We start from the raw sequence: 72089 nt of genomic DNA, 5'->3' as shown, positions 1-72089 counted from the left end.
GGTGTTCGTTGGGTGTTGTTGGTGTTTTGGTTTCGGAAAGGTGGAGTGGGTGGTCTTGCATTGGTGTTACCACCCGGTAGCTCTTGAGCGGGGAAAAAGGTTCCTCGGGATTGGAATTGATTTGGGTGGAGGTTTTGGTTTGGGTTAAATTCTTGGTTGGAATTGTGGTTCGCCATTGAATCGGTTTCAATGGTCGGTGTGAGTGGTGGTGTTCGGTTGGTTTGATTAGAAGCAAGAGTTGCTTCTAACCGGCTTGCTAAGTTTCTTCTTGCGAGTCTTTCAATTTTCGGTTCGTAGACTAGAGGTGAAGTCCTCCCGGAATTTCGTGTACGCATGCACTACCTGTAACCTGCACAAGTAACACACCCCGCGTAACAAGGAAAAAGACAATACAAAAAGAAAGCAAAACAAATTAAACAGTTAATCACACAACTTCAAACAATATCCAAACACAAAGCGCACGCACTCCCCGGCAGCGGCGCCAAAATTTGATCGGAGTGTCGCGCTCCGGTCAAAGATAATATTTATATACCCTAATTACCCTTAACAAATAGCTAGTGGTAGCAAGGGGTCGAACCACGAAGAGTATGTGGTTTGTGTGCGGATTTGATTGAATTATGAAAAGATGTCACTTTTATGAAGCTTGCTAAGATATATTTTTATGTTTTTGTTCGGTTGGAAGATATAAAGTATAACTACTAAAAACAAGCAATTGCAATAATGTAAGTAAAGGTTTTGACAAGATAGAGAAAACAAGGTTCACACCCGGTTCGGTAATTGCAATCCTAGGATTTCTACACGTTTTAGATTTGATTCAATTGCAAAAGTGATTAACGAATTTAGTGTTACACGGCTTAGGTGCCAAGAGTTATCAACGTTATAAAGAACGAACCACAATGCACTTCGTTACCAAGAACATGTAAACTCTAACCTAGACAAGGCATGATTGCACATAAACATTTCATAAAGTCAAATTTAATCTTCACTCGACGATTTATGAATTCAATACAAATGCAAGACAATTGTCATAAGCTTCAAATCAAATCACAATTTGTCACAAAATCAAATCAAATACAATGTTAAAACCCTAGACTTACAAAAACCTACGCCGGGGTGAAACCTCCAAGAATTTAGCCGCTCATGGAAGGACGAACGCTATCACCGGAAGAATGGAACTTGATTAGGATCATCTTGAAGCTTGAGGAATGGTGAATGGTGATAAATGGGGGTTTAGTTTGAATGGTGGTGAGAGATGGATTGATGAATCAATGAAGCTAGGGTTTGGGATGGTGATGAGAGTGAATTGGATGATGATTGGTGATAGAGATGGATTGAGAGTGGAAGGATCATAGGTTATGGCTCCAAGTTGTGTTTTCAAAATCCCCAGAAAGTGTAACTCCCGAAATCCTGGCCAACAACCCCTTTTACTCGTTCTAAACCCCAAAACAAGCAAAATCGCGATCCAAAGATTGATGAGCCGTCGCCGACGGCCTGAAGCCCCGTCGGCGACGGTGCCTAGTTGTTTACTTTTGGCCTACGGCCTAACTTCCTGTCTACGGACATTTTCAGGCGACGGATATATCTGAAGACCGTCGGCGACGGCCCAAATGGGCGTCGGCGACGGTGCTTGGATGTTGATCTTTCTGTTTTTTCGCATTCCTTGCTTCCGGTTGACCCGTGTCGCTTCCCGGTGGTTCCGTTTTCGCTTCGGTGACCCGTAAAGCTTCCGAAAAGCTCCTTAAACTCCAATAAACCTGCAAAACACAAATCTAATTAAGAGTAGGCAATTCGGAACTAAAACTTGTGTAAAATCATCAAGTTAAACGATTACAAGCACCGGTTTTCAACCACGTATCAGTATTCGCTACAAGCTAGGCTGCCTAGGCGACTTTCTTCAACTCCGCCTAATTACTCGGAATCGATCAAACGTGATCAACCTCGGCCAAAATCGGATCTAGTAGGTCAACTCGGGCCGAGTTTGACTTTAAACAAAATAAAACCCAATTTCTATGCCTATCATATTAAAGAATGAATATCATTTTCACGTATTTTGTTATAAATATTAGTAAATTTATGTTATTGACATATATTTAATTTCCAAAAACTAATTTCTTTATAATTTCATATGTCCGAGTACTCCCGAGTACTCTCTATCTAGGCCGAGTACTCTCAACTCCCCGGTCGACCGACTAGGGAGCGCCTAACGACTTTTACAACCATGGTTTTTTGTTTAGAAACTAAAGGTTTAAATGGTGCCATCTTCTTTCATGCTTGAGGACGCATGAATCGCCGGACCATTTACCCATCACTGCAACTCACCGGAGACGAAGCCGGAGGCGTCTGCAACTCGCCGGAGATGACTGCAACTTCCAGACGCATCACGACACTTCCAGACGCATCCCGTGGACTTCCAGACGCATCCTGGCATTTCCAGACGCATCCCGATACTTCTAGACGCATCCCGGCACTTCCAGACGCATTCCACGCATGATGCGCCGCTCCAAAAACGCGTGAGGTGGCCAAATTCAAAAGTAGTTTTGCTCAATGGTCATTTTAGTAATTTTCCCATAATATATATGACTCTTACGAAGTTGACCAAAGTTAAAGAGTTTGTGGTTAATGGTGGTTGATGAAGCTTTTACGGTAGCATCCAAAAGTTTCAAGGAACCTTGGTAAGTGTTTGTTTGATGTGGTGTTTGATTCCTAATTCCTGTCACCTGTGAAATCTTGCCGGGGAAACATTGACCAATCGGACCTTGGCCACTCAACTTTTATTCACACTTGCATTATAAAATCAATATTTTAATAACATTTTAAAAAATAAATGTAAAATACCATGTTTTAGACTGGTATTTAGTTAAGACTTAATAACATATTACTATAGCTTAATTTGGTATAATTAAGAGATCTAGGTGTACACAATACTACAATAGGATACTTAAGACTTTATAAAGCATCGATAGCACTTCTTTAATTAATATAATCATGATAGAAACAGCATTCATGTATAATACATCAACAAATCCACCTGATCAGTGATGTTATTAATATTCTAAGATAAATGTGTACTTGATGAACACTAATAATCTTTTCACATAACCATGAATTAGCATACACCTAAGCAAAGTGTCTTTTCTTTTTCTTCCTTTATTGGATCCTTCATATTTCCTTCTATATCATCATGAAGGTCATTCAAGTAATCCCTTTTCAAGTGTGTGTATACATACATAATATATTCTCCAAAATACTTTTTTAGATTTTTTATTGATCATCAATAGACTATAAATTATAAGATGTTAACTTTCTACATGTGTACACCTATCTGTTTTTCCCCCTAAATGTTAATTAGAAACATTCTAAAAACTTTAGTTAAAAAGATAAAGTATTTAATTTCTCTATGTGTAAAATATATATATCGTATACCAACAAAAGCAATCATGTATATATTAAAAAACTTTCATGCACAATATATTAAGATATCACATTTACTTGAACCAAACTCATGAGAAGCACCTACCCACCATACAATATTTGGTTCCAACTATTATATCAAACCTAATTTGATGTACCGACATCTTACCTAAACTTTGCAAGTTTCAACATCTAATGTATTCTCTTTAAACATTTTCAAGCTATAAATAATAAATGTTACATCAAAAACCTTGATAAAAATTCATTAAATAGTAGCTTTTTAATACTGTTACATATATTCATCCTATATCCATAAAAAGGTAAAGATAATGTTATCAATTGAAGCTGTGTTAACTAGCAAAACCTAATCAAAACAGAAACATTTGCACATATATATAAGTATTTGTTTTAGGCCTATGTTTATCTTTTTTTTCTATTAAACAAGAGAAAGTTGAGCAGGTGACATACTTATTCTGTCTCTTCTTTTCCCTAGTAATTAAAAATAGACCATAGGAGAATAAAAGCAAGACAACAAATGAGAAAAGGGTGTTCTGCAATGATATAAAAATAAGACCTCTCTCATTTCCACTCCATTCCTTTTTGACCCCATCATGCCTCTTTCTCTTTACTCTTTGATCCCATGTAACACCCATCAAATTCTCTTAGTTTTTTTATGATAAAGAACACTTCTAACTCATATGATATGACAGTTTAATTTCTTTTTGATTAAGTGAGACTAGTTAACATATTCAATAATCAACTCCATTTTTGCAGTTTCTACATGGCTCAACAGGTATTATATATACATGCTCATTTAGGGTTTTATGTTGGTGTTTTTGTTCATCCATTTGAGTTGAATGCAGGAAGATGGTGGATGGCCTTTGGGACTACAACCTTTGAATGTAAGAGCAAGAAACTATGATTATTCAGGATCAATCTCATGCAACACTTTGCTTAGTGGCTCCCCTACCTTAACCTCCGTTTCTTCTTCGGATCTAGATACACAGGTAATTTGGATTCGATGCTGTTTATCGCCTTCTTTTCTTTCATTTTATGAAACCGATCGAGGCTCCTAAGATAATGTGGTTGAACACTTGAACTTGCTCAAATAATCTATATATATGTGATAGTGATTTTCGGTACCAATCGTTTCATCATGTTGATATACACACACATAGTTTTTCTTAACTAAATACCTATACCTTTTGAGGTTTCCCTAACTCCGAAGCAAACGTAAAACTTTCATTTTCATGATATACAATTATCTAAACATTTCTGTAGAAAAAGAATAAAGGATTGCACCACGTCTCTTGTTTAAAGTTAAAACTTAAAAAGCACACTAAACTAGTTTTATAGTTAAGACATCACTGCTACACAAATGAGTATCATTGACAATATCAGGGGCGGATCTAGGGGTGTTTTGGGGGTTCCCGGGAACCCCCTCGGTTTGGAAAAATGAAAAAAATTAGTGGAAACCTTGTATGATTTAGAAAAAATAGTGACAATTTATTAAAAGGAACCTGGTGGAAAAGATTTCTGGATCCGCCACTGGGCAATATCATCAACGGGTTATTACGATATCCAGTAAAAAAGCGAAAAAGCATAAATAAAGAAAAATATAAACCTAAAGGGTCGTTGGGAATCCTTCAGTCATTGTTGGTATTTAGGGTGTACATTGGTAATCTTTTGGTAGTTAGCGACGGCTTACCGATGACCCTTTTAGTTTACATATTTCTTTGCATTTTTACTTGATTTCGTCTGACGGATAGAATCTTTCCGTCAGTGATAATTTGTGTAATAGGGAATTCTTTCTTTCATGTATGTATGTATGGATGAAATCTTAAGGTGCAATAAACGAATAAGAGACGAGAATCTTTAAGTCACAAAAGTTCTGTAAAAATTACTAGCATAATCTACCAGCTTTTACTTTTGGTTGGGTTAAGCAAACACTTTGAAGAGTAGAGATTCTCTAGATTTAAAATAAATACAATATTGGATGCATAGTGTACAAATTGTCACTTCAAATCTCTGAGCATTTCTAGTTGTGTCTTATTCGGCCCGGGCTTGTTTTGGTTTGAGACATACATAAAGACATATAAGGAGTAGATGATCAAACATTTTTCTACCTTGAAACAAGTGAATCTATGTGCAACTTAAAATGACAAATTTGACCATGTAAGAAGCACGTGTCTTTCACATGTCATCTTATTATATGTTTAATGTTTTAGGGTTTTTACTTATAATCATTTTGGATAATGTGAGCTTTAACATTAAGAATATTGTTATTGGTTATGAAGTCCACAGGGTCATTCTTTCATGACAAGAGCATCACACTAGGAAACCTTTTGGGTGTTTCAAGCATTGTAGAACTTTCTAGAAGATCTTTAGGAAGTAGGAGAAGAGGCGTTTCCGAAACCATAACTTTGGGACGCAATGGAAGATCAAACACCAAATCAAAAACTTGGTGTCTCAAGTTTTGTTTGTGCCCAAGAGATAACATCGATGTTGATATTGCTAGAAATAACACTGTTCCTCTTGGACGGTTTCTTGAAGTAGAAAGAAGAGCCGCTCAAGGACACAGACGAGATCAACATGGTCCAATGGTTGTTGGACCTCATGAGCTCGCCCTTCCTGATCAACCTTTTGGAGAGATACCGAATTCATTGTTTGTGGATGGACGAATTGCACCACCGGTCCAATCAAGCCCTGGGTCAGGTTCGGATTCCAATGGACGAAAAGAGGGTAGAAGATCGAGAACTCCATGTTTTTGAGAATTTGAAATGTTAGGTTCTTTTTGTGAACTTGCCACATATTTCTTATTCATAACCATGTTTGATGTGTAGATGTGAGTGTTTAAACTTCATTTAGATGATCAAAGTTTATATATTCTTTTTTTTTAATATGCTTATGATTTGGTTAATATATATACATGATGTATGATTGGATGGAAGACAAAATTTATTACACTTTGGAATTGAAGTTGACCCAAGTTGACTTTGTAAATAATGGTAGTTGATGAAGCTTTTACGGAAGCATCCAAAAGTGCAGTGAACCTTTGTAAATGTTTGTTTGATGTGGTGTTTGATTCATGAGTCATATCACCTGTGAAATCTTGCAGGGGAAACATTGACCACATGTCCACATGCTAGATATGACCGGACCTTGGTCCGGTGGTCCCGTTAATCTTATTGACAATTACGTTACATATATTTTATTAGGGAGTTAATACTCACACACCCCTTCCCTCTATCTCTTTCTATATATACATAGATATACATAGAGAGATAGAGTGAAAAGGGATGCGAAAATAAGATTTTGGGGTGTGAGAATAGTGTAGCCGATTATTAACATTTAAAAAAACACATTACAGTTATTGATAAACCATGTTATAATATAGTATTCAGTTGAAATTTTATCGTTTACTGCACAGCCTTGAATATTATGAACTAGATAAACACATGAAAATGAATAGGAGAAGATCGATAATGGATCCTAACAAACATATGTGTTTTGTCTCCGGTTTAAGACGGGTCTAAAACAAACCAGTTCATTACAATCCGATCTTCAGTCTTCAGTACATGTAATTCTATGAGGCTTTCATAAAACTTCATAAGATTTTTCCCCATCAAACATTTTACACATAGTTTCTTTTCCTGTAATTCTTATGACTTACCTATATAGATTACAGAACATAACTTGTTTAACAGCTACATCACTAAAAGATCTCTTCAATACGTTCAAAAGGAAGATAGGACTAGTTATACCTTATGATACGTTTTCTCATAACAAAATTATTGTACAAATATATTTACAAATAAATTAACTAAGCTATTTCACAGTCTAGTTATTTAATATACCCTTAATAAAACTAACTACAAAACCAATGTAGGTAAACCTTCTTAATTTTAAAAAGGGAAACGTATAATACGATAATTTTGATTTGTAAGCAAGTGATCTTATCCTTTGGCTTCTATGAACTCCTTCAAATTCTGCCAGATTCCTTTGTCATAGGGATTTCTATACCGTGTTGTTCCTGTTTCTCCTGGATATTCAAGGTTGTTCAGTAAACCATCTCATAAAGAACTGACAACAAACGATACATATTAAGATGTTGCGGTCAAATAATTTTTTTCCAAAATTCATAACCAAATGAATTTCGCAATAAGTAGTATCATATCTCTATTTGTATGAATCACCTACAAATTTTACACTAGTCATCGCTTTCTCTGCGAGTTGAAGAAGCTAATATCACTCGCATTACCACATTTGACTCAAAAGTCAAAGCGTCAATTATTTATGTTTAAAATAAATGGAGGCGCATTATCCAATATTACCTAGTTGAGAGTGTGTAATATGCTGGAACTCTGGATATTTCTTCCAGTGCATCTGCAAAAACAGAAATCAATGCAATAAATACATACCACCAATGACCAGATATACAACGATTAGATTAAAGAACTTACCCACTCATCTGTTCTGATATTAAAACACACACAGTAGATATGCCATGCCAGAAATGCCGCCTAAAAATTCCATATTATACGATAAAAATTTAAAAAAAAAAAAAAAACATTCGTAATCTGGTATGGTGTATAATAGCACGGTACCTGCCAAAGTACTTGGAGAATGGAAAATACCATCGTGCTAGTAGCTAATGCTACGGTCCAAACAACCTGCTAGATAAAAAAATAATTTAAAACAGTACAACCTTGCTTAAACAAATAAATGATTTGCAACTGAAAAGATTCAAGGTAGTGCTTGAAAGAACAATTGATACCTTCTGTCCATCACTATCAAGTGTTCGGGATGCTGTTGTGACTGGAATGTAATGATGAATATATTACAGATGAGCATATGAGAAAGATTTGAGAAAAATATGGTGAAGCTTACTTTGAGATGCACTCAAAATGTAACACGACTCGGCTATTATGAATCCGGCTAGGAGAATCATGAAAAGGAAATGATTGTTTTGACCTGCACTAAAAAGACAAAAGTAGCATCTAACCATTTAAAGCCGATCCTAACGTTACGATCGTGACAGCTGAAACAAACTTTTTTAAAGTTGTTACCTATACAATTCCCAAAAGCAGGACAATGGTGGTCAAATCCCTTAACATGCGCATGACAGTACTTGCAATATCTTACCCTTTGAAGTAAAAGTGAGCTCTGTTATAATATAAACATTAAATACCTCAAAAACAAAGAAAAATGATGTGTCTGTGAAGAGGAAGTAAATAGAGACCTCAACAGATGGGGATCCCTCGTAAATGTTAGAAATTGGAAGCTCCGATCCCTGCATGAGAAACAAGCTTGTAGCGTTATTGTTTAATCCCTTAACTTATAAGAATAACTTTGAGCTGCAATCGTATCGTATCTTATCGTATCGCAGCCCTACAGATCATGAAAACTTTAACCCATTATTTGAATCAATTTTTCGTTTTTTTTTTTCTGATCTTTTGATTTTCTGTTCATTTTCTGGAGAATTAGGATAGGGAAGAAGGATGAAGATCGACGATGATCATGCATGATCTGAAATATTAATGGGAATATATTGAGTGATAGTAAGTTAGTAACCTCTAGAAACGTTTCAGTGTTGGAGATAGGTGCATAATCAACAAAACCGGGATCGCCTGAGATGATCCTGCCACCAAGAACACTCTCAGTTGGATTATTTAGAAGATAGATTCCATGCATTAAATCAAATCTTACTTTATAAGAAAATAATATATTAACCAAGTTTTAACACACAGACAAACCTATATAGGCCGATTAGGAGAATAATGAGCTCTGCGTGAAAGAGGATGTCCAATGGAAACGAGATGGCTGTAAAACAGTGATAAATTTGTTTCATTAGCATTAAAGGCAGGATAACACAAGAGATATTATACCGGAATTTATTATTTACCAAATTAAACCAAGAAAACAAAAGGGATGCCAATTCAAAATCTTGTATATTGCAAGTCAGACCATATTTCATTCAACCAAAATTTTACATCCTACTAAAAAAAAATTGTTATATTCCCTTCCAACGTTTATTATTTAAAACTTTTAAAGCTTTGAGTTGCTTTGATGTCACAAGTTGGTTAACACAAAATGACGAAAGATACAGGACACTGACAGCACAAGGCATGCAGCAGACAAGTGGAGAATCCCTTAGTCACAGACTTGGATAATCTAGTTACTTAGATTCCTTTGTAATAATTTAGCCTTATGTTGAAACGGTGTTGTTTTTGTATTATGCGTTTTGTACAACAGATCTTTCCAGCATTTCTCCGTGTCCCATAAGAAAATGCCCAATGACTATTAGATTCATGCAGAACACTGTTACACCGTAAATTGCCTAAGAAAATGCCCAATGACTATTAGATTCATGCAGAACACTGTTACATCGTAAATTGCCTAAAATGTTTAAATATGATTACATCTGACAGTGTAATAAGAGTGCGTAAGTTCAAAGCTCAAACATTAAGTATTAAGATGTACATGCTTTCAAACTTTTAGTAACCAGTAAGTTCCATTCATCAAAGAACATACACATACATTAACAGAATCACATACCACATCCGAAGTTCAAACATGAAACAACACAAGTAACTTCCTAAAAGAGATGACTACAGCTCAGTCAAAAACAAAAAAAAGGTAAGATACAGTTTACAACTTCTAAACGCGGACTTTCACTGCTTGACAAACTAACAAAAAATCGCTTGCGTCGTATCAACTTGGGGATAAAACTCATTACCATCAAAATGGTAACTACCATACCATGTATATAAATTGATGTATTGAGATATATTTCAACAACATTAGTTAGTGGTTTCCTATTTGCAGCATATGTAGTCTCACGAACCTTCATAAACAAAGATACGAGCCAACTATGCTTAACTAAAGCAGCAAGATACTCCCTCAGTCGAGAGAGAGAGAGAGAATCTCCTTTCTTATCAGTCTCAAAAGATATTTCCCAATTCCAAATCTAAAATGGAGTTAGATTCTTTTTACACAATTATACCATTATCATTGCTATTGTAATCATTATATAACTACAGTTTATGATACACATTAAAATCTATTGGGTTCGTAGACCTTGTGGGACCTACATGGGCTTAACAAACCCTAATTAGTCTCTACAAATATAACCTACATTGTTGATCACCTCAATTAAAAGAATACCTAGTTGCCACCCGTGGATGTAGATCACTTTAGACCGAACCACGTATAATCCTCGCTCCTAAGAAGATCATCCATAAAAAGTCACTTCTGACATCTCCTTATTTAGGGAAGGAAGAGCCTCTAATCCTCTCTTATGATATGAATCCACATGTTGATATCGAAAATTCATATCCTACTATCCGAAATCATTTCGAAGTATATAACTAAGGTATGTTATTAACTTTTAATGCTATTCTTATGTTACAGCACCTTAGTTTGATGTTAATATCTATCTATCTATCATATACAACCAATATGTAAATCAATTTTGAAGTTAACAAATCTACACTCTCAAATTAAGAGGTTACCTTGTCGAATCGCAACTAAGTACACACACCACATGAAAACGATATTCGTAAACACAAAAGCTGGAGCTGAGCCACGCAGTCCAAACAACCTCTTACATCTTCTCCCTATAACCGTCAACCCTAACAATACAATAACTGAACAAAACAACTTCAAAATCAAAATCCGATTGAAAACAATAACATCTGAGAGAACTATATCAAATGCAAATATTAATTAGAACCTGAGAGAAAAAGGAGTGTTATGATGTTGGAGGAGTTGAAGAAGGAAGATAATAGGAAGAGAGCAAACTGTGCTAAGCAAACGCAGACGAAGGAGACGGTGCTCCGGCAGATTAACCGCCATGGATCCCTGTGCTTTCTCCGGCGACCGGAATATTCCATTTACAGGCGGCAATTATGAATATCTTTTGCAATTTACGGATCGGTTGGGAATCGGAGGCGAGTGAGGGAGAACAGGTTTGAACGTGTTGGGTCGGGCTGTATTGTATTTGTGACCCACCTTACAAGGCCCAAGATGTATTTGTGATGACAACTTTTATTTAGAGTAAATTGTCATTTTAGTCCCTGAGGTTTGGTCTAAATTGCCATTTTAGTTCAAATAGTTTTTTTTTTTTCTTCTTTGAGTTCCTGACTTTTATATTTTCTTGCCATTTTGATCACATTGTCTAACTCAGTCTAAAAATCTGGTTGTAACCAGGGGTATTTTTGGCATAACTGTTGTGTAGCGATAACCAGGAGTAGTTTACAACATAATTTATAAACCTCATAATAACTTAATGCCAGAAATACCCCTGATTATAACCTGGTTTTTAGACTAAGTTAGGCAATGTGATCAAAATGGCAAGAAAACGGAAAAGTCAGGGACCCAGAGGAGAAAAAAACTTGGACTAAAATGACAATATAAACAAAAACTCAGGGACTAAAATGGCAATTTACTCTTTTACTCCCTCTGTCCCATTAAAAGTGTCATATTTTGAATTTTCAAAGTCTTTATTTATAAACTTTGACCTTAAATAATTTTGTTTGTGTTAGATAATACTTGATGAAAATTATATGATTTGAGTGTGTTTTACAAGTGTTTTTATCGGGTTAATTTTCATCAAGTTTTATATAACACAAAAAATATATAATTAAAGTCAAAGTTTATAAATAAAGACTTTGAAAATTCAAAATATGACACTTTTAATGGGACGGAGGTAGTATTTATTTAGGGGTTTGTTAATTAATTTAAACTAGTAAAACCGCCAGATGTTTACTAGTCAACCATTCGGTCTATATTTTTTGTCAAAACCGACCCGATAGTAAACACCCCTAGATGCAACAAAATCAACATCACAACTAACAAAACATACTTGGGCTGCGGAAGAAAGCGTGCCAAAGGCAAAAGCTTCGCCGAATCAATATAAAACTTATCACCAGCCGCATACGAAGTCGCTATAATCCCTTTCAACATTTTAACTATAAAGAACTACAAAATTTCAACAGCAAGCCCTGATTCATAAAATCACACCACAAAATAAACAAAATACACTCACAGATTCATTAATTGGACCAAATATCTCATCAACTTTACCAATCTGAGTCTTATTCTAAAGATAAATCGGAGCATTAAAGTACGGTATCTTCTCATTAATGAGCTTAGCTCATGGCCGGCCCTGGGGGTGGGCGGGGAGGACCACCGGCCAGGGCCCGATATTTCAAGGGGCACGTTTTTTATGAAAAAAAACCTGATATGTATATGTAAAATATTTTTTTAATAGGGTACACTCGTACAAACACCAACAAAGGCCCCCTTACAAAACTATTCTCATAATTTAGATTGGTTATTAATCCCTTTCGCATTAGATTTAGACCTTTAGTGAGTCCAATACCCAATTTTGTTAAGGCCTAAGGGCACATTTTTTCGAGCTCGAACAGGGTACACAAATTTTCAGGGCCGGCCCTGGTGAGCTTCGTAACCGTATTTCCCCCACACGCATGAACAAAAGATGAAACCTCTGCATAATTAGCAATCAAGTTGTGTTTGAATGTGTAAATTAGGGTTTTGGTACGCATAAGCAAATGATGAATAGGAAACTACGACTTGCTCCGGTGGACCTTCATTGAACCGGTCTCCGCCGCGTCCGCCACGGCCTCCGCCGTCCCTGCTGCCCCTGAAACCGCCGCCTCCGCAACCTCTGCTACCGAATCCGCCGACTGTGTTGCGGTGGTGAAGGCATATCGCTATTGTACGTAGGAGGAACAATGGTAAGTGGCAAAGTATAAAATAGCAAGCAAAAAAGAGGGACTAAAGATTTAATCAAAGAATAGGGCGAGTATTGTCGGTGACAAAGGCCCCCAACTTTGTCTTTTAAGATATTATATAATATATGCATACTATTCAAAACATATAGCTTCTTTGTGCGCATATAATGTGTATATGTGTGGTTTTTATGGGGTAACAGTGAAATTACACTAATTTTAACGTTATTTTACTAATTTAGTGAAAATAACGTTAAAAGCTGCGGACGACTAATCATGTATCATGTGGTGGCGTTGATAGCCAAAAGACAAGGGGGTACATGCACAAATCGGATTTTGTCCCGATTGTTGAGGGGTATGTGCCTCATGTTTAAGGCTTGATACAAGCAACTTTTCTATTTCTTTGGGGTAGAGCTAATGTTGTCTATATCTTACCTTTCTCAGACCTTATCTTGGCTTTGCTATTGGTGAGATTTACTGAGTATGATGATGATGACGACTATTCAAATCATAAACTGTTCTATAGCATGTTGTTAACATAAGTCGTATTTAAAAATAGTACATAAAAAAGTTGGTTACTATTAAGCTTTTTTTTATACAAAGTTTAACCTCCTAAGACCATGTGTTTTTTATACAAAGTTTAACCTCCTAAGATCATGTGTAGTGGTAATGTCCCTACCCTTGTGCGTTTTGCGCCATATGGCAGTCCAGTCAGCAATTGGGCATTATGGGGCATTTTCTAAAATGGGTGTAGTAAGGATGTGGGCATTGTGGTGTAATAGAATTAAATAAAAAAAACCATGAAAAATGTTATTGGACAAATGGAGCATGGAAACAAGTGATTGGCCAAAAGAATTGAAGTAGGGCGTTGAAAATAAAATGTCAAAACCAATTTTTGTGAAAAAACACGCAGGGGGCCATATATGGGCGTGGTTGGGCGTGCATTTATAAAAAAAACGTCTGAAAATTGGATGACTACGCCTGGTCTAAGTAATAAGAGGGAGGTTCAACCTTTATAAAAGTGTAAAATGAAACATAAAATTGGAGTATTTTCGGAATTTTATTGGTATCAACCATCCAACTTTTAATGACTATATTCGTTTCTTTAAATTCAATACAAGTGGAATTAAGTTTTTTTTTTAACGGCTAGTAGATCAATTGGTTGGGCTTTCACGCAAACTTCAGTGTACACGAGAGATCCGGGTTCGAAAGGAGACCCTCCATTTTGGTCTACGTACATCCTGGCTCTCAATCCATCCATGGATAAAACACCACTAAGAATGGATAGATATCATATGCATTTAATTCTCACCGTGGGCCGTTCTAGGAGGAAACCACGCAACCATGGCTAGTGTAAAACCCCCTGGCCTCACCTTGTTGTGTCGAATGGGGATCCAACCGGAGTCTCTCATGAAAAATCCGGGCCACAACCACTTGAACCAAGGGTCATTGTCGTGGAATTAAGTGTATAGCAAACAATATAAAGAATTACAAATCTATTGATAAACCTAATGAAGAATTCACAAATCGCAACTAGAATTCCATAATCAGTGATTTATAAGTCATAACCAAATTTCATAATCACAAAGAACTTGAGACACTTATGAACGAAGGACTGAAAACATTGATGAAGACAGATGAAAAGTTAGAAACTCACTAGCAATCAATTGCGTTGGAACCCTAAAATTGAAGTCCTTGGTTTAGCACTACAAGTGTGGTTTTCATCTTCACCACTCAGATCTGTAGCTAAAGATATCTAATTAATGTTGTTAGTGTAATACAGTGGCGGACCCAGAAATTTTTTCATAGGGGTGCGGAACATTTTTAAAAATTTTAGGCGCCTAGGTATATAAGTAAAAAAATCGGTTCGTATCGGATCGGGTCATGTAAAACAAACGAACGTCAAACTAAATTTATATAATCATCAAAAACATGTCAAACCTTGTTACAAACATAATTAAAACGTCGACGCCCTACGGGTTTTCAATTTTTGAAATCTATCCCAAACATCATCTAAAACTAATTTCTTAAACAATTATTTTTCTATATAACATAAGTTCATCGCTCCATAACATAATGTTTCAATTTTAATTTTAATTTACAACTATTCAAGCCCTAGAAATCATAACGTAAGTTGTAATCACCCTAAAAATATATAAACACCACAATCACCCTAAAAATATATAAACAACATAATCACCCTAAAAATCATCTAAACAACCATAAACAACGTCAAAACACACAAAATTTCAAACCTATTTAACAACTTTATTACCATTTTTTCTCCTATAATATCAACCAAAATCATCAAAATAACAAAGAAACTTACCCGTGTTCGGATTCCGGTTAGATTTGGTGTCAAACGACGGTGGTATGGTGGCTGATTACGGTGGTCGCCGGTTGCTGGATTGTTGTTGCTGGGTGATGTTGTTTGTTGGCAGTGCAGGGACGCAAGAGAGAGAGAGCGGGGGAGAATTTCTAAATGTTTTGTGCTTTAATTATTTTATTATAGTTTGAAATATATTGTTGGGTTTGGTTAATGGGCTAAGACTTAGTGGGCTAGCTAGTTAGGAATTATAAGTGGGTAATGGTATGGGTATTTGGGTTTAGTTAGTTAGGTATTAAAAGTTATATAATTTAGGTAGTATTTTTTTTAAAAATAAGAGTTTACTAAAAAAATTTAAAATATAAATTGATAATACTTTTTACCTAAGGGATGCGGACGGAAAATTTCAATGGTGCGGTCGAAAAATTCCAAGGGGCGCGGATGAAAAATTCCAAGGGGTGCGGACAGGATTTTCGACGGAACTTAGCATTATTTTTTTTCCCCGGGGCCGCCCACCTTGGGCTGGCCTTGGGTCCGTCCCTGGTGTAACAATAACAATCGCTAACTTAAAATGAAGAGTCAAATGTCATTTTAGTTCCTGTGGTTTGGGTCATTTTGCCAGTTTAGTCTAAAGGTTTAAAACGTTGTCATTTTAGTCCAAATAGTTTCAAGTGTTGCCATTTTAGTCCACTGGGTAACTGGGTTAACTCCGTCCATTTTTTATGTTAGCTAGAAGGGTAATTCAATCATTATCTATGGTCGAATTGTCATTCTAATTAACAGAATTACATTTACAATGACCGAAATGCCCTTCTAGTTAACAAAATAAATGGATGGAGTTAACCTAGTGGACTAAAATGACAACGTTTAAAACCATTTGGACTAAAATGACAACGTTTCAAAACTTTGGACTAAACTGGCAAAATAGCTCAACCACATGAACTCAAATGGCATTTAACTCTAAAATGAAAAACCAGATAACTTTAATCGAGCTAAAATAGCTCAAAATCACAAAAAGAACATAATGTGTCGTTTCTTTCGTAAACAGTGAAGAAAGTAAAAACGCAACAATATGATTTCATATAAAACCGCATCAATACTACGAACACCATTGCCATTGTCGCCACCAACTTGAGTCACCGGCTTTTTTTCCACATTTAAGCAAATTCAACAATGCAAATTCAAAAACGACGAGCAATCAGAAACCAATCTAGTTGAATTTGACATAACTACATAAAGTAATTAAAGAAATTTGCTAGAAAAGAATAACCGAAAGCCCTACTTCTTTGAAGGCTAAAGCCTTAGCATAGTCACTATAGCAAACATTCCTAAAAATTAAATAAAGACTCAAGTTTTATAAATGTTCATACACATCATTTCCTAAAAATTAAATAAAGACTCAAGTTTTATAAATGTTTCATACACATCATTAAGGTTAACCAATTATAAAAAAAGTTTCACTAACATATGAATTATGAAAAATGGGTAGCTTGAACACTTATAAAGTTTGATTTTTGCCCTTATTTGTTATTTGATGATAGTGAGAAACAAAAAAGTTTGAGCAAGAAACAATATAAAAGCTTTGATAGCATCAAGAAAATTTCTTAAGAGTATAACAATTTATCGTTGCAAACATAATGTGTAAAACTGTTTTGTGCTAAAAATGTGAGTAATTTTTGTGAAAGGGAAAATGTCAATGGTATTTTGTTACTAAGTCGAAGAAGTTGCTTATGTGGTTACTAAAGTGTGTGAGAAATATACGAAATAATATGGATTTTACGTGAGTAGTGTAGGAAGCAATATAAAGACTTTAATCAAACTAATCTAATAATTAAAATTAAATTACTAACCATTTGATAATTGATTGGAATTAAAATTATCAGAGCTCGAACTTAAATTAGACTCGTTTACCCGCATAGTTAAAATATTGGTATTGGTGGTAAAAATTAAAAGGCTACATAAAATTGATAATGTTTCAATAACAAAAAGGATTTGTTTGAAGATCAATGCACACAACCGGTCAATCATAGATTCATAGTTTCCGGTTTCAAGAATATGGTATGTGCATTGGGTAGACAAGCGCCTAATGCATGAGTGGGTCACATGGTCCCTCAGCTTGATCAGGGGCGGACCTATATAGAGCTGGTTGGGGTCCCTGAACCCAAATGTTTTTTTAAAAAAATTATAGATTTGATATATTAAATTTTATAAGAACCCCATAAATATAATTAAGTGGACACCATAAAAAAAAGGAAGTTGGTGTCATAGTGAACCCCATAAATATAATTAAGTGAGTTTAATCCTTGTATAACCTGTTTTTTTTCCCTTCTATTTTTACATCGTATTTTTATTGTGTGTTTTCTAATGAGTAATAATTATATATTTTTGTTATATGTTTCTGGCTCTGACCCGAACGAGGACCGACCCAAAAATTTTAACGTTTTTTTAAAAATTTTGAACACCGAAAAAATGGACCCTATTGAAAAAAAATTATGGGTCCGCCTTGTGATGGAGAGTTATATTTTTAATTATTATAATTGTTAAACTGCATAACTTTATTATTTTTATTAAACTTTTTTCAAACTTTTATACAACTTTAACCACCTTAACCTTTTTTACTCGTAATTACAAAACACTAACTATATTTTCTTTCTGTAAAATTTATTTATTTTTATTTAATTTTGATTCATATAAATGTGTTATAACTTATAAGGTAAGTGATACTAAATAACTCCACATGTTTATCTTATAAAACATATGTGAAAATTTTACCTTTGATGTAAATCAATAACTTTTAGTTTGGTATTATAAATTTTGAAACATGTATAATTTCTAGTATCAAGCAAACAATGACTTATAACAGATTTAAGGCTTTCAATAACTTTATATGTAAATAAAAAACTAAACAATAATTCTTTTGTTATGTTCTTGGATATTGTAATTGCATTGAGATATTCATACGAAAACTAGGTCGTTAAACAATAAATCCAATTTAGTTTTTTATGATTCTCTTTACAGAATCAGAAAGCTTTTATGTTTTTATTTATTTTTTTAGTTTTAAATTGCCTATTTCGTGTTATGAATTTACATCGAGATAGTTGATAAACGGGCAACAATATTCATACAAATTAAAATAAAAGAATGTAATGAACAATAGAATTAACTTTATATTAGAATCGTGCTAATTTGATCGAATAAAAACAAAGAAAAATGGTTGAGACTTCTCAAACTACCAAAAGTATCCGGTTTGAACCAATCAATACGATAGTATCACCTCATTTTTACCTAAATTGAACTCAAAGTACCCAAATCAATTGGGACAATGTTTCCAAACTACCCAAAACACTCGAATAAACTTTCCAACACAAAACAATCATCGTCATCCCATAAAACTTCAGGTTCGTGAACCCAATTTGCTATAAAAATTCACTATCCAAAGCATAGGGGACGATGTAACCGATTTACCTAAACTACCCGAAGCCCCCAATTTGCATATTTCTCCTTAAATAAACTCTCAATTGCATATTTACCCAAGCTTAAATAAAAATTGCATATTTAGCCTTTTCAGAAAAAAAAAAAAAATAGAAAAATCTCTATCACTTCAAAGGTAATCAACTTCAAACGCAAACCACGATACTCATCAGTTTCTTCCACCCTCTCACAAGATCCCACGACCGGCATCGTTTCAATGACGTTACAATTGACGTTATTCTAGGCGCCTGAAAAACCTCAACAAATTGCAACGTTACAATTAACGTTATTATCGATCTATCAAAATTTAGGGGCAAATTCACAAAAAGGGTTATATTTAACCTTTTACAATTTCAATTTGAGGCACCTTTCTTTCGACTAAACATATCAGACCTTTTTTTCAGTTTAAGGTATATTTTTTTCTTTTACCAAAAAGAAACTTTTTTTCAAAAAAAAACAAAAAGGTTTGTTTTTTCTTTAGCCAAAAATCCTCAAATAAAAATAGAGAACTTTAAGTATGATACCTCAAATGGATAAAAAAATGTTTAGCTCACTAAAAGTAGAAAAATTAAAAGTAAAGCATCTCAAAAGAAAAACTATGAAAAAGTTTAGCATCTTGCTTTACAAATTTTCCAACTTTAAAACATGAAAAATTTAATCATTTCAAAATGGATTTTCTAGAGAGGAAGGGATAAAACAGAAAAATTTAATCATTTCACTATAAAATAAAAATGGACTTTCTAGCAAGAGGCATCCACCGGCAATCTCCAGGTGCGGACCTACATAGAGCGGGTCAGGGTCCCTGGACCCCAATGTTTTTAAAAAATTAGTAGATTCGGTATATTAAATTTTATAAGAACCACATAAATACAATTAGATGTACACCATAAAAAATGAAAGCTGATGTAGTGCTAAACCCCTCTCTTTACCAACAAGTGGTCATGGGTTCAATCTTTGTATATCTTGTTTTTCTATTTTTTTTAAATCTAATTCAAACTTCGCTTTGACCCGACCCGAAAATTATAACGTTTTGTTATGAAAATTTTGAACACTGAAAAAAATGAAGCCCATTAGAAAAAAAAATCATGAATCCACCACTGAGAAAATCCCTATCTAAAATTTGGCGTGGTAGTCTATCCTACAACATGAAAAGCAATGATCTTCCAAACATTGTTGGAAGATGTTCTAATACAAGTTGCACAATACTAGACTACCTTCTACTAAGGAAGTATGAGACTCATCAAAGTTCTATACGTTAGAGCAGAGATATACATTAGAGCAGAGCTAGTTCAAAAGGCACGTTTACAACCTTGAGGAGTAAACTAGAAAGATTAAAAAAGAAAAAGAACGGAAACATAAGTGACCTTTTAGGAAAGTTTGGCATTATAAGAACCAACTTTATAAGTGTTGGTAAAATTCTTGAAGAGCACCTCAAAAGTCAAGATGAAGCAGAGTATAACGATCAAGGTAAGTTCTTGATGGCAAGTTCAAGTAACCATCTTGAGAGTTGGTGCCATTGTAGAGGATGTGGTGGTCAAAGCCGTGGTATGGGTCATGGAAGAGGCTTTGACAAAGGAGAAAGAGGGCATGGAAGAAGTGTGTGTCAAGGATGCGAGGACACAGGGGCGGACCTTTAGTTATGTGGGGTGTAGCTCGGGCTACGGCTCAACTTTTTACTAGTAGTGTTCAATTTTTTTTTTTCGATTTTTATACATAGGACATCCCTGAACAAGTACGAGGACACCCCTCAAATTTTTTTTACAAAATAATAAGATGTTGGCAAGCCCAAATAAGTAAATAATAACATATTAGGTAAGCCCAAATAAGTAAATGATAACACATTTGCTAAGCCCAAATAAGTAAATAATAGCCCAAAATTGAATGATTATTGATTTGGGCAATTGGGCGGCATGTTTAATCACTGTTGGATATCGAACAGACGTGAACGAACATAGAGCAAACAACATTGAACGAACAGACGTGAGAGACGTCGACTCCAAAAAACGAACGAACGGAAGTACATAATCGGCACTTGAACTTCGGCAGGTTTGTTCGATTTCGAACAGAAAATACAGGTTGTTACTTTGAAGTGATGACGAAACCAAAATCCAAAAAACAAGCTTTAATTGGGAACTTTTTCAAAAGAAAATACGAAGAAATTAATGATAATGATACAATGCCGAATGAAACAACTCCTCCGAATGTTGACGTTGATTCAAGTCCGAATATTGGCAATGATATCCAAGCAAATGATGATGTTGATGCAAGTCTGAATGTTGATAATGAGAATATCCAAGCAAATGATGACGTTGATGCAAGTCCGAATGTTGATAATGATAATCCTACAACTTCAATTCCAACAACACGAGGTATTATTGATTTGAATGATCTTCCTTCGGATCCACATGCGGGGAGAATTTAATGGGTTAAAAGCGTTGATTTTGAAAGATAACCCGTCAGCACATTACATCCATTGTTTTGCTCATCAACTTCAGTTGGTTATTGTGGCCGTTGCAAAAAAACATACCGGTGTCAAAACTTTCTATGAGTTCCTTTCCATGGTTGTCACTACGGTTTCAGCTTCTTGCAAACGAAAAGATATTTTAAGGGAGGAAAAAAAGGCTAGAGTGGAAAAAGAATTACTTGAAGGTAAAGTAAAAGACGAGGATGTGATGGAACGATTTCAAGCTATGAAAAAAAAGAAGAGGACAAATCTATTAGGTAATTATTTTACTTTATTTATTTATTGTCGTTTTTTTTAATATTGTATGATTGCACGATAAAAAAAAATTTGGGATACCCCTGAGTTGATGTTCTAGTTCCGCCACTACGAGGACACGAACGAGTTTAAGTGCTACGAATGTGATGGATACGGACACTTTGCATACAAGTGCACAAAGGGCCACCTTTAGAAGTGTTGGTAAAATTCTTAAAGATAAAAAAAACTTGTGAGAAAGTTGCTTAAATCAGTTCCAAAAAAGTTTCTATCAATTTTTCAGAGGTTGACAAAATGTCATTTGGAGAAGCAGTGGGAGAATAATAACTTTTGAAGAACGCCTTAAAAGTCAAGATGAAACAGAGTATAAGTGTATAACAATCAAGGTAAGTTCTTGTTGGCAAGTTCAAGCAACTATCTTAAAAGTTGGAGCCATGGTAGAGTAGGGATGAGCATAGGGCCAACCCGTAAGGTTTATCAATCTAGGTTAAGGTCTAATGCCACCAAAGTGAAAGTGCACTAATTTTATTTCATTTCATATATTAGACTTGTTTTTGTACGCCCCACTGGCGGTATGCGCATATAATATATATATATATATATATATAGAGAGAGGAAGTGTAATGTACAAAAGGGGTAATCGTACATCACGTACGCTAATATGCTGACCGTCAGATCTGTTTGATCATCTCGCAATTAAGGTTTAATCATTAAGGGCAGATTAGTATTTTTCATTCTTGTCACAGGGGTAATTCAGACATTTACTAAAAACAAGGAAATTACGCGAGTTCGTTATCTCCAGCATCCCGGTAATTACGATCAATATCAAGTATCAGTTTCAATTGATTTCCATTTTCAAATTATAAAATTAGCGGTTATTGGTGGGCGAGTAGGGTTTCATCAGTTTTTTCTTTGTAATGGATCCACAGAGTAGTAATGCTCGAAACATAGATGATGTCGAATTTGAAGATGCTGAGGTCGATACCGGACATGATGATGCAGAGCAATATCGGAATCCGACATCAGACAACAACGTTACCTTAGACGATCAGACTAGTAAGTTGTAAAGTAAATGGCTTTATTAAATGTGTTGTGTTTTATCTCCATCATTTTCACAGTTATTAGGTTTCTTAAATGTGTTTTTAATCACGAGTGTTTGTTTGAATGCAAGAGAAGTTTAATTTACTGGGTGTTTTTTGTTTATGCGGTATTAGATTCTGAAGCGTTATTATTATTACATGCGTTATTTATAGTGATGCGTTATTTTTTTTTTTTCAATTTTCGTGATTTTATTTTCTTTCTCTGTATGTTTATAATATTTTCTTGTTGTCATTTTTTAAATGTAGATGAAAGATTGTATATCCCAGAGGTAGCTTCATCATGTGTTCCTGTTATTGGAATGGAGTTCTCTTCCATAGAACAAGCATATGTTTTTTATCAGACATATGCCAAGAAGGCAGGGTTCTCCGCTCGAAAAGGAGGTGAACATCATGTTGGTGGTATCATAAAGTCTAAATATTTTGTGTGTTCAAAAGAGGGGCATAAACCACAGGCATTTGATGATAATTATTCGAAGTTGTCTAAGCCATATAAACGTAGGAACAGACCGACTATTCGAACCGGCTGTAAAGCACAAATTAAGCTTTGTTCGACGGATGGGGTGTTGTTTAAGGTTGATAAGTTTGTTCAATCGCATAATCATTCATTCGTGTGCCCCAAAGATATGCACTTATTACCAGCTTATAGACATCTGTCTGAGACACAAGAAGAGATGATATGGGAGCTTGGTACATTGAATCTTGGGCCAGTGAAAGCCTTTAATATAATGAGAAAAAGATACGGAGGGTTTGAAAATGTAGGCGCAACTAAAGACGATTGCAAGAATTTTAGAGCTAGGATACATAGCTACATCGGACAGTATGATGCAGATATGGTTATCAATAGGTTGACCGATAAAAAGCAGTTTATGGTTGATTATTCATTCTTTCATTCGATCAATGAAAACAAACGATTAACCGGCCTGTTTTGGGCCGATGGCTTGTGCAAACGTAACTATGCTGAGTTTGGAGATGTCATATCGTTTGATGCTACATTTAAAACCAACAAGTTAGTCATCAGTTCAAGCTTATTACTGTTATTTTTTTTATAATCATCTTGTTTTTTTTATATTCATTTTTTGAATTCACATTTTGAAGGTATAAAATGGTTTTTGTACCTTTTACTGGTATTGATAATCATTGTCGAAATGTGACACTTGGAGCCGGGTTGTTAGCATCCGAAAGCATTGAATCATACAAGTGGCTTTTACAGTCATTTTTGAACTCATTTGGTAAGCAGCCAAATGTGGTTGTCACTGATCAGGATCCCGCGATGAAACAAGCCATTGAAGCAGTGTTCGATAAGAGTAGGCACAGATTATGTATGTGGCACATAATGAAGAAACTTGCTGATAAGGTTAGGTTCAAATAGAGTATGCGTGATTATGTTAGAACTGGCGTAATAGTTGTATTGGTTTCATATCTTTATTTGCCCACACTAAAAATATTCATCATGCGTTATTATATACATCATGCGTTATTATGTTCATTATTCATTTTTTTTCATTACCCTTATTCAATAAGTTCCAATTCTTTGGTTTAATAGGTCGGACATCAGTTGTGCAATAACGAAGACTTTAAGAGACGTATGTGTGACATTGTATGGACAGATTCGATTACGCCAGAAACGTTTGAGAGAGACTGGAAGCTGATAATGATTGATTTCGGTCTAACTGAGAATAAGTGGATTGATGATATGTTTGGCATGAGATCTTCGTGGATCCCAGCGTTCTATCGTCATGAGCCTATGTCTGGGCTTATGCGGACCACTTCTAGATCAGAGAGCGAAAACCATTTTTTCTGTCAAGTTGCGAATTCTCAACTTACCCTTGTTGAGTTCTTTAACCATTTTGATGGTGCAATGGACATTCAAAGATTCAACCATCGGAAGAATGACCATATATCTAGAAATACAGTCCCAGATAACTTTTCTGAATCTACTCTAGAGGATGATGCCATGAAAATTTACACCAGGTCAATTTTTGCTGATCAACAGGCAGAGTTACAAGGAACACTGTCCGAGTGCCTTCCTATAGAGACTAAAATTGAGGAACCTTTTTTGAGGACAAGTATGAAGGATTGGAAAGCTCACGGCGACGGTTTATTAGAGGTAATAATATATACATCAGCTAATATGCGTTTATTGCCAAACCATGTTTCCTTTTTATTTTATTTTTTATTATTTTTCTTGTGTAGGTATGTTTCAAGAAGGGGGAGGATGTAATTGCATTATGCACGTGTCGCAGGTTTGAACAATATGGATTGTTGTGCAAGCATATATATTTCGTGTTCAAGATGTTCAAAGTGAAGGAAATTCCCAACAAGTATGTAATGAGAAGATGGACTAAAGATGTCGTACCGAATGATCTTAATAATACATTTGATATTACTGTTGACGGTGATGATGCGCATAAAAAGGCCAAAGAGGTTGCGTATGAGATTATGCAGACTGGAGAGTATCTTATTGGTAACCTGATCAAAGATTTCGATCATCTACTTATAGTCAGGGATCGGATGAGAGAGATGAAAGAAATGGTTGATGAACTTCGCATAACCAAGCCCATCGACCCTAAGTTTGATAGATATTCAAGGTTAATTGGTTACGAGAAACCAAACACTGACGATCCACCTACAGTCCGTGTGCCAACCGGTATTAGAAACAAAGGACGCGGTTCACATAAGCGGATTAAATCAAAAAAAGAGAAAATTATTAGTCTAAAAGGCAAGAGAAGTCGGACATGCAGTGTTTGCAATATCAAAGGTCATGACATTCGAACCTGCGAGGTGTTAAAGGGTAAAGCTACTGCTGCTGATAAGGTTGCCAATAAGGAGGGGAGGAAAAGAAGAGCAATTCAGTTAGAGAAGGATCCTAATTTAGTTGATGAAGAGGACGAGAAGGTTGAAACTGGTGACGAAGAGGAATTTGAGGAGTCCGACGAAGCAGAAGATAGTGATTTTGAATGCAAAGACGAGTAGTGTTTGAACAACATAAACATTCCATATTTAATGATTTTGTTATGACTGAACTTTATGTAATCTATGACATTCACATGTTTTTTTTTTCACATGATATGGGTGATTATATATCTCAATTGATTTTTTTACCCCTTTTTTTGTGATTAATCATAACCATACACAGGACTATTTGAAATGGAGACTTCAAGTGACCAAACACTGATTCTCATCTCCATAACTAGCGTAATAAAATAAAAACTCATGCGTGATAATTTTTAACATGCATTTTTTTCATATCAATATTGCTAAAGCAACATTCAAAAAAGTATGAGACATCAAGTGACATAACAATGAGTCTCATCATCATAACTAGATATGGGTGGATGATTTACCAAAATATACCACCACATATAACTTCAATACACATAAAACTAGACTTAAAACTACCATTGTTCAAAATACCAACAACACATTAGGTCATCCCGAAAATCAACAAAATAGTGTATTAATCAGCCATACCACCTACTTCGGTGACATTATCTTCCCAACCTCCTTCTCGGACGTCTCCATCTTCTCTTCAACGGTCTCCACTGCATCTTTCAGATATGAGTATACCAAGTTATCTGCAGATGCTTGATCCTTCATCAGTTGTATTGCTTTATCCCTCAACAAAGACTTTGGTTCTTCCAGCAGCATTCCCCACACTTCCTGGGTTTTTTTTGTTGTTCTAATAGCCTTCCCTGCACATCCAGAATATTGTTACAAGAGTTAACATTAGAAGCAAGTTCCGTTAACCTGCGGGTATTCAAGAGCTCCTTGATTGCTTCGTTTGCGGGATCTGTCGACATTGTTGTTCTTGAAGAGAGTCTGATATATGTTTTTTTTGAGTATATGCCTAATGGGGGGGGGGGTGAGTTCATCATATATGTGTGTTACTGCGTAATTAATTTTGGTAGTTGAGAGATATTTTGGTAAGTTAAATTTAATATTTTACATCATTACAAGTCATATCGACTTAACAGTAGTCTATCTAGTTATAGGGTTTCATTATTTGAAGAGATAAGTATTTTTATACATCAAGTTGCATACTGATAATGTCTGCATAATTATCACTTCATGCGGGATAAATAGTTGGACGTGCGTTATTTTTTTTAATTCTTGCGGTATAATTTGGTCATGCGTGCTTTCCTAATGTGTTCATGCGGTATAATTGGGACATGCGTGATTTCATGCTGGAATAAAAGTTGTATACTGTAAGCGTGTTTTTTAATATAATGTTTGCCTAATTATCATTTCATGCGGGATAAAACTTGGGCATGCGTTATATTTTTAATTCCTGCGGTATAAATTGGTCATGCGTGATTTCATATATTCAAGCGTTTTTTTTAACATAAAAAGAATCTAACTTGTACTTGTAATGGGCCAACAAAACTACAAAAAAAAAAAAAAAAAAAGCTGTCATGGTCAATAATTTTATATTGTCCTCTTGCTCTGCAATTCCCTTTTATATATCGTTGGAAAACCGTTCAATTTTTATCCGTTCAATTTTTATTTTAAAACATGGCAGGTTCTTGTAATTCATCGAGTGGTTCGTCTTCGTCATCTGGTATGCGTGCTTATCTAACAAAGAGAATCGAGGATCAAATAGCTGAAGACAAGTCTTGTAAAGACTTGCTGGAAACTAACATTCATAGGGTTAGAGAGAACATGAAAAGGAGAGACGAGATACTGAATTTGTTGTCTGGTATGTCAGATTCAAGTGTCAAAGAGGTGGCTATGATGTTTATGGTTGATCTTGGCAAGCGGGATGAGAAACAGTTAAAACAACTTGCGGACGCCATTACCGTCTTAGGATGCTCTATGGAGTTGAAGATCCAGTTTTTAGAGACTTATTTCTGATGGTTATTATGTATCGTCAATCATATGGGGTGTGAAATCATGTCTATCTAAGTGTTTTATATTTTGTATGAAAGTTGTGTGTTTGAATAATGAAAATGTCCGACTAGTTTATGTTTATAACCAGAAATTATTAGAACTATAAATAAAAATAAAAAATCCAACATGTCAAAGATGTTTGGAACAAAAGACAGCAAGATAGTAGTCCTACGACTTTTCATTTTGTTTCCCCTTTTTGAGCTTGAAAAACTGATCCAATCTGTTACTTATTTTGCTATCTAGATCGTGCAAAGCATCTGCGGGTATCGAATTCTTCATAAAGTCCGTAGCTTTGTCGTATACCTCTTTCCTTATAAGATTGTAGTCGGACAATACAATCTTACTAAGATACCTGTACCGCAAAAACCGTAGTTGTGAATCTTGCATCTTCTTTTGGTCTTCCGTTTTAAACCCTGCATCCCATGGAGATTTGCCCTTGTATGTCTCCATATGTCTCATAGTGAAGACACCACAGTCACAACCGTTTTGAAGAGTTCTCCAATCCATTTCCTTTCGAATTATTTTTGCCTTTTCCAACTTTGTTATCCACTCTTTTTGTCCAATTTTGCCTTTTAGGTATAGTATTAGAACTCTCCGCTATAAGCACGACAAAAACTCATATTAGTACCTATTCATCATAATAATAAAAAGCTACTTAGAATTACCAGCTTTTCGGGGCGTCCACGGTAGCGTTTGGTAAACGATTCGGCATACCTAGAGTTATCTATTAACTCGATATCTCCATTTTTCATGTTAAAGCATAGGCACCAGTAATGATCAGAAAGTAGTACTGGAATGAAGATGAGATCAACTTTGTCAACTTTCTTCACCTGATACTTACACAATATATCGTCTACGCTTGGTCCGAATACTTTCAATCGATCACTATCTGTGATTTTTGGCTCAAACATTTCGTCTTGCTGCAAGAATTTACGTGATTTTTCTCATTAAAATCCATCGCTCCATTTAAGCGTTAACAAGAGTGATTATAATATAGAATGGGTGGGTAACATTAAACATGCATTCATTATTAAACATTAATACACGGGTGTGTAATATATAAAAATGAAACCATGCGTGATTAACATATTAAATTTTCAACCTTGCGTGATTATTGTTGAAAAACTTACCAATATTGTAGTTGGCAAGAACAGCCTGTAGGGTGATGATTTTTTGTCCCTTTTTTTCTCTTCAAAGTTTAAAACATCTACAAATGCGTCCACTCCACCATATGATATGTATTGCGATGGGTGGAAGGTTTCAAATATGATTTTTAGCGTTTCGACTCCACTGTCAGACTTGTATATCAATGACCTGTTTTTTAATACCAACAAAGAAAAGTTAAAAAAAAAGATGAAATTTTTAAACTAATTATTAGGGTTAAAAATCTTACCCAATATCTCCCACCGGAGCTAAGAGATAACAGATGATTGTTTGGTCACGTGCCAAAAGTGGCTCATATAAGTCGGTTACCCTGTTGCAGTAAGGTGATCTGTATGCGTCACCTAGTTCTGCCATCCGCTTTTCGTTCTTTTCCCTGATCATCTTGATACGTGTTCTCACTAGGTGTGTATGCCTCTCGTCATCCGTTTTATTTGTGTTCGCTGACACAGGAGTCTTTTGATTACTTGCACTTGATGTTTGTAGGATTGGAGCCAATTTTAAAAGTGTCTCAACAGACTGCATTTCTGCTTCGGTTACTTCATCAGGTTCATCAGCTGATGTTGTCGGAGGCTTTTCTTTATCATAGGCGTCGGTTATTGTATTCTGTTTATGTGCTTGTTGTTGACTGCACTCTGCCAAATTTACAGGTTGGTCCATGTTGTTTACCACATCTGCTTGTGCCACTGTTTTCATGTTTGATTTGGTTAATTTGTTTGTAATCACAAGCTACAAAAATGCACCTTTGTTTAGTAATGAACGTATTTTTGTTACCTTCTGTAGTCTGCCTGTATACGCCTGGTTCGATGGTTTGTAAGGCTGCCAGGCATGTGTCCGAAATACCACCATCATCAAATGGGGTATTATGAACATCATCACATCCTATAAAATCCCAAACGTTTTGGTGTTTATTAATCATAATTTACTGTAAATATTAATAAATAAGAGAAATTATTATATACCTTTATCTTTCACCGTGTTTTCATGTTCCAACCTTGCATCTCCATCGCCATCTAACTCTTGATTTGTTTCGCCACACTGTCCAACTTTGTTTTGAATCACCTCATCACCAGCATAGCTTACTTCATCAGGTATCGAAACTGTATTTGTAGAAACTGTATTTTTAACCGCATCATTCCATCTTTTACACCTTTCCATAATTTCAACATCCCAGAAATACTTCTCCTTTACCCCCTTAACGAGATTATTCATATCCGAAACCAGAGAAATGTATTTCTTTATATTATTGTCCATTGTTTTCAACAACACCTGCGGAATTGGACATTCAAAAAGTTCAAGCGTGATTACCAGTCTAAGAAGCCAAGTTTCAAAAAGTTCAAGCGTGATTACCAGTTCTAGCGTGATTACAAGTCTGAGAAGCCAAGTTTCATTTTTTTTAATATCATGCGTGATTATCAGGATATCAGCCAACTTTCATTTTTTTAATATCATGCGTTATTAATTTGTTGTCCACTATGCGTTATTACATGTACACTAATTATTGTCTAACATCATAAACAAGTATTATAGCATGTGTTATTGCCATTAACAAAAACAAAAAATCCAGTTTACCTTTTTACTTTTTTTCGAGGCTTCCCACGCAGCATGATCATAGATCACCCCGGTTAGTTGAACCGGAGTGCTGCAGTGGTCAATCTCTTTTTGCGTTTGTGTCCCTATGTCCATTTCATCTAAATTCAAAGCTGAAATATGTTCATTCGGATTCCACCCGTCAAACCAATCCGTATTTGATGGTATGTCACCTTCGTCAATCGGATCCTCCCCATCCAGGTTTCCAGCCAGGTTTCTTCTGTTGTAGACATGTGTCGTATCCACTGGTGGTATCATGTACTCATCCGTATCTTCCATACGCTGATCTAATGTATTGAATTCGGTGAGGTTTTCTTGTACCGCAGCTGCCTCGTGTATCGGGATGTTGTCAGCGAAAAGGTCAGTGTACAGCGTCGAAGTGTTCTGTTTTACGATTTCGAATGGTGCGGTCGTAGCCTCTTGATTTTGATGATCATTGCCATTGATGTGTGAGGCAGTAACATGTTGTTGATCCTGGCGATTATCATTTGCTCCTTCGTCTTCCTCCACTTCATCACAATCTTCAACACTTAGCGGCCTGTTGTTGTATAAATATTCTTCCACGTCGTCGATCATACCAGAGGTTACATACTGTATGACAGGCATTTTGACAGGTTCATCGAAAATTTTGTGTCTTTGGTTGAAATAATGGCTGTATAGAAGCTGCATATTGTTTTTTGAAAAAAACCAAATTATTAATATTAATATCGTATTTAGCATAACCTTTAAAGATGTGTACATAACATACCGTTAGGAATGCAACCGGGCCATTGTATTGTGAGTCTAACTTTTTCCAACCTTGTCTTGTTCGTTTCAGCGATTCTAAAACGAAGGAGCACCAATCCAGATTTGGAATGTCTTCCTCTTTGTCAATTGCAAGTAGAAAACTTTGTTTAACAGTTGTTGACTTTGTTATCTCTACAAACAAAGTGTTCCAGTAGGCTAGGAAATTTAGCATGAATAATCGTCCGCCAGTGGTTTGCTTTGACATAGTTCTTGCAAGTAAAGTATGAGTAATTTTGTTTGTGTCTGGCCATTGGTTTTTGAACTCATCTATGGTTGTTTCTGCGCCTTGAGTAGCTGTATTTTTCTCCACTATTGCTCCTTTTCTAGGCTTATTTTTTTCTCGTACAATAACATTACCCTTTGGAATACCAAACACGTCATGTACTGACTCTCGGGTGATTTTTATCTTGTGATTTCCTATGTTTAGTGTGCTGTATTGCTCGTCATAGTTTCGTACGAGCCAATACCCTAAACGTGTGCTTATATGATAAAGCTTTATATTAAGGACATCACCAAATCCAATGCTCTTCACATCCGCCACCTGCGCTTCAGTAAAGTGCTTAACTGTATCCAAAAAACCTGAAGGACTGCACCGTAGGCTTATTACATCATGATGATAATCAGTACGGTCTTGGTTCTGTCCTAATAGGCTCTGCACCGGTAATCTTTCGTTTCCCCTCGATAGGATCCATCTGCTTTTCGTTTTTCGATTGTTTCTTTTTTACTGGCTCAAAGTCATCACCATCTTGGTTAGTTGTAGTATTTGGCCTTTTTCTTGTGTTTTCACCCCTTTTAACTATCAAGTGTCTAATAGGTTCTTCAAAGTCATCATCATCATCTTCTAGGCTTAAATTTGTATGCTTTCTATTAACCTTTAATTTCTGAGGTTGCTTTGTCATCATCGACTGAATCGGGGGCTCAAAATCATCATCATCATCAGCAACCCCTACATCATATTTCAATACAAAATTTAAAAGATGGAATGAATCATGATAATGCCGCTTGTTATTTCAAAATCTCCAACTACACAATTTTTAAGATAGAACCGCTAGGTCATATCAAATATTCAACATATGTAATAGCAATCATGCTAATGCCGCTTGTTACCTCTAAATCACCAATTTCAGTATTACCGCAGAAGCCCCAAGATTATAAGTTTCATATTCCCAATTTCACAATGTAACCTAATTCCGCTAGTTCATTAAAGAGAATCATCATCTAATGTTAAGCCTGATAATCCCGCTACTACATATCAATGAATCAGCAAAAAATTACGCTTGTTCTTATCAAATAACGCTAGTTAATCAACCCTAATTTTGGCTTAAAATTACCGCAGAAGCCCCAAGATTATAAGTTTCATATCCCAATTCACAATGTAACCTAATTCAATATTCCATATCAATCATGCTAATGTTGTTTGTTAGCTAAAATGATTCAATTTCACAATTAGATCAGACGCCCAATATCAAGTGGTAAAATTCCCAATTTCACAATGTAACCTAATTCCGCTAGTTCATTAAAGAGAATCATCATCTAATGTTAAGCCTGATAATCCCGCTACTACATATCAATGAATCAGCAAAAAATTACGCTCGTTCTTATCAAATGACGCTAGTTAACCAACCCTAATTTTGGCTTAAAAAAACTTCAATCAACATCAAACCTGTAGTTATGCCGCTAATGTGCACCGGCTTCACCGGATCATTTCTTTTCTTGCTCCGTCTTTCTCTTTTAGCTTCTTCAACATATAATGTAACCGCCGATTAGTTCAACTATAAGGTTGGGACTGGCTAACAAAATAAACGGGGTTCAGAAGATGATTAAATCGATACCTCTTAATGCCGTATTCGTCATTCTCAAGTGAAATCGATGGTCGTTGCTTGTTCACCGTTGTTAATCGTCTTTCTCCGACGGTCGGAATCGTTTTTTCTCCGTCGGTCGGAATCGTTTGAAACTCACCGAAATTTTTGATGATCAAATATGGTTTTTGATTAGATACTGAGATTTAGCCGGGTATTTAGGTATAGGAAATTGACCATTTTAACCTTTGGTTCACATAATTACGTTTTAGACAGACCCTTAAACAATTATTTAATCACGCTTTTAATCCCTTGATCCTACGGTCAGGATTATAACGTATGTTATGTACGATTACTCATAATGTAGGTTAACCGCCCTCTATATAGATATATATATATATATGTGTGTGTGTGTGTGGGGGGGGGGGCGCTCGGGGGACAAAAGTGAAAGTGCACTAATTTTAACGTTATTTTACTAATTTCATGAAAATAACGTTAAAAGAGGGGGATGGTTAATCATGCATCATGTGGTGGCGTTGATAGCCGAAAGACAAGGGAGTACATGCACTAATTGGCCTTTGTCTTAATGGTCTAGTGTTATGTGCATTATGTCCAAGGGTTGATGCAAAACTACTATCGAGTCGGGGGTCTTATTGGAAGCAGTCTCTCTATTCCTAACGGGTAGAGGTAAAGATGTCTATATCTTACCCTCCTTAGACCCTACCTTAGCTTTGCAATTGGTGGGATTTACTGAGTATGATGATGATGATGATATTAGACTTGTTTTTGCAATTTAAACAACGTTTCTAGGCCCAAGATTTAGGATTTACACTAGGATTCTGCATTGTCCACGCACTCAACACATCTACTCTCGTTACTTGCAGCGTCTTTTGAGCAACAAATGTGAAACTAATTGTGAATTGAGCGGGCCAAGATTAGGAAAAATCATCGCTATGGTTATTCAACGTCTCAAATCTCAATCTCAATTCCTTTATACCAATTCAATAGGGCCCTGACTTTGTAGTTCGCTTAGGGCCTCCAAAAACGTTGGAACGACCCTGGATGAGCATTTGGTACCTGTTTTGGTCAAAAATTACCGAAGCAATTTAGTGATCAAATTAGTTAAGTGAGGTAGCGTGCTAAGAAAGTGTGTCGAAAATATGCTAATTAAGTTGTTTGCAAAAACAGTTTTCAGGATACGGCTCAGGATATCAAGCTGTATCTACGATCAAACAATGAGCAAAAATGTAAAGGTTGACACGAGATGTACGAGGAAAGCCCTTAATCAATCTAGATCGCCAACACAAAACCTCGAGAGCTGACAATCGCAGCTGCCTTGTTCTTCTTATTGCTTTAAACGTCAGGATACAGTGCAGGATACTGATCGGATCGCTAAGTGTTACAATGTTTGTTGTGAAAGTGGAAGTTGCGAGAGAGAAAAGTATGAGAGAGTAGTGAGTGTTCGTGTTGTGTCCTATTCGATCCGAGTTATCCATCTATTTATAGCTATGAAATACAAACAAAAACTCCTATAAATAAGGGATGCTCCTGAATATTCCATAGTGAGCTTGTGGACCGAGTAAAGCGGCTTCAACGTCTTTCTTCGAACTACTTAGACCGAGTCTTCCGGAGAGAGGGTCCTCATGAACGTTGCGACCTTGAACTCATATTCCTGCACATAATTCGTTAGTGATCCTCAGGATACCATTCAGGATGTTACCAATCCCGAATGTGTAACCCGGTGTATGAACAGATATCATATAGTCAAGATATAGCTCAAAATATTGACCAGAATATAGGCTCAGAATTTCACCCATAACAGTACCGGATACCGGTATCGAACCGTACCGGGTATATTCGGTACCTGTATCCACTTTCTCTGTTTTTTGGTACTGGTACGGTACCGGTATTTACGGGTAAAACATTGGTAAATATCGATACCCATTTTTCCCTTTTTTCGATACCAGTACTTTCGGTATCGGTTCAGTACCGAACGGGTACCATACTCATCCCTATAGTAGATGATGTGGTGGCCAAAGTCATGGTATGGATGATCATGGAAGAGGCTTTGACAAAGGAGGAAGAGGACATGGAAGAAGTACGTATCAAGGACACGGAGGCAAGAGCGAGTTCAAGTTATCATGTAGTCCATAAACTTCAATAATGTTAGTTTTCCCCGCTCCTTGGCGAGTACGCCACGTGCTAGTACAATATTGGTATCACCGCAATGTTTTGGGTAACATGCTAAAGCTATCGTATAGTCCCTAAACTTCAATAAAATTACATATTCCTATTCCTTGACAACCCCATTGCGTGCCAATACTGTACTAATACTGTAACACCCCGTGTTTCCGAATGTCAAAGTCAAAGTCAAAGTCAAGTTTGACTTCTTTGACTGAACCTAGTCTATTTTATGTTTTAATTGTATTATGTGGAGTAAGTATTGTTAATCAAAAGAATCGAAGTAATCAAATGTGTAATCGACGCGAAACGCTTAACGACCTTGAATAGTAGGAAGTAATAATGCGATAAAGTTAATCAATCAATAATCAAGCTAACCGAATCATCAATCGAACTCGAGACTCGAATTATACGACTTTAGTGTTATTATACGTGTGTGTGTGCCTTATGTGTTACTTGTGCGTGTTTACTTTATGTTATGTGTGGTGATCAATCGAATCGAAACTCAAAACTCAATCGAAATCGAATTATGATGAATGGTAGTGAAAGGATAGTGCGAAATATAGTTTGCTTGTATATAGATATAGTGGTTGGGACTAAAAGTAATTTGGATAAGAAACTCTATCGTATTCGTATCGTCTTCAATCGAAATCGAAATATCAGAAATCATCGCACCGAACGCTCAAAACAGGCTATTGATCGATCAGGCTCCAAGCCGATCGAACAGCCCAGCCGATCGGACGGACTGTCCGATCGAGCAGGCTGTCCGATCGGGATGCCTGGCCGATCGGCTAGCTCTTTCCCCTTTTGGAAGCCAATAAATAGCCCTGTCATTGTCATTCTTTCCACTTTTGGAAACTCTCTGACCGACCACCTCGTGTTCTTCACTATTTCTCAGATTTCTCTCAATCCCGGTAAGATTTCATCCTAAATCTTGTACGTTTTTTTATCTATGCACACTTCTACACCTTTCTATCTTTCAAATCTTGATTTCTAACCATGAAATCATCAAGATCTAAGTATTCTAGAATGATGTCATCATGGTGTTCTTCAAGAACTTCATGTTTTGGCCTCATTCCACCAAGAATCACTTGGATCTAACCAATTTCCACATAAACAAACAAGGATCTACCATAGACCTAAACATATTTACGGTGGAAAAGGATTGAAAGATTATTTTCCAACTTTCTTTCAACTCTTTTACACTCAATGCCTTCAAACCGGTAGAAACGGAGCTTGAGCCAACTCACTAATCATTCTAGTAGTTGTGTGGTTCAAGATTCGGATTCTATCTACGAGGTTCACCGATTTCAGGTTAAACCTTAGACTCCGTTCCGAACCGTTCACCGGCCGGACATGGGTGATTCCTGTCCGAGCAGGGAAAACGAGTAAGAACGAAGGTCCTATGGTTCAACTCGTAGTCAAAATATCTCGATAAAATGTCAAACAATTAAAAACAGCCAAGTGTTAGACGAACAGGCCGACCAGGTCAGGATGCTGACCGATCGAACAGGTTGTTCGAACGAAAAGCCCAACCGCTCGGACATATCAGCCGATTGACCAGGCCAGCCTATCGGCTAGCACATAGCCCCACACTTATACAATTTCATGAAGTATGGTATTGAACGAAGTGATGTTCGAACGAGCTGTTTGATAACATTACTCTTCGGATCATGAGATACTATGCTTCAACACTTAGTCGATTTTCAATTCGTTCAATGTATTGGAGTGCCACCCGATCAAACATGCTGTCCGATCAGGTGACATCCTGCTGAGGACCATTTCTGAAGTACCTAACCGATCGGTTAAGCCGGCCGATCGAACAGACCGTTCGATCGATCGACCTGAAAGGTAAGGACACTTCAATGTTCTCAAATACTACAACGAAAACCTCAAAAGGTCAAGCCATCATACACAAACACATCCTACTCAAAGGGAGAAATAATCCACTCGAACAGCCCACCCGATCGAGCCTACCGGCCAACCGAACAGGCTGTCCGAACGGACTGTCCAACCGAAGGAACAACCCGTTCGATCGAACCTACCGTCCGATCGACCAGGCTGTTCGACCCACTAACACTTGTTTCCAGTTTACGCGTTACTCATCGTTATGCTATCGAATTAATCAGGCTAACCCTACTCCCAAGCGCTCCCTTCAATCCATCAAACGCTGTGAGTATACTCGAACCCTTTTTGCTTTAGCACTTTTGGGTGTTACATACGTTACTTATCTAAATCCCGATCGAACACACTACTCAATTACTTTATACGCTAGCCGTTCTGCATGTATTACGTGACTAAATGAATGCTTGTTATTATGTTTACACATGGAATGCTGTCTACCTGCCTTAACGACGTAGTACTATAGTTTGGACTCAGCACCCATTCACACGGGGTTGTTAAGGACAATTACTTGCATGGATTACAGTGGTAATCATGTATTGCGAACTGTCTCGGACAGTCAACCCGCAGTCATTGGTATCGATAGATCCATGTTGATAATTAACATGCTTCGTTTTTCTCTGTGTACGTGCTGGTTATGCGTAAACTATTTCGAACTCTATATGCTACTATCAAACTTGTATGCTCACCTTTACATTTTATGTATTGACTTTATTTTAACGTATGTGACAGGTGTTTAAGGTGTTTACTTGCTAGGGAAGCAAGGCTAGAATAAAGCTCTAGAGCCCCCCAACAAATAGTTGTCTGTAGTGGTCGAGCTAGGGGTCTTTAGAAACAAACAAACAATATTTATTTCTATATTTGAATCTGAGTTGTCGGAACAGAGTATTTGACTGGTTGTATTCTGTAATAATTTGTTTTACTGTTTGGGATATGGTATGGGACGTATTATTTAAACTGAATGGTAATGATAGTTGTTGTGGAAACTTCTGGACAATCTGTTTCGCTGAGTGCCATGCCCCGATGATTCCGCCATCGTTTGAGGTATGACAGATTGGTATCAGAGCCATAACTGTAGGGAATTAGGCTAGACACGACCTAGTCCGGGTCGCTGTCTTAGAGACCTAGACTATAGTTAGGAACCAACAGACCAAGATTATGTGCTATACCCAGCTATTTCTCGCTATCACTGCACTCGAATTTCCAAATAAAGTCAAGCGAGTCGGGATTAGGTGTGAAAAACCGCAAACTCTCGACTAAATGGTTTGGTCAATATTGATTTTATCAATTTATCAATGACTTTCTCATTTCTTTCGAGGAGAATTATACCAAATCAGGAGTGAAATCCATATTTTGATGAATAATCTCCTCAAACTTTGCTAAAACAAGGAAGAAGTTGCTAAGCCAGGGGTGAAACCCTAACCTTGACAACTTGTTCCGATTTTTATTTTATCTCACCAAAGCCGCGACGGACTCCAACGACCTGAACTCACGAGTATGACCTAGGGAATACGTGCTAAATGCCCAAGAATCGAGGCAGAAATGCGATCCCAAAAGTCGAAATGTGACGACAAGTCTATTGAAAATAGTCGAATCGCTTTGGGTAGTCGATGTCTAGTAGCCGCAGACAATCTAATTCTCGGTTATTGTGTTTCTGAGTCGGCAGTTGTCACTCTGATGAATTGTCGATTTTGTGTGCTTTATGTGTAATTACCTGTTTTTGTGTTTAAATTTTTGAAGGATTATTCGATTTTTGCTATCACTTCGATCGACACACACGACTCGCATTGCCCTTCTATCTCAATACGTTAACAAGTCGCTGCAAATCTAGACGACATTATGCTATGATATACGCTTGTACTAAACTCGACATGTTATACGACTATGCGATACTACTCGATATACTATACGAACGACACGCGAGCTTTGAATGATAGGTTTCTGTATTCTGACTACCTCTATGATTAAATTCCCATGTGCTTATGTGCTTCTGTGATTCTGTGCCCTACGTGCTTATGTGCTTCTGTGACTATGAGATTTGTTACCTATGTGTTTATGTGATTCGTGCTTATCGTGTTCCTGAGCTTTAGTAAGTAGTAGACGTGTGAGGTGAGATTCGATTTGTTGTGTCTGAGACCTACGACGATGTTTGTTGCAGACCACGTCGTCATCTGGACACCGAACCCCTCTTACCCGCCAAGAAAAGAGAGACCGTCGTCTTGCTGCTATCATCGCCAAGCAAGTGGCCAAAGCTGTGAGCGATGTTTATGAAAACGTCAGAAAATCGTCTGAGGAGTCGACAATCGAAGCTCCTAAAGATGCTAACAAGACTGTCTTCAGCTACAAACAGTTTAAGGCATGCGGACCTAAAGAGTTTACCGGGGAAAATGGCCCTACCGCTATGTTCCAATGGTTCGAATCAGTCGAAGTCACTCTGCGCCAAAGCGGCTGTCCTGAGAATCTCCGTACCCTAAATGCGACCGGCGTTTTCCAGCCCCGAGCTCTGGACTGGTGGACGGCCGAACGAAACAAACGCGAAAATGATGCAGATTATGAGCTGACTTGGGAAGAGCTGAAGGCCATCATGATGGACGAATTCTGCCCTCCCCATGAACGCCAAAAGCTGGAGGACGAGTTTTGGAACGTCAAGCAGAAGGACGGAGACAATGCTGCCTTGACTACTCGCTTCAAGCAGCTTAGTATCATCTGTCCCGATCAAGTCAAGACGCCAGACATGGCCATCAAGAAGTATATTCGAGCTCTACCTGATTGTGTTGCCGACTTTGTTCACGCCGCCAAGACATCATCAATCGAGGAGACTTACTTGCTTGCTGCCGAGATCATTGACAAGCGAGTAAAATCTGGTGTATGGGATAAGCCCTCCAAGTCTTTGCATCAAGCTACAACTGCAGCAACCACCGACTCCACAACTCAACCATCCAAGTCATCACGTCGAAGGAAGAAGCACAACAACAACTCCAGCAACAAGAACTGTGCCGTCGCTACAACTACTGCCCCACTGCAAGCCGTACAGGCTCAGTAGCAGATGCATCACCGACCAGCTCCAGTAACCAATGCACCGCCAGCAAAGCGTGCTTACACAGGTCCCCACCCGCTCTGCCCGACATGCTCATATCATCATCCGGTGGGACTCGCCTGTCATTTCTGCGCTCATTGCAACCTCTACGGTCATTTCACTGCGAACTGTCGCTATGGTCCCCGAAACACCGCAGCTCCTGCCACTGCTCATCAAGCTCTACTCCCAGCCCCTCAAGGCCAACCCGCAGCTCAAGCACCCGCGGTCAATGCTCGAGTCTGCTGTAACATCCATCAAAAACGGACATCCAAAATCCAACCCGTTCTGATATTAGGATCCTAATCCTTGAAACTCGAAAACTTTCCGTGAATTAATTAACCGTCAAAAGAATTTCTTTTAAATTTTTTTAATATAATTATCAATAAGGTTATTCATTTATTAGTTCAATTAATTAATTAATTAAATTTACAACTAAAAGCTTTGTTTGTTTTATAAAAATAAACTAGTTAGATTAGAAAGTAATTAGTTAAGTTAATTATGGATAACCTAGTTAGTCTAGTTAATATAATAGAAGGACTATTTATGTAAATCTGGTAAGTAATGGTTTTCAAATAAAAAAAAAAAAAGAAGAAACAGTTGTTATTTTCCTTTCTTTCTAACATGATTTCCTTTGAATCAAGCATTGCCTCCCAACACGTCTGCAACAATGGAAACACCAACCTATATTCCGCAATCATCGATATTAATCCAAGATTTCCTTTTCATTTTGATTGCCATGCTAATTTTCGGGGATTTCGTTCACCGATTCTGCGTTTTTTCCAACTTTGTATCAATCATGAACAAATAACAACCCCTGTCCACATGCATCGATGAACACCAACTATTACCATTTTGCGATTACGGAAAATATCAACCTTTCTAAAATAAACTTTGAACGGAATGATATATATAGTATTGTTTCGAAACCCCATTTCACACCATCCTCTCCCTCTCTCCCTCACTATATCACCATCACCGGAGTTCGTAACTTGCCGGAACTCGTATACGACACCGGAAGACATTACCTTTCACGTCGCCGGAAAACATCAAGTGGGCACGGCATCGTTCGGTATACGCTTCTTATCTTTTGTTTCCTCGTTTAAACTCTCGTTTGATTACTTGTTCGACACTAACCCGTGCCTTCGCCGTTTGCTGCACGTTCGTTGTTTCGTTGGGGGATCTCGCCGGAGATTGGGAAGACGACCGGAGAAACCCGCGGTGTTCCTTTTATGCGCTCGGTATAGTCTTTATATTTTTTCGATTCATTTAACATCTTATATTTCTTTAGAAACATAAAGGAACTTGGTTTCTTTTTTTTTCACTTCTGTTATCTTCACATGAAGAAGGTGAACTAAACAATTAAAAACAAAGATTTATATATATTCAGTTGTCGATTTATTTTATAAAAATGAAAAGAACCGCTTATTTTATTTATGTAATCTATGAAATAGCAACTGGTTATTTATTTAACAAATAAGAATATTATAGCTAGATTATAATTATTAGTAAATAAATCAGTATTATATATACGCTAACATCAATTATGTAAAATAATCCATGGATTTGCCCAGCAAATATTATCCATCTCTTTTATAGTAAAACTCTAAAAATAATTACCCTTTTTAATTCATTTTTTTTATAATAATATCTTTCAATATTTTTTTTACCCAAATAACTAGCAATTTATTTTAATCCTCTTAATTTTCTTTATTTATTCTATGTCATTTATAAATAACAAGTTAAATTATAATACGTAAATAACTATTACGCAAATCATGAATATTATGATTACTTATTTAACCCATAAATAATACGAGTTCATTATGTGTTATTCTAAATATTTAGGATAATCGCATACGTTCATCCTCTTGGAATTCCCAATCTTATTCGTACGTTACTTACAAGAAATCCCAACGTAACCAATGTGAGTATACTCGATCCCATTTTCGTTTTAAACACTTTTGGGTGCAACATGTATTCTATACATAAACACGCAACGTTTGAATCTTGTTTTTTTTTCACACTCTATCCACATTTAAACATGAACCAGTTTGATGCTTGTAAACTCATATGCTATGCAAGTTGAACGTGTTAATCTCAATGCCCTTGAGTCTTGGGGTATTGCGATGTTGAACAATATTTGAACGATATTTGAACGATGTTTGAACGATGTTGAACGATGTTGAACGATGTTGAACGATGTTGAACGATGTTGAACGATGTTGAACGATGTTGAACGATGTTGAACGATATTGAACGATGTTGAACGAGGTTGAACGATATTGAATGGCAAAGTAGTAACTTGTATCATTTTATTCATGTTGGATATGAGCACATTTAAACATTTTATTCTATTTTGCTATGTATCAAACTTGTATACTCGCCAACATTTTTGTTGATGTTATTTTAATACATGTTGCAGGTTGATTAGTACAAGACTCAAGAAACAAGCTAGGATGGCTTTAGATACCCATTTTAGCAATTAAACAATGTTTGAATCTATGTTTACTATTTGAAACAGTGTATTATTCTTTAGTTTTAATAAAATAATTTAATTCATATTGTCACATTTAGTGTTATGTTGTTTTGAGCAATTTTTTCGTCTCATCCCGATGTTTCCGCCATCGGTTGGGGTGTGACATCTGCTTTGCATGTGGAGACCCTAGCCACTTTGCAAACATGTGCCCGAATAGGGTGGTGAAGCAAGAGCCCCAATAGCAGCAGCAGCAGCCTCAGCAGCAGCAGCAAGCAGCTCGTGCCAGAACCTTCAACATCAACGCTCGTCAGGCTCAGGCTGACAACAACTTGGTTAATGGTACGTTCCTTGTGAATGGTATTTATGCATCATGTTTGTTCGATACTGGAGCCGATAACTGCTTTGTGTCGTTTGAATTCGAGAAGCTCCTTAGTCGTAAGCACTCTTATATCTCCTCGTCATTCGAAGTCGAAGTCGCTACTGGAATAACTGTCGCTGTTAACTCTGTTCTCCGTGATTGTACTCTCGAGCTCAACAATCACATTTTCCCAATCGACCTTATTCCGATGCAACTCGGAAGCTTCAACGTCATAGTAGGCATGGACTTTCTTCGCGAAAACCATGCTGAAGTTGTGTGCTTTGACAAAATGATTCGATTCGCGCTTGCAAATGGTGATCTATTATGTGTGTGCGGTGAAACCGCTTCAAAATGTCTCAAGATCATGTCATGTATCCAAGGTGCAAAGTGTTTCTCGAAGATTGATCTACGTTCGGGCTATCATCAATTGCGCATTCAAGAGGAAGACATACCTAAAACCGCATTTCGTACTCGATACGGCCACTATGAGTTCGTTGTTATGCCTTTTGGTTTAACCAACGCACCCGCGGTTTTCATGGATCTGATGAATCGTGTGTGTAAGCCATTTCTAGAGCGTTTCGTCATCGTGTTCATCGAGGATGTCTTGATCTATTCCAAGTCGAAAGCCGAACACGCGCAACATCTACGTTTGGTTCTCGAGCTACTCCAGGGGAATCGATTCTATGCCAAGTTCTCCAAGTGCGAATTCTGCCTGGAGGAGGTTCAGTTTCTGGGTCATATCGTTAATAGTCAAGGAATTCATGTCGATCCCGTGAAGATTGAAGCAGATAAGAGCTGGATTACGCCTAAGAACCCGTCTGAAGTTCGTTCTTTTCTCGGACTAGCGAGCTATTACCGACGATTTATCGAAGGATTCTCTAAGATCGCTGTGCCGCTTACTACCCTTACTCACAAGGATAAGCCTTTTTTTTGGGGAACTGAACAAGAGTCTGCCTTCCAAACCCTCAAGCAAATGCTTTGCAATGCTCCGGTTCTCACATTGCCCGACGAAAGCAATGATTTCATTGTCTACTGTGATGCTTCAAACCTTGGTCTTGGTTGTGTTCTTATGCAACGAGACAAGGTTATAGCTTACGCATCTCGTCAGCTCAAAATCCACGAGAAGAACTACACAACCCATGATCTCGAGCAAGGCGCGGTTGTCTTTGCATTGAAGATTTCGCGACACTACCTGTATGGTACCAAGTGTACGATCTTCACCGATCACAGGAGTTTACAACACATCTTTAATCAGAGGGAACTTAATATGCGTCAACGCCGATGGGTAGAACTTCTTAATGATTACGACTGTGAGATTCGTTATCACCCAGGCAAAGCAAATGTTGTTGCCGACGCGCTCAGCAGACGAAGTTACATGCTTAGTATTCGCAATATCCAAGCCCAACATGACCTCGAAACCCTTATTCGCGAAGCCCAACATGCCTGTTTTAATGAACGCACTTTGAAGAAGGAGAGGATCTATCACGAGAGAGCTCAGCTTGTAAGCAAGGCAAATGGGATTTTCTATTATCTGGACCGAATCTGGATCCCTAAGCGAACCGATTTGCGAAAGATTATAATGAACGTAGCCCATAAATCCCGATATTCTATTCATCCCGGTGCCGATAAAATGTACCAGGACCTTCGCTACAAGTACTGGTGGCCGGGCATGAAACGTGATATCGCTCTTTATGTTGGAAGTTTCCTGACTTGTGCAAGAGTTAAGGCTGAATATCAACGACCTTCTGGCTTACTCGAACAACCTCCAATCCCTATATGGAAGTGGGAGAGTATAACTATGGATTTCATAACCAAACTACCGCTCACGCCATCAGGTCATGACAACATTTGGGTTATAGTTGATCGTCTGACCAAATCAGCCCACTTTTTGGCAATACGAGAAGACTACAAGGTAGAATGACTAGCCCGAATCTACACTGACAAGATCATTTGTAATCATGATACGCCTCGTGACATCATTTTAGACCGTGATGCTCGGTTTACTTCGCGATTGTGGGAAACGTTTCAAGCAGCTCTTGGTACGTCGCATAACTTATGCACCACATTCCACCCTCAAAACCAACGGACAGACTGAGAGAACGATCCGTACTCTTGAAGACATGCTCCGTTCGTGTGTCATAGACTTCGGTGGCAGTTGGAACAAATACCAGCCGCTAGTCGAATTCTCGTACAACAACAGTTATCATGCCAGCATCCAAATGGCACCATTCGAAGCTTTATATGGAAGAAGATGTCGATCGCCGATTGTATGGCACGAGATCGGTCATTCGCAACTAACCGGTCCCGAGTTACTGCAAGAAACGACTGACAAAATCCTTCAGATTTGAGACAACTTGGTGAAAGCTCGAGATAGACTGAAAAGTTACGCCGATAGAAGACGCAAGCCCCTTGAATTTGACGTTGGCGACTACGTACTCCTAAAGGTATCACCTTGGAAGGGTGTGGCCAGATTCGAAAAGAAAGGGAAACTAGCGCCACGATATGTTGGACCTTTTAAGATTCTGGAAAGGATCGGAAAAGCCGCCTACAGACTCGAACTACCGGAGGAACTTAGTAATGTCCACCCGACTTTCCATGTGTCAAACCTCCGAAAATGCATAGCTGACCATGATCTGATTGTGCCTCTCGACGATCTTCAAGTGTCACACCCCAACCGATGGCGGAATCATCGGGGCATGGCACTGAGCGAAACAGATTGTCCAGAAGTTTCCATAACAATTATTATCACTATTCAGTTTAAATGACACGTCCCATACCGTGTCCCAAATAACAAACAAATTATTACAGAATACAACCAGTCAAATACTCTGTTTCGAAAACTCAGATTTAAATAAACAAACAAATAATTGTTCAAATGCTCCTAAAGACCCAGCCTGACAAGATCTACAGAAAACTATGCTCTAGTTGCTTTTTCCTGACAGACAACTATTTGTTGGGGGCCTCTAGAGCTTTATTCTAGCCTCGCTTTCCTAGCAAGCAAACATCTTAAACACATGTCACATACGTTAAAATAAAGTCAATACATATAATGTAAAGGTGAGCACACAAGTTTGGTAATAGCACATAGAGTTCGAATAGTTTACGCATAACCAGCACGTACACAGAGGAAAACGAAGCATGTTAATTATCGACATGGACCTATCGATACCAGTGACTGCGGGTTGACTGTCCGAGAAAGTTCGCAATACATGTTTACCACCGTAATCCATGCAAGTAATTGTCCTTAACAACCCCCGTGTGAATGGGTGCTGAGTCCAAACTGTAGTACTACGTCGTTAAGGCAGGTAGACAGCATTCCACGTGTAAACACAATCAACAAGCATTCATTTAGTCACGTAATACATGCATATTGGTTAGCGTTCAAATAGTTTTGAGTAGTGTGATCGTTTGTGTTTTAATATAAGTAACGTATGTAACACCCAAAAGTGCTAAAAGCAAAAAGGGATCGAGTATACTCACAGCGATTTATTGTTGTATTGAAGGGAGCACTTGGGAGTAGGATTAGCCTGAACAGTTCGATATTATAACGATGAGCAACACGCAAAAAGGAAACTAGTGTAAGTGGGTCGAACAGCCTGGTCGATCGAACAGCAGGTTCGGTCGAACGGGTCCTTCGTTTGGCTAGACAATCCGTTCGGACAGTCCGTTCGATCGGCCAGTCGGCTCGATCGGCTGGACTGTTCGAGTGGATTGTTTCTTCCTTTGAGTAGGACGTGTTTGTGTATGATGGTTTGACCTTTTGAAGTTTTCGTTGTAGTATTTGAGAACACTGAAGTGTTCTTACCTTTCAGGTCGATCGATCGAACGGTCTGTTCGATCGGCCGGCTTAACCGATCGGTTAGGAACTTCAGTTGTAGTCCTCAACACAGGATGTCACTCGATCGAACAGCATACTCGATCGAACAGCATGCTCGATCGGGTGGCATTCCGATACGTCCAACGAATTGAAATCGATTAAGGGTTGAAGCATAGTATCTCATGATCCGATGAGTAATGTTATCAAACAGCTCGTTCGATCGAACATCACCTCGCTCAATACTATATTTCATGAAATTGTCAAAGTGTGGGGCCACTTGCTAGCCGATCGGCTGGCCTGGTCGATCGGCTGGCGTCCTGACCTGGTCGGCCTGTTCGTCTAACACTTGGCTGCTCTGATTATTTGACGTTATATTGAGGTAGTTTGACAACGGGCTGAATCATGGAACCTTCGTTCTTACTTGTTTCCCCTGCTCGGACAGGAATCACCCAAGTCTGGCCGGTGAACTGTTCGGAACGGTAGTTTGAAGTTTAACCCGAAATCGGTGAACCTCGTAGATAGAATCCGAATCTTGAACCACACAACCATTGGAATAATTAGTGAGTTGGCTCAAGCTCCGTTTCTACCGGTTTGAAGGCATTGAGTGTAAAAGAGTTGAAAGAAAGTTGGAAATATTCCTTTCAATCCTTTACGTCATGAAGGTGTTTAGATCTTTGATAGATCTTAGCTTGTTTATGTGGAAATCGGTTAGATCCGAGCTATTCATGGTGGATTAAGGCCAAAACATGATGTTCTTGAAGAACACCATGATGACATCATCCTAGAATGCTTAGATCTTGATGATTTCACGGTTAGAAATCAAGATTTGAAAGATAGAAAGTTGTAGGAGCACGTTTTGATCAAGAAAGTACAAGATTTAGGATGAAAACTTACCGAAATTGGAAGAAATCTGAGAAAAGGTGGGGAGCACGAGCTGGTCGGTCAGAGAGTTTCCAAAAGTGGAAAGAATGACAATGACAGCTCTATTTATAGGCTCCAAAAGAGGAAAGGGCTGGCCGATCAGCCAGGCATCCCGATCGGACTGCCTGCTCGATCAGCTGGGCTGTTCGATCGGCTGACAGCCTGATCGATCAACAGCCTGTTTCGAGTGTTCGGTGCGATAATTTTTGATATTTCGGTTTCAATTGATGACGATACGAGTACGATAGAGTTTCCTATTCAAATTACCTTCAGTCCCAACTACTATATCTAACATACAATCACCTACAATTCACCCTATCCTTACGTTACCATTCGTCGTAATTCGATTTCGATTGCATTGACTTGAGTTTTGAGTTTCGATTGATTACCACACAAAACATAAAGTAAACACGCACAGGTAACACATAAGGCACACGCACACGTATAATAACAACCAAAGTTCGCGTAATTCGAGATTCGAGTTCGATGATGGTTAGATCGGTTTGATTACTGATTAGTTAACTTTATCACATTGTTACTTCCTACTATTCACAGCCGTAAATCGGTTCGCGTCGATTAAACATTCGATTACTTTGATATATATATATTGATTAACAACACTTACTCCACATAATACAAATAAACATAAAATAGACTAATTATAGTCAAAGAAGTCAAAGTTGACTTGGACTTTAACTTTGACTTTGACATTCGAAAACACGTGGTGTTACAGTGTAACACCCCGAATTTCGTATGACATAATATAATGTTTTAATCGCAGTATTTGACGGAAAGAAATGGTAAACATAGATTTTTACCATTAGTAAAGGCTTATAAATTTTAGTAAATCTAAAATTCTTAGGTATGCATGAAGGTTTGCTAGATTAGTATGTAGAAATGGGGGAAGATGACATGTTATGAATAAATGAGGGGTTGAAAATGAAAAATGTGTTATTAAAACACATAACAAAAATGCCCAGGGAATAGAAGTGGGTGTGTGTGCGATCGTGAGGAGAGACCAGGGGAAACCTTCCCCTCAAAACCCTAACACCTCTCAAATCATCAAATTAAGAAGGAAATTGAAGGTCAATCGAATGCATGTGATCAATTCCTTAGTCATCTAAGGGTTTCCCATCATGGGGTAAGTCGAATTATGTGATTTGATGCTAGTTAATGATAAGGGTTTTGATTAATCTTTGAAGTAGTATGAAATTGAACTTGTTTATGAGTTAGAATCATCATGTAGAACATGGATTATGCATGGTTTGGGTTAATTTGATGTTTATATGTGAAACCCATTTGGTTATGGTGATGATAACAACTTGAATGATCACCCATGTCCAATTCTTGCTTAATATTGATGTATTTTGGCATGCATGGTAGATTCTTGTTAGAGGAATTGAAAGAAATGTGATTCTAGTATGTTTAATGATTATGTAGAAATGATTCATGATGATTAGAAGGAAGAATTTTGGTGAATTATGTATGAGGTTAGAAGGATATGCATGAATTAGTTGTACATTAAGCTTAGATGGTGGTACGCACACAAGGTGTTTGATGAAATGCCTAAATGACAATAATATGTGAAATTCGTACCATACGCTTGAATGATGTGATGAAATTATATGGAATGTTTGATCGTATTAGTTTCAACTTAAGAATGGTTATGGAACGAATGAGAATCCTAGAAAAGAGTAAACTTAATTGATATTGGCGTTAACTATAAAGATGTTGATATGAACGGAATCGTATGTATATGTGTATATGTAACTATTTGATTATGCGGCCAAATATGTCCTACAAAATGAGTATGAAGCGTAGATGGCATAATGACTATATTCTAACATGTTAATTTGTGAATGAATGTGTGTCCAAGTTGGAAGTTGAAAATGCTTGATAGTTGACTTTCTGGAAAGTCAACAATGGTAGGAATGTTGTGAGGTAGATCTCTTATCATAAACGTACGGTTTAGGAAGTCAAAGTGATGCACGAAATATTTATAGCAAGATATGTAATGGCGTGTTTATATTATGCGAGTAGAAAGGATCTCATTGTTAATCTATGCTATGAGTTGCAAGAAATCCATTAATGAAAGTCAATTGTTGAGCATAGATTTATTGTGATTGATGCTTTGTGTGGCCTTGTTTACTAACAAGGGTATCAATGTATGGTCATGTAAGGATAGATAGCATGTCTACGGGCTCAAGCACGGAGGCTAATGGGTCAAAAGAAAGCATGGAACCTATGCTTGAACTTGGACGCTCAAGGTAAGTGATTTCCGTAATCACTTCTTAGTTCAAGTAAGTAATAAAGTGTTGAAATTAATTAAACATGATGTTTGAGGTTAAATATGTAGGAAAGTCTTTCGTCGTAAATGATGGGATTAAAGTTGACCAAAATGCCCTTGATGGGTATTTTGGGCAAACGATCTTAATAAGTAGTTTAGAAGCAAGTTATTGATTAGTGTAATGTCTTGGACAAGTATGGAAGCGAAGAGTATGGTCTTGGTATGTCATAAACCATTTAACGCGCAAATACCCTTAACGGGTCAAAACTAAGTATATGAACGATAATGTGTTAAGAGGATGCAAAATGTCTAAGAACTTATTATTTTATGATAGATGTCACTGATATTATTAGGTTTATAAGAGTTTATGGTAAAACAAACAAGTTACGCTGATGAATGCATGAACGGGTCGAATTGTGGGTAAGAGGGTAATAAGCCGATAGCGTGTAAGTTAAGATTTTCCTTAAGGCGGTTATGGGATTTTAAGTTCATTTGATAGGATGTGAATTTACAAGCATGTAGGAAGAAACGGGAGGTTAAACGGGTAAACGGTTCGAAAGTTACGTGCGTTTTAGTGCGTACGGACGACGAAACGAACCTGCAGAAAACTGCAAAAAAAAAAAAAAAAAACTAGAGGGCGTCGCTGACGGGTAGGGTACCTAAATGTGGGATCCTAAAGAATATGTAGTAATATGGTACCTAAAGGTGGGATCCTAAAGAATATGTAGTAATATGGTACCTAAAGGTGGGATCCTAAAGAATATGTAGTAATATGGTACCTAAAGGTGGGATCCTAAAGAATATGTAGTAATATGGTACCTAAAGGTGGGATCCTAAAGAATATGTAGTAATATGGTACCTAAAGGTGGGATCCTAAAGAATATGTAGTAATATGGTACCTAAATGTGGGATCCTAAAGAATATGTAGTAATATGGTACCTAAATGTGGGATCCTAAAGAATATGTAGTAATATGGTACCTAAATGTGGGATTCTAAGTTAAGAATTTCCTTAAGTAGATACGAATGAAGGTATGTATGTATGTATGTGTGAATATAAATGGTATGTATGAATGAATGTATGTATGTATGTATGTAGGTGTGTATGTAGGTAGTATGTGTATGTGTATATATATATCCAAGTGAGTATGTACGAATGTGTGCACGTATGTAGGGTTGTGAGAAGGCATGTAATAGGTATGTATGTAGACATGTATGCATGTATGTATGTAGGTATGCACGTATGTAGGAACGTACGTATGAATGTAGGTACGTAGGTTTGTAAGTAGTTATGTATGAACGGATGCACATATGTAAGTATGTATGAAAGTATGTACGCATGTATTCAATGAAATTGAGTATTGACGATAATAATAGTGTGCCTTGTGAACGAAGTGTAACGCAGGTACAATGAGAAAGTCTCACCACGGAATGTACGAACAGATGGAAAGCTGGGATGTAAAGAGTTAACGGAACAAAAAGTAAACGTGAATAAATCTTGTATGTTTATAATGCGTACTAATGTTATGAATTTAATGTGGTGAGCGCAGGTAGTACGAGTCATGAGGATCATCAAGGAACAGAGATCGAGGATCGAGTCACTAGTGGGATTGTACGGGAACGTTGATGTATATAATGTAGTAAACATAAGCTATGATTTTACTTAGTAAATAAGTCGATTGATGGATTTATGTGAAAGAGTTATGTTAAAGTTAATTTTTAAATAAGTTAAGGTGTTTATAATGAAAGAAAGTTTATGGCTTGAACTTCCGCTGCGACTTTTAGTCAAATACGTATTAGGGTCTTACAAGTTGGTATCAGAGCCCTGGTTTGAGGGAATCAAGTACGAGAAGGTAGGTACTTGAACTCAAACCTATGTGCTCTTGTGATAAGGAACCTGTACAATCCATGACTCGATCAAGATCTAAAGGTAGAAATGGTATGAAAACGTATATGTATGTATTCATATGAAGAAGCTAACGGTTTGCTATGTGCAAGGTAAGCTTAAAAGTTTGGAGAGGATGATCCGTGAATGCAGTCTAAGGTGGATGCTAAGGCAGTCAAGGATGCGAATGGACAGACGGACCCCAGGTACACAATGTTGATATGTATGGGTACCGTTGTTAAAAGAAAAAGGAAGAAGTCTCCTTGGGAGGGTAAGTACTAAACGGAAGACAACGATATTGTCTTGGTAAAATTGTAAAAATGTAGCACTAACTGAGACCCACTAATGCGGACATAAGGCGATGATTACCTGAAGGCACGGAATTAGTATGTGAATTGCGCACCTGGCCAGTACGCAAGAAGCATATGACGTTCGTGAGACCGTGGTAATTATCGCAGGTATGTCCGTTAGAATTGGGTAGCAGGTGGGCATGCGGGTGAAGTGGGTAGTAAGGCTCTCGGGAAATTGAGAGTACTATGTAAGAGTGAAAAGTATGAGTGATAAGAATGAATAATGTTGAATCCGTAAGACAGTACGGGTCAGCAATGTATGAATGAAATGTTTGAATCCGCGAGACGGATTCAAAGAATGAAAGATGCGAATGCAATGTTTGAATCCGCAAGACGGATTCAAAACATAGAAGGTACGAAAGGTATGAATAATGCATTCGAATCCGCGAAACATATTTAAGGTATAAAAGACGAAACTAGTCTACATAAGAAGTGTCGATAGTCTGACCGTGATTGTGTTAAATGAGTCATATGGGCAAATGTAAAGTAAAGAAACAAAAGAATGATCGTAATGAGCATGCAGACCTAAGTTATAAAACGAAAGAAGGAAGTTTTGAACAAGGTATGTGTTAAATGTGTTAGAAATTGACTCTTAGAAGTCAGAATGAATGACGGGCTATGACCCAGACAATGGTTTAAGTATGAACAAAAGGGTAAGTTTGTTAAGAATACTAAAACGATGTAATGAATGTCTTTGTAAGTAAGCATGAATGGAAGGAAGCACGAATGTGTACTTCAATGCATCTATGATAAGTAAGAAAATTCAGTTTAACCTTAAAAGGTCAAACTGCAAAGGTTGACGAAATAAGTAACTAAAATGAAAGAATTGCGTGTAAGAAATGGAATGTAAGATATGTTATAGCATGTACGCAGGAAATATGTAACAGAATTATAGGTGTGTAATCACCTAGTGTTATGAATGTTTGAATGACATATGCTAACCGCCGATGTTGTTGATGATAATGTTAGAACTATTGATGCGATGAAACCAATCGTATTGGTGAAAGGATGTGCACGAGCGGAGGCTCATAACACGAAGGAATGAAACTTGGCCTGTACGGCTAGTGCACGAGGAGAAGATGATCGATCAGGGTTGCGGATCGTGGTTGGGAAATGAAAAAGAGGTTAGTAAAATGTCTAACTCATGATTGGAGAGATATGAACTGTCTATACACGTGAATTAAGTAATGCATGAAGTGAAAGCGATAGTAATGTGAAATGAACGGAATGATTTAAAGATACTATAAAGGTATGCAAGGTATACGTAAATGTAGAAAAGGTAAGAATAAGGTTAACGTTAAAGTTAAGCATATATGAGTATGTATAGATTTCGGGTAATGGTTAAATTCTCGTAAGATGAACTACATGATACACATACGTATGTAAACTAAATAATGCACGAAGTGAGAATAATTGTAAAGTGAAATGAAAAAGATGATTTAAAGGTAATGTAAAAGTACGCATGGTACAAGTAACTGTAGAAAACGTAGAATGACGCTAACTATGGAGTTAAGCATGTAGGTGTAACTATGAAGTAGTAGTTTTGTTGTGATAACAAAACAAGAGTTAAATGTTATACAACGTGTGCTTGGAATGAAATCTTAAAGGATGAGGCAAAAGTATTAAATCTATTTTAAACAGATCATATGAAGGTAAGCATTATTATAAGTTTAAATGAATATGTATACTGACCTGCTACTAATGGGTCGAGGAAATGAGAATGTTATGTGAAAGTATGCCATGGAAAGTATAGACTTGTTAAGAAGAAGTCAAGTGTATGAATAATTACGAAATGAGATAGAACGATTACTTATAATTATAATGTGACTATTAAGTCAAACATAGATGTGTGTGTGTAAGAGGAAAGTGAGAAAGGTTTCGGGGACGAAACCTTCTTTAAGGGGGGTAGACTTGTAACACCCCGAATTTCGTATGACATAATATAATGTTTTAATCGCAGTATTTGACGGAAAGAAATGGTAAACATAGATTTTTACCATTAGTAAAGGCTTATAAATTTTAGTAAATCTAAAATTCTTAGGTATGCATGAAGGTTTGCTAGATTAGTATGTAGAAATGGGGGAAGATGACATGTTATGAATAAATGAGGGGTTGAAAATGAAAAATGTGTTATTAAAACACATAACAAAAATGCCCAGGGAATAGAAGTGGGTGTGTGTGCGATCGTGAGGAGAGACCAGGGGAAACCTTCCCCTCAAAACCCTAACACCTCTCAAATCATCAAATTAAGAAGGAAATTGAAGGTCAATCGAATGCATGTGATCAATTCCTTAGTCATCTAAGGGTTTCCCATCATGGGGTAAGTCGAATTATGTGATTTGATGCTAGTTAATGATAAGGGTTTTGATTAATCTTTGAAGTAGTATGAAATTGAACTTGTTTATGAGTTAGAATCATCATGTAGAACATGGATTATGCATGGTTTGGGTTAATTTGATGTTTATATGTGAAACCCATTTGGTTATGGTGATGATAACAACTTGAATGATCACCCATGTCCAATTCTTGCTTAATATTGATGTATTTTGGCATGCATGGTAGATTCTTGTTAGAGGAATTGAAAGAAATGTGATTCTAGTATGTTTAATGATTATGTAGAAATGATTCATGATGATTAGAAGGAAGAATTTTGGTGAATTATGTATGAGGTTAGAAGGATATGCATGAATTAGTTGTACATTAAGCTTAGATGGTGGTACGCACACAAGGTGTTTGATGAAATGCCTAAATGACAATAATATGTGAAATTCGTACCATACGCTTGAATGATGTGATGAAATTATATGGAATGTTTGATCGTATTAGTTTCAACTTAAGAATGGTTATGGAACGAATGAGAATCCTAGAAAAGAGTAAACTTAATTGATATTGGCGTTAACTATAAAGATGTTGATATGAACGGAATCGTATGTATATGTGTATATGTAACTATTTGATTATGCGGCCAAATATGTCCTACAAAATGAGTATGAAGCGTAGATGGCATAATGACTATATTCTAACATGTTAATTTGTGAATGAATGTGTGTCCAAGTTGGAAGTTGAAAATGCTTGATAGTTGACTTTCTGGAAAGTCAACAATGGTAGGAATGTTGTGAGGTAGATCTCTTATCATAAACGTACGGTTTAGGAAGTCAAAGTGATGCACGAAATATTTATAGCAAGATATGTAATGGCGTGTTTATATTATGCGAGTAGAAAGGATCTCATTGTTAATCTATGCTATGAGTTGCAAGAAATCCATTAATGAAAGTCAATTGTTGAGCATAGATTTATTGTGATTGATGCTTTGTGTGGCCTTGTTTACTAACAAGGGTATCAATGTATGGTCATGTAAGGATAGATAGCATGTCTACGGGCTCAAGCACGGAGGCTAATGGGTCAAAAGAAAGCATGGAACCTATGCTTGAACTTGGACGCTCAAGGTAAGTGATTTCCGTAATCACTTCTTAGTTCAAGTAAGTAATAAAGTGTTGAAATTAATTAAACATGATGTTTGAGGTTAAATATGTAGGAAAGTCTTTCGTCGTAAATGATGGGATTAAAGTTGACCAAAATGCCCTTGATGGGTATTTTGGGCAAACGATCTTAATAAGTAGTTTAGAAGCAAGTTATTGATTAGTGTAATGTCTTGGACAAGTATGGAAGCGAAGAGTATGGTCTTGGTATGTCATAAACCATTTAACGCGCAAATACCCTTAACGGGTCAAAACTAAGTATATGAACGATAATGTGTTAAGAGGATGCAAAATGTCTAAGAACTTATTATTTTATGATAGATGTCACTGATATTATTAGGTTTATAAGAGTTTATGGTAAAACAAACAAGTTACGCTGATGAATGCATGAACGGGTCGAATTGTGGGTAAGAGGGTAATAAGCCGATAGCGTGTAAGTTAAGATTTTCCTTAAGGCGGTTATGGGATTTTAAGTTCATTTGATAGGATGTGAATTTACAAGCATGTAGGAAGAAACGGGAGGTTAAACGGGTAAACGGTTCGAAAGTTACGTGCGTTTTAGTGCGTACGGACGACGAAACGAACCTGCAGAAAACTGCAAAAAAAAAAAAAAAAAAAAAAAAAAAAACTAGAGGGCGTCGCTGACGGGTAGGGTACCTAAATGTGGGATCCTAAAGAATATGTAGTAATATGGTACCTAAAGGTGGGATCCTAAAGAATATGTAGTAATATGGTACCTAAAGGTGGGATCCTAAAGAATATGTAGTAATATGGTACCTAAAGGTGGGATCCTAAAGAATATGTAGTAATATGGTACCTAAAGGTGGGATCCTAAAGAATATGTAGTAATATGGTACCTAAAGGTGGGATCCTAAAGAATATGTAGTAATATGGTACCTAAAGGTGGGATCCTAAAGAATATGTAGTAATATGGTACCTAAATGTGGGATCCTAAAGAATATGTAGTAATATGGTACCTAAATGTGGGATTCTAAGTTAAGAATTTCCTTAAGTAGATACGAATGAAGGTATGTATGTATGTATGTGTGAATATAAATGGTATGTATGAATGAATGTATGTATGTATGTATGTAGGTGTGTATGTAGGTAGTAAGTGTATGTGTATATATATATCCAAGTGAGTATGTACGAATGTGTGCACGTATGTAGGGTTGTGAGAAGGCATGTAATAGGTATGTATGTAGACATGTATGCATGTATGTATGTAGGTATGCACGTATGTAGGAACATACGTATGAATGTAGGTACGTAGGTTTGTAAGTAGTTATGTATGAACGGATGCACATATGTAAGTATGTATGAAAGTATGTACGCATGTATTCAATGAAATTGAGTATTGACGATAATAATAGTGTGCCTTGTGAACGAAGTGTAACGCAGGTACAATGAGAAAGTCTCACCACGGAATGTACGAACAGATGGAAAGCTGGGATGTAAAGAGTTAACGGAACAAAAAGTAAACGTGAATAAATCTTGTATGTTTATAATGCGTACTAATGTTATGAATTTAATGTGGTGAGCGCAGGTAGTACGAGTCATGAGGATCATCAAGGAACAGAGATCGAGGATCGAGTCACTAGTGGGATTGTACGGGAACGTTGATGTATATAATGTAGTAAACATAAGCTATGATTTTACTTAGTAAATAAGTCGATTGATGGATTTATGTGAAAGAGTTATGTTAAAGTTAATTTTTAAATAAGTTAAGGTGTTTATAATGAAAGAAAGTTTATGGCTTGAACTTCCGCTGCGACTTTTAGTCAAATACGTATTAGGGTCTTACATACAGCCTCCCCTTATTTAGGGAATTTCGTCCCGAAATTAGGCTGAAAGCTGCACAGCACCGTGAATTTCCAAATTGACGCTCCAGATCTCTATTTGAACAACTGCGGGTACTTGGCCTTCATGTCGCTTTCGAGTTCCCAAGTGAACTCCGCGCCTCGTTTGGCTTCCCATCGGACTTTCACGATAGGGATGCGCGAGCGCCTGAGTTGCTTGGTTTGGCGATCCATGATTTCGACAGGCTTTTCCACGAAGTGTAGCGCTTCGTTGACCTGAAGATCGTCGAGGGGTACAATCAGATCATGATCAGCTAGGCATTTTCGGAGGTTCGACACATGGAAAGTTGGGTGGACGTTACTGAGTTCCTCCGATAGTTCAAGTTTGTAGGCGACTTTTCCGATCCTTTCCAGAATCTTAAAAGGTCCAACATATCGAGGCGCTAGTTTCCCTTTCTTGCCGAATCTGACCACACCCTTCCAAGGTGATACCTTTAGGAGTACGTAGTCGCCAACGTCAAATTCAAGGGGCTTGCGTCTTCTATCGGCGTAACTTTTCTGTCTATCCCTGGCTTTCGACAAGTTGTCTCGAATCTGGAGGATTTTGTCAGTCGTTTCTTGTAGTAACTCGGGACCGGCTAGTTGCGAATGACCGATCTCGTGCCATACAATAGGCGAACGACATCTTCTTCCATATAAAGCCTCGAATGGTGCCATTTGTATGCTGGCATGATAGTTGTTGTTGTACGAGAATTCGACTAACAGTAGGTATTTGTTCAAACTACCACCGAAGTCTATAACACACGCTCGGAGCATGTCCTCAAGAGTACGGATCGTTCTTTCAGTCTGTCCGTCGGTTTGAGGATGGAATGCAGTACTCAGGTTAAGCGACGTACCAAGGGCCGCTTGAAACGTTTCCCATAATCGCGAAGTAAACCGAGCATCACGGTCTGAAATGATGTCACGAGGCGTACCATGATCACAAATGATCTCGTCGGTGTAGATTCGGGCTAGTCGTTCTACCTTGTAGTCTTCCCGTATTGGCAAAAAGTGGGCTGATTTGGTCAGACGATCAACTATAACCCAAATGCTGTCGTGACCTGATGGCGTGGGCGGAAGTTTGGTTATGAAATCCATAGCTACACTCTCCCACTTCCATATAGAGATTGGAGTTTGTTCGAGTAAGCCAGAAGGTCGCTGATGCTCAGCCTTGACTCTCGCACAAGTCAGGCAACTTCCAACATAAAGAGCGATATCCCGTTTCATACCAGGCCACCAGTACTTGTAACGAAGATCTTGGTACATTTTATCGGCACCGGGATGAATAGAATACCGGGATTTGTGGGCTTCGTTCATTATAATCTTTCGCAAATCGGTCCGCTTAGGGATCCAAATTCGGTCCAGGTAGTAGAAAATCCCATCTGCCTTGCTTACAGGCTGAGCTCCGTCGTGATAGATTCTCTCCTTCTTCAAAGTGCGTTCGTTAAAACAAGCATGTTGGGCTTCGCGGATGAGAGCTTCGAGATCATGCTGGGCTTGGGTATTGCGAATACTGAGCAAATAACTCCGTCTGCTGAGTGCGTCGGCTACAACATTTTCCTTGCCCGGGTGATAACGAATCTCACAGTCGTAATCGCTAAGAAGTTCTACCCATCGGCGTTGACGCATGTTAAGTTCTTTCTGATTAAAGATGTGTTGTAAACTCCTGTGATCGGTGAAGATCGTACACTTGGTACCATACAGGTAGTGTCGCCAAATCTTCAATGCAAAAACAACTGCCCCTAGCTCGAGATCGTGGGTTGTATAGTTCTTCTCGTGGATTTTGAGCTGACGAGATGCGTAAGCTATAACCTTGTCCCGTTGCATGAGAACACAGCCAAGACCAAGGTTGGAAGCATCACAATAGACAATGAAATCATTGTTTTCGTCTGGCAACGTGAGAACAGGAGCATTGCAGAGCTTGCGCTTAAGGGTTTGGAAAGCAGATTCTTGTTCAGTTCCCCAAACAAAAGACCTGTCTTTATGAGTAAGAGCAGTAAGCGGCACAGCGATCTTAGAGAATCCTTCGATAAATCGTCGATAATAGCCCGCTAGTCCGAGAAAAGAACGAACTTCAGACGGGTTCTTTGGCGTAATCCAGCTTTTAACTGCTTCAATCTTCGCGGGATCGACATGAATACCCTGACTATTCACGATGTGACTCAGAAACTGAACCTCCTCCAACCAGAATTCGCACTTGGGGAACTTGGCATTGAGTTGGTTCCCCTGGAGTAACTCGAGAACCAAACGTAGATGTTGCGCGTGTTCGGCTTTCGACTTGGAATAAATCAAGACATCGTCGATGAACACGATGACGAAAAGGTCAAGGTAAGGTTTACACACGCGATTCATCAGATCCATAAAAACCGCGGGTGCGTTGGTTAGGCCAAAAGGCATAACAACGAGCTCATAGTGGCCGTATCGAGTACGAAAGGCGGTTTTAGGTATATCTTCCTCTTGTATGCGTAGCTGATGATAACCCGAACGTAGATAGATCTTCGAGAAACACGATGCACCTTGCAGCTGATCAAACAAATCGTCGATTCGAGGTAGAGGATAACGGTTCTTGATGGTCAGCTTATTCAATTCCCGATAGTCGATGCACATCCTGAACGACCCATCCTTCTTTTTGACGAAAAGGACTGGCGCGCCCCAAGGAGAGGTGCTCGGGCGAATAAAGCCTTTTTTCAAGTAACTCCTGGAGTTGGTTTGAGAGTTCCCTCATTTCGGATGGTGCGAGTCGATAAGGGGCTTTGGCAACACGGTTAGCTCCAGGAATGAGGTCGTTACGAAAGTCGATATCACGACTTGGCGGTAGTTCGGGAAGATCATCAGGGAACACCTGAGGAAATTCACGAACCACTAGGACGTCTTTGACTTCAACCTTCTTTTTCTTTTCCTCCTCCGCTACTAAAATGTTGGCCAAGAAAGCTCTGTATTCCTTGCGGAGATACTTGCTAGCTTGGATACATGACATGAGCTTGAGACCTTTCGAAGCTGTTTCACCGTATACACATAAGAGATCACCATTTGCGAGCGAGAATCGAATCATCTTTTCAAAACACACAACTTCAGCATGGTTTTCGCGAAGAAAGTCCATGCCTACTATGACGTTAAACCTTCCGAGTTGCATCGGAATGAGATCAATTGGGAAGAGGTGATTGTTGAGCTCGAGGGTACAATCACGAAGAACAGAGTTAATTGCGACGGTTCTTCTAGTAGCAACTTCGACTTCGAATGACGAGGGGAGATAAGAATGCTTACGACTAAGGAGCTTCTCGAATTCAAACGACACAAAGCAGTTATCAGCTCCAGTTTCAAACAAACATGATATATAAATACCATTCCCAAGGAACGTACCATTAACCACGTTGTTGTCAGCCTGGGCTTGACGGGCGTTGATGTTAAAAGTTCTGGCACGGGCTGCTTGCTGTTGCTGCTGAGGCTGCTGCTGTTGTTGCTGCTGCTGGGGTTCTTGTTTCACAACCCAGTTCGGGCACATGTTTGCAAAGTGGTTAGGGTCACCACATGCAAAGAAGACTCGAGCGTTGACCACGGGTGCTTGAGTTGCAGGTTGGCCTTGAGGAGCTGGAAGTAGAGCTTGATGAGCGGCGGCTTGAACAGGGGCTTGACGGGGACCATAGCGACAATTCGCAGTGAAATGCCCGTAGAGGTTGCAGTGGGCGCAGAAACGACAGGCGATTCCCACCGGATGATGGTATGAGCATGTCGGGTAGAGCGGGTGGGGACCTGTGTAAGCGCGCTTAGCTGGCAGCGCATTGATCACTGGAGCTTGTCGGTGGTGAGACTGTTGCTGAGCCGGTGCGGCTTGTAGGGGAGCAGCAGTCGTTGTCACGGCACAGTTCTTGTTGCTGGAGCTGTTGTTGTTGTGCTTCTTCTTTCTTCTTGATAACTTGGAGGGTTGAGCAGTGGTGGTGTCGACGGTCGATGCGGTGGTGGCTTGGTGTAAAGACTTGGTATGCTTATCCCAGAAACCAGACTTTACCCGCTTGTCATTGATCTCAGCTGCAAGCAGGTAGGTCTCTTCAATCGATGATGGCTTGGCAGCATGAACAAAATCGGCAACACAATCGGGTAGAGCTCGAATATACTTCTTGATGGCCATGTCTGACGTCTTGACTTGATCGGGACAAATGATGCTGAGCTGTTTAAAGCGTGCAGTCAAGGCAGCGTTATCTCCATCCTTCTGGTTGATGTTCCAAAACTCGTCCTCCAGCTTTTGGCGTTCATGGGGAGGGCAGAATTCGTCCATCATGATGGCTTTCAGCTCCTTCCATGTCAGCTCATAAGCTGCATCATTCCCGCGTTTGTTTCGTTCGGCCATCCACCAGTCTAGAGCTCGGGACTAGAAGACGCCTGTAGGATTGAGGGTGCGGATATTTTCTGGACAGCCGCTTTGGCGCAGAGTGACTTCAATAGAATCGAACCATTGAAACATAGGTGTCGGGCCATCTTCTCCGGTGAATTCCTTTGGTCCGCATGCCTTGAACTGTTTAAAGCTGAACCCAGTCTTGTTGGTATCCTTAGGAGCATCGATTCACGACTCCTCAGACGACTTGCTGGCGTTTTGAAAGACATCGCTTACAGCTTTTGCCACACTCTTGGCAATGATAGTAGCGAGACGCCTGTCTCTCTTCTCTTGGCGAGTAAGTGGGGTTCGGTGTCCAGATGACGACATGGTCTGCAATAGACATCATCGTAGGTCTCAGACACAACAATCGAATCTCACCTCACACGTCTACTACTTACTAAAGCTTAGAATCTCGTCAAACACGCATCACATAATCACACAACACAATTTCACAGATTCACATAATCACAGAAACACAGAAGCACGTAGAGCACAGAGATACCTAAGCACAGAAGCACATACACATGTAATCACAGAGGTAGTCAGAATACAGAAACCTATCATTCAAAGCTCGCGAGTCGTTCGTACATAGCGATCGCGTATAGTATATCGAATAGTATCGCATAATCGTTTAGCATGTCGAGTATAGCATAGTATACCGTATATCCTAGCATAGTATCGCCTAGATTTGTAACGACTTGCTAGCGTTTTGAGGTAGAAGAGCAATGCGATTCGTGTGTGTGTCGATCAAAGTGATAGCAAAAATCGAGCGAACATCAAAATTAAACACATAAACAAGTAAACACACTTAAAACACATAAAATCAACGAATCATCAGAGTCGGCAGTTGCGGGCTCAGAATCGAAACACGTAAAATCGGGAAATAGATTGTCTGCGGCTACTAGACATCGACTACCCAAAGCGATTCGACTATTCGCAGTAGACTTGTCGTCACTTTTTGACTTTCGGGACTGCATTTCCGCCTCGATTCTTGGGTATTCAACGCATATTCCCTAGGTCATACTTGTGAGTTCAGGTCGTTGGAGTCCGTCGAGGCTTTGGTGAGATGAGTAAAAGTTGGAATAAGTTGCCAAGGTGCGGGTTTCACCCCTTGCTTAGCAATTTCTTCCTTGTTTTAGTAAAATTTGAGGAGATTATTCATCAAAATATGGATTTCACTCCTGATTTGGTATAATTCTCCTCGTTCGTTATCGAAAATAATGAGAATATCATGGATGAATTGATAAAAAATCAGCATTGATCAAGCAATTTAGTCGAGAGTTTGCGGCTTCCACACCTAATCTCGACTAAGTCGCTTGACTCTATTTGAAAATTCGAGTGCAGTGATAGCGAAGAATATTAGAATATAGCACATAAGCTTGGTCTGTTGGTTCCTAACTATAGTCTAGGTCTCTAAGACAGCGACCCAGACTAGGTTGTGTCCAGCCTAATTCCCTATAGTTATGGCTCTGATACCAATATGTCACACCCCAACCGATGGCAGAATCATCGGGGCATGGCACTGAGCGAAACAGATTGTCCAGAAGTTTCCATAACAATTATTATCACTATTCAGTTTAAATGACACGTCCCATACCGTGTCCCAAATAACAAACAAATTATTACAGAATACAACCAGTCAAATACTCTGTTCCGACAACTCAGATTTAAATAAAACAAACAAATAACTGTTCAAATGCTCCTAAAGACCCAGCCTGACAAGACCTACAGACAACTATGCTCTAGTTGCTTTTTCCTGACAGACAACTATTTGTTGGGGGCCTCTAGAGCTTTATTCTAGTCTCGCTTTCCTAGCAAGCAAAAATCTTAAACACCTGTCACATACGTTAAAATAAAGTCAATACATATAATGTAAAGGTGAGCATACAAGTTTGGTAATAGCATATAGAGTTCGAATAGTTTACGCATAACCAACACGTACACAGAGGAAAACGAAGCATGTTAATTATCGACATGGACCTATCGATACCAGTGACTGCGGGTTGACTGTCCGAGACAGTTCGCAATACATGTTTACCACCGTAATCCATTCAAGTAATTGTCCTTAACAACCCCCGTGTGAACGGGTGCTGAGTCCAAACTATAGTACTACGTTGTTAAGGCAGGTAGACAACATTCCACGTGTAAACACAATCAACAAGCATTCATTTAGTCACGTAAAACATGCATATTGGTTAGCGTTCAAATAGTTTGAGTAGTGTGATCGTTTGTGTTTTAATATAAGTAACGTATGTAACACCCAAAAGTGCTAAAAGCAAAAAGGAATCGAGTATACTCATAGCGATTTATTGATGGATTGAAGGGAGCGCTTGGGAGTAGGATTAGCCTGAACAGTTCGATATCATAATGATGAGCAACACGCAAAAAGGAAACTAGTGTAAGTGGGTCGAACAGCCTGGTCGATCGAACAGCAGGTTCGATCGAACGGGTCATTCGTTTAGCTAGACAATCCGTTCGGACAGTCCGTTCGATCGGCCGGTCGGCTCGATCGACTGGACGGTTCGAGTGGATTGTTTCTTCCTTTGAGTAGGATGTGTTTGTGTATGATGGTTTGACCTTTTGAAGTTTTCGTTGTAGTATTTGAGAACACTGAAGTGTTCTTACCTTTCAGGTCGATCGATCGAACGGTCTGTTCGATCGGCCAGCTTAACCGATCGGTTAGGAACTTCAGTTGTAGTCCTCAAGATAGGAGGTCACTCGATCGAACATCATACTCGATCGAACAACATGCTCGATCGGGTGGCATTCTGATACGTCCAACGAATTGAAATCGATTAAGGGTTGAAGCATAGTATCTCATGATCCGATGAGTAATGTTATCAAACAGCTCGTTCGATCGAACATCACCTCGCTCAATACTATATTTCATGAAATTGTCAAAGTGTGGGGCCACTTGTCACACCAATATGTCACACCCCAACCGATGGCAGAATCATCGGGGCATGGCACTGAGCGAAACAGATTGTCCAGAAGTTTCCATAACAATTATTATCACTATTCATTTTAAATGACACGTCCCATACCGTGTCCCAAATAACAAACAAATTATTACAGAATACAACCAGTCAAATACTCTGTTCCGACAACTCAGATTTAAATAAAACAAACAAATAACTGTTCAAATGCTCCTAAAGACCCAGCCTGACAAGACCTACAGACAACTATGCTCTAGTTGCTTTTTCCTGACAGACAACTATTTGTTGGGGGCCTCTAGAGCTTTATTCTAGTCTCGCTTTCCTAGCAAGCAAAAATCTTAAACACCTGTCACATACGTTAAAATAAAGTCAATACATATAATGTAAAGGTGAGCATACAAGTTTGGTAATAGCATATAGAGTTCGAATAGTTTACGCATAACCAACACGTACACAGAGGAAAACGAAGCATGTTAATTATCGACATGGACCTATCGATACCAGTGACTGCGGGTTGACTGTCCGAGACAGTTCGCAATACATGTTTACCACCGTAATCCATTCAAGTAATTGTCCTTAACAACCCCCGTGTGAACGGGTGCTGAGTCCAAACTATAGTACTACGTTGTTAAGGCAGGTAGACAACATTCCACGTGTAAACACAATCAACAAGCATTCATTTAGTCATGTAAAACATGCATATTGGTTAGCGTTCAAATAGTTTGAGTAGTGTGATCGTTTGTGTTTTAATATAAGTAACGTATGTAACACCCAAAAGTGCTGAAAGCAAAAAGGAATCGAGTATACTCATAGCGATTTATTGATGGATTGAAGGGAGCGCTTGGGAGTAGGATTAGCCTGAACAGTTCGATATCATAATGATGAGCAACACGCAAAAAGGAAACTAGTGTAAGTGGGTCGAACAGCCTGGTCGATCGAACAGCAGGTTCGATCGAACGGGTCATTCGTTTAGCTAGACAATCCGTTCGGACAGTCCGTTCGATCGGCCGGTCGGCTCGATCGACTGGACTGTTCGAGTGGATTGTTTCTTCCTTTGAGTAGGATGTGTTTGTGTATGATGGTTTGACCTTTTGAAGTTTTCGTTGTAGTATTTGAGAACACTGAAGTGTTCTTACCTTTCAGGTCGATCGATCGAACGGTCTGTTCGATCGGCCAGCTTAACCGATCGGTTAGGAACTTCAGTTGTAGTCCTCAAGATAGGAGGTCACTCGATCGAACATCATACTCGATCGAACAACATGCTCGATCGGGTGGCATTCTGATACGTCCAACGAATTGAAATCGATTAAGGGTTGAAGCATAGTATCTCATGATCCGATGAGTAATGTTATCAAACAGCTCGTTCGATCGAACATCACCTCGCTCAATACTATATTTCATGAAATTGTCAAAGTGTGGGGCCACTTGCTAGCCGATCGGCTGGCGTGTCCGATCGGTTGGGCTGTTCGTTCGAACAGCCTAACCGTTCGGCCAGCATCCTGACCTGGTCGGCCTGTTCGTCTAACACTTGGCTGCTCTGATTATTTGACGTTATATTGAGGTAGTTTGACAACGGGATGAATCATGGAACCTTCGTTCTTACTTGTTTCCCCTGCTCGGACAGGAATCACCCAAGTCCGGCCGGTGAACTGTCGAAACGGTAGTTTGAAGTTTAACCCAAAATCGGTGAACCTCGTAGATAGAATCCGAATCTTGAACCACACAACCATTGGAATAATTAGTGAGTTGGCTCAAGCTCCGTTTCTACCGGTTTGAAGACATTGAGTGTAAAAGAGTTGAAAGAAAGTTGGAAATCTTCCTTCCAATCCTTTACATCATGAAGGTGTTCAGATCTTTGATAGATCTTAGCTTGTTTATGTGGAAATCGGTTAGATCCGAGCTATTCATGGTGGATTAAGGCCAAAACATGATGTTCTTGAAGAACACCATGATGACATCATCCTAGAATGCTTAGATCTTGATGATTTTACGGTTAGAAATCAAGATTTGAAAGATAGAAAGGTGTAGGAGCACGTTTTGATCAAGAAAGTACAAGATTTAGGATGAAAACTTACCGAAATTGGAAGAAATCTGAGAAAAGGTGGGGAGCACGAGCAGGTCGGTCAGAGAGTTTCCAAAAGTGGAAAAAATGACAATGACAACTCTATTTATAGGCTCCAAAAGAGGAAAGGGCTGGCCGATCGGCCAGGCATCCTGATCGGACAGCTGCTCGATCGGACAGTCCGTCCGATCGGCTGGGCTGTTCGATCGGCTGACAGCCTGATCGATCAACAGCCTGGTTCGAGTGTTCGGTGCGACGATTTTTGATATTTCGGTTTTGATTGATGACGATACGAGTACGGTAGAGTTTCCTATTCAAATTACCTTCAGTCCCAACTACTATATCTAATATACAATCACCTATATTTCACCCTATCCTTACGTTACCATTCGTCGTAATTCGATTTCGATTGCATTGACTTGAGTTTCGAGTTTCGATTGATTCGATTGATTACCACACAAAACATAAAGTAAACACGCACAGGTAACACATAAGGCACACGCACACGTATAATAACAACCAAAGTTCACGTAATTCGAGATTCGAGTTCGATGATGGTTAGATCGGTTTGATTACTGATTAGTTAACTTTATCGCATTGTTACTTCCTACTCCGTAAATCGGTTCGCGGCGATTAAACATTCGATTACTTCGATATATATATATATATATATATATATATATTGATTAACAACACTTACTCCACATACTACAAATAAACATAAAATAGACTAATTATAGTCAAAGAAGTCAAAGTTAACTTGGACTTTGACTTTGACTTTGACATTCGAAAATACGGGGTGTTACATCAAGTCAACGAAACGCTACAATTCGTGGAGAAGCCTGTCGAAATCATGGATCGCCAAACCAAGCAACTCAGACGCTCGCGCATCCCTATCGTGAAAGTCCGATGGGAAGGCAAACGAGGCGCAGAGTTCACTTGGGAACTCGAAAGCGACATGAAGGCTAAGTACCCGCAGTTGTTTAAATGAAGATCTGAAGCGAGAAATTGGCAAGACCATTCACGGTGCTGTGCAGCTTTCAGCCTAATTTCGGGACGAAATTCCCTAAACAAGGGGAGGCTGTAACACCCCGTGTTTCCGAATATCAAAGTCAAAGTCAAAGTCAAGTTTGACTTCTTTGACTGAACCTAGTCTATTTTATGTTTTAATTGTATTATGTGGAGTAAGTGTTGTTAATCAAAAGAAATCGAAGTAATCAAATGTGTAATCGACGCGAAACGCTTAACGACCTTGAATAGTAGGAAGTAACAATGCGATAAAGTTAATCAATCAATAATCAAGCTAACTGAATCATCAATCGAACTCGAGATTCAAATAATACGACTTTGGTGTTATTATACGTGTGTGTGTGCCTTTTGTGTTACTTGTGCGTGTTTACTTTATGTTATGTGTGGTGATCAATCGAATCAAAACTCAAAACTCAATCGAACTCAATCGAAATCGAATTATGATGAATGGTAGCGAAAGGATAGTGCGAAATATAGTTTGCTTGAATATAGATATAGTGGTTGGGACTAAAAGTAATTTGGATAAGAAACTCTATCGTATTCGTATCGTCTTCAATCGAAATCGAAATATCAGAAATCGTCGCACCGAACGCTCAAAACAGGCTGTTGATCGATCAGGCTCCTAGCCGATCGAACAGCCCAGCCGATCGGACGGACTGTCCGATCGAGCAGGCTGTCCGATCGGGATGCCTGGCCGATCGGCCAGCTCTTTCCCCTTTTGGAAGCCTATAAATAGTCCTGTCATTGTCATTCTTTCCACTTTTGGAAACTCTCTGACCGACCAGCTCGTGTTCTTCACTATTTCTCAGATTTCTCTCAATCCCGGTAAGATTTCATCCTAATCTTGTACGTTTTTGATCTATGCACACTTCTACACCTTTCTATCTTTCAAATCTTGATTTCTAACCGTGAAATCAACAAGATCTAAGTATTCTAGGATGATGTCATCATGGTGTTCTTCAAGAACTTGATGTTTTGGCCTCATTCCACCAAGAATCACTTGGATCTAACCGATTTCCACATAAACAAACAAGGATCTACCATAGATCTAAACATATTTACGGTGGAAAAGGATTGAAAGATTATTTTCCAACTTTCTTTCAACTCTTTTACACTCAATGCCTTCAAACCGGTAGAAACGGAGCTTGAGCCAACTCACTAATCATTCTAATAGTTGTGTGGTTCAAGATTCGGATTCTATCTACGAGGTTCACCGATTTCGGGTTAAACCTTAGACTTCGTTCCGAACCGTTCACCGGTCGGACTTGGGTGATTCCTGTCCAAGCAGGGGAAACGAGTAAGAACGAAGGTCCTATGGTTCAACCCGTAGTCAAAATATCTCGATAAAATGTCAAACAATTAAAAACAGCCAAGTGTTAGACGAACATGCCGACCAGGTCAGGATGCTGATCGATCGAACAGGTTGTTCGAACGAACAACCCAACTGCTCGGACATATCAGCCGATCGACCAGGCCAGCCGATCGGCTAGCACATGGCCCCACACTTAAACAATTTCATGAAGTATGGTATTGAACGAAGTGATGTTCGAACGAGCTGTTTGATAACATTACTCTTCGGATCATGAGATACTATGCTTCAACACTTAGTCGATTTTCAATTCGTTCAACGTATTGGAGTGCCACCCGATCGAACATGCTGTCTGATCAGGTGACATCCTGCTGAGGACCATTTCTGAAGTACCTAACCGATCGGTTAAACCGGCCGATCGAACAGACCGTTCGATCGATCGACCTGAAAGGTAAGGACACTTCAGTGTTCTCAAATACTACAACAAAAACCTCAAAAGGTCAAGCCATCATACATAAACACATCCTACTCAAAGGGAGAAACAATCCACTCGAACAGCCCACCCGATCGAGCCTACCTGCCGACCGAACAGGCTGTCCGAACGGACTGTCCAACCGAACGAACAACCCGTTCGATCGAACCTACCGTCCGATCGACCAGGCTGTTCGACCCACTAACACTTGTTTCCAGTTTACGCGTTACTCATCGTTATGCTATCGAACTAATCAGGCTAACCCTACTCCCAAGCGCTCCCTTCAATCCATCAAACGCTGTGAGTATACTCAAACCCTTTTTGCTTTAGCACTTTTGGGTGTTACATACGTTACTTATCTAAATCACGATCGAACACACTACTCAATTACTTTATACGCTAGCCGTTCTACATGTATTACGTGACTAAATGAATGCTTGTTGTTATGTTTACACGTGGAATGCTGTCTACCTGCCTTAACGACGTAGTACTATAGTTTGAACTCAGCACCCGTTCACACGGGGGTTGTTAAGGACAATTACTTGCATGGATTACGGTGGTAATCATGTATTGCGAACTGTCTCGGACAGTCAACCCGCAGTCATTGGTATCGATAGATCCATGTCGATAATTAACATGCTTCGTTTTCCTCTGTGTACGTGCTGGTTATGCGTAAACTATTTCGAACTCTATATGCTACTATCAAACTTGTATGCTCACCTTTACATTTTATGTATTGACTTTATTTTAACGTATGTGACAGGTGTTTAAGGTGTTTACTTGCTAGGGAAGCGAGGCTAGAATAAAGCTCTAGAGCCCCCCAACAAATAGTTGTCTGTAGTGGTCGAGCTAGGGGTCTTTAGAAACAAACAAGCAATATTTATTTCTATATTTGAATCTGAGTTGTCGGAACAGAGTATTTGACTGGTTGTATTCTGTAATAATTTGTTTTACTGTTTGGGATACGGTATGGGACGTATTATTTAAACTGAATGGTAATGATAGTTGTTGTGGAAACTTCTGGACAATCTGTTTCGCTCAGTGCCATGCCCAGATGATTCCGCCATCGGTTGGGGTGTGACAAATACCACCGCAAGGCACGTGGTGTGTTTTTTCGTTTACACCCTTAACTTTTCTAATATACATATTTAGTCCTTCTACTTCAATTTTCCTGATATACATGTTTAATCCCTCTACTTTAATAAAAAAGTTTCTTAGTTTGTTAGCTTTATTTCTATACATGTTTAGTCCATCTACTTTAACTTTGGTAATATACATATTTAGTCCCTTTATTTTTATTCCTTTTAGTATTTTGCCTTTAGTTCTTTTTTCTTGCTAACGTGACAAACCAACCCGACTCCCGACGCAACAGACGGGGTAAAATTACTAGTTATATTTATTTATAAAATTTGTTAATAATTTATTCCTTTTATATTAAAAAAGTAATTATAACCTTAGTTTATTTATTGGTAGCCTCTTAATGACCATTCAGATGCTACCTCTTAATAGTTTAAAACCTCTGAATAAATAAGAGGTAACCTCAAGTCTGAATGGTTAAGAGGCAACCTCTGAATGGTAAATCATCACATGTCACATTCTTCTACCTTCTCATTGGTAAAATTCTTAATGGTTCCATTAAGAGGTAGCCTGTTAATGACCATTCAGAGGCTACCAAACAGCCGTAAAAGATACAGTTTGTTATATGATATCCATATGATTCTTTTTATAATTTAATCTTATCTATGTATCATATTAAAACATACAGTTTGTTATTTGTTATATGATATCCATATGATTCTTTTTATAATTTAATCTTATCTATGTAATCTTTAAACGTAGGTTATTATACTTATTTATCAGTATATAAAATTATGTTTAGGCAAATTAATGTGATAATTTTTTACAAACATCTAGTTTTGATTTGTAACTGGAACTGGAAATGAGTGTAGTTTAGAATTTTAGATACTCATATTTAGGGCTGTAAACGAATCGAACGAACACGAACAAGTCCTTGTTCATGTTCGTTCGTTAAGGAAATAAATGTGTTCACGAACGGTTCATGGACACTTACCGAACGAGATTTATGTTCGTGTTCGTTCATTAAGGAAATGAGCGTGTTCGCGAACGGTTCACGAACACAAATAAATTTGGCGAACGCGGCGAAGGATAAAGATAGATGGCCCAGAGAGTAGCACTCGAACTTGAATCCCTTATTTGGAACAAAGGTCGATCGTATTCGCTGATTTAAATAATGAGAAGTGAAAGAGAAATGATGCATAAACAAGGTGAAAGTGGGTTTCCCAGTTTCATTGTTAGGGTAATAAAATAAATAAAATTTA

At 38.2% G+C, this 72089-nt stretch overlaps 5 protein-coding genes and 2 long non-coding RNA genes across 9 annotated transcripts; 4 read left to right on the top strand and 3 right to left on the bottom strand.

Moving 5' to 3' along the window:
• The first annotated feature begins 3959 nt into the window (after positions 1 to 3959).
• On the top strand, positions 3960 to 6311 carry LOC110940007 (uncharacterized protein At3g17950). Its single transcript, XM_022181566.2, has 3 exons — positions 3960 to 4204; positions 4275 to 4418; positions 5709 to 6311. Exons 1-3 carry the CDS (start codon positions 4193 to 4195, stop codon positions 6180 to 6182), a joined length of 630 nt encoding a protein of 209 aa, XP_022037258.1. The 5' UTR covers positions 3960 to 4192; the 3' UTR covers positions 6183 to 6311.
• An 861-nt stretch (positions 6312 to 7172) lies between these two features.
• Positions 7173 to 11432, bottom strand: LOC110942697 (probable palmitoyltransferase ZDHHC12). Of its 2 annotated transcripts, none has more exons than XM_035990665.1 (12): positions 11147 to 11432; positions 10926 to 11060; positions 9168 to 9234; positions 8986 to 9052; positions 8654 to 8704; positions 8481 to 8577; positions 8302 to 8385; positions 8189 to 8229; positions 8019 to 8087; positions 7875 to 7934; positions 7746 to 7797; positions 7173 to 7453 (listed from the first exon to the last, which is right to left on the bottom strand). In XM_035990665.1, exons 1-12 carry the CDS (start codon positions 11304 to 11306, stop codon positions 7368 to 7370), a joined length of 969 nt encoding a protein of 322 aa, XP_035846558.1. In that variant the 5' UTR covers positions 11307 to 11432; the 3' UTR covers positions 7173 to 7367. The 2 variants fall into 2 exon arrangements, with proteins under 2 accessions (XP_035846558.1, XP_035846559.1); XM_035990666.1 differs by having other exon boundaries at positions 8019 to 8084.
• A 12617-nt stretch (positions 11433 to 24049) lies between these two features.
• LOC110942712 (protein FAR1-RELATED SEQUENCE 5-like) lies at positions 24050 to 25752 on the top strand. The gene is made up of 3 exons (XM_022184479.2): positions 24050 to 24133; positions 24323 to 24886; positions 24973 to 25752. Exons 1-3 carry the CDS (start codon positions 24050 to 24052, stop codon positions 25750 to 25752), a joined length of 1428 nt encoding a protein of 475 aa, XP_022040171.2.
• A 2067-nt stretch (positions 25753 to 27819) lies between these two features.
• On the bottom strand, positions 27820 to 31423 carry LOC110942711. The gene is made up of 8 exons (XM_022184478.2): positions 31166 to 31423; positions 30400 to 31080; positions 29790 to 30096; positions 29602 to 29709; positions 29060 to 29513; positions 28797 to 28980; positions 28332 to 28586; positions 27820 to 28263 (listed from the first exon to the last, which is right to left on the bottom strand). The coding sequence occupies exons 1-8, from the start codon at positions 31406 to 31408 to the stop codon at positions 27835 to 27837; spliced, it is 2661 nt and encodes an 886-aa protein (XP_022040170.2). The 5' UTR covers positions 31409 to 31423; the 3' UTR covers positions 27820 to 27834.
• A 176-nt stretch (positions 31424 to 31599) lies between these two features.
• LOC110942710 lies at positions 31600 to 33380 on the bottom strand. 2 transcript variants are annotated; one of them, XM_022184477.2, is made up of 3 exons: positions 33036 to 33380; positions 32867 to 32941; positions 31600 to 32149 (listed from the first exon to the last, which is right to left on the bottom strand). In XM_022184477.2, exons 1-3 carry the CDS (start codon positions 33055 to 33057, stop codon positions 31824 to 31826), a joined length of 423 nt encoding a protein of 140 aa, XP_022040169.1. In that variant the 5' UTR covers positions 33058 to 33380; the 3' UTR covers positions 31600 to 31823. The 2 variants fall into 2 exon arrangements, with proteins under 2 accessions (XP_022040169.1, XP_035846557.1); XM_035990664.1 differs by having other exon boundaries at positions 32867 to 32938.
• A 15351-nt stretch (positions 33381 to 48731) lies between these two features.
• On the top strand, positions 48732 to 51457 carry LOC110938588. The gene is made up of 3 exons (XR_002591511.2): positions 48732 to 48874; positions 49914 to 50000; positions 51414 to 51457. It is a non-coding gene; the product is annotated as an uncharacterized LOC110938588 (long non-coding RNA).
• Positions 51458 to 54430: 2973 nt separating this feature from the next.
• Positions 54431 to 57167, top strand: LOC110938587. The gene is made up of 3 exons (XR_002591510.2): positions 54431 to 54573; positions 55613 to 55699; positions 57124 to 57167. It is a non-coding gene; the product is annotated as an uncharacterized LOC110938587 (long non-coding RNA).
• The last annotated feature ends 14922 nt before the right edge of the window (positions 57168 to 72089 follow it).

The sequence above is a fragment of the Helianthus annuus genome, chromosome 5, assembly GCF_002127325.2.
Source record: "Helianthus annuus cultivar XRQ/B chromosome 5, HanXRQr2.0-SUNRISE, whole genome shotgun sequence".
Lineage (NCBI taxonomy): Eukaryota > Viridiplantae > Streptophyta > Magnoliopsida > Asterales > Asteraceae > Helianthus > Helianthus annuus.
This window is presented reverse-complemented; position numbering and strand designations above follow the sequence as displayed.

Coding starts and splice junctions, on each gene's coding strand:
- LOC110940007 (XM_022181566.2), top strand. Junction 4,419..5,708: donor CTTCGGATCTAGATACACAG/GTAATTTGGATT, acceptor TTGGTTATGAAG/TCCACAGGGTCATTCTTTCA.
- LOC110942697 (XM_035990665.1), bottom strand. CDS start 11,306: ATGGAATATTCCGGTCGCCGGAGAAAGCACAGGGATCCATGGCGGTTA. Junction 8,088..8,188: donor TTGATAGTGATGGACAGAAG/GTATCAATTGTT, acceptor TTTTTTATCTAG/CAGGTTGTTTGGACCGTAGC. Junction 7,798..7,874: donor ATATCAGAACAGATGAGTGG/GTAAGTTCTTTA, acceptor CTGTTTTTGCAG/ATGCACTGGAAGAAATATCC.
- LOC110942712 (XM_022184479.2), top strand. CDS start 24,050: ATGAAACAAGCCATTGAAGCAGTGTTCGATAAGAGTAGGCACAGATTA. Junction 24,134..24,322: donor TGAAGAAACTTGCTGATAAG/GTTAGGTTCAAA, acceptor TTGGTTTAATAG/GTCGGACATCAGTTGTGCAA. Junction 24,887..24,972: donor ACGGCGACGGTTTATTAGAG/GTAATAATATAT, acceptor TTTCTTGTGTAG/GTATGTTTCAAGAAGGGGGA.
- LOC110942711 (XM_022184478.2), bottom strand. CDS start 31,408: ATGTCAAAGCAAACCACTGGCGGACGATTATTCATGCTAAATTTCCTA. Junction 30,097..30,399: donor CCTCGAAAAAAAGTAAAAAG/GTAAACTGGATT, acceptor CCAATTCCGCAG/GTGTTGTTGAAAACAATGGA. Junction 28,587..28,796: donor TCTTGCCAACTACAATATTG/GTAAGTTTTTCA, acceptor AAATTCTTGCAG/CAAGACGAAATGTTTGAGCC.
- LOC110942710 (XM_022184477.2), bottom strand. CDS start 33,057: ATGACGAATACGGCATTAAGAG. Junction 32,942..33,035: donor GACGAATACGGCATTAAGAG/GTATCGATTTAA, acceptor TATATGTTGAAG/AAGCTAAAAGAGAAAGACGG. Junction 32,150..32,866: donor CATTAGCGGCATAACTACAG/GTTTGATGTTGA, acceptor AATATGATGTAG/GGGTTGCTGATGATGATGAT.